At 45.8% G+C, this 63,649-nt stretch overlaps 2 protein-coding genes across 2 annotated transcripts; both read right to left on the bottom strand.

Moving 5' to 3' along the window:
- Positions 1-3,253: 3,253 nt before the first annotated feature.
- On the bottom strand, positions 3,254-16,477 carry LOC144691193 (leucine-rich repeat-containing protein 38-like). Its single transcript, XM_078559255.1, has 2 exons — positions 15,862-16,477; positions 3,254-3,830 (listed from the first exon to the last, which is right to left on the bottom strand). The coding sequence occupies exons 1-2, from the start codon at positions 16,475-16,477 to the stop codon at positions 3,580-3,582; spliced, it is 867 nt and encodes a 288-aa protein (XP_078415381.1). The 3' UTR covers positions 3,254-3,579.
- Positions 16,478-30,331: 13,854 nt separating this feature from the next.
- LOC144691145 (C-X-C chemokine receptor type 3-like) lies at positions 30,332-34,580 on the bottom strand. Its single transcript, XM_078559212.1, has 2 exons — positions 34,575-34,580; positions 30,332-31,459 (listed from the first exon to the last, which is right to left on the bottom strand). The coding sequence occupies exons 1-2, from the start codon at positions 34,578-34,580 to the stop codon at positions 30,332-30,334; spliced, it is 1,134 nt and encodes a 377-aa protein (XP_078415338.1).
- Positions 34,581-63,649: the final 29,069 nt, after the last annotated feature.

Genomic DNA, 63,649 nt, shown 5'->3' with positions numbered 1-63,649 from the left:
AGATGGCAGAATCCATTCCTGTTGCCTGACCTCACCATGCTACCAAGTGGCTGCTCACCAATCAGTGGGATAGCAGGCTGTAGGACTTCTGAGGTACAACTGAAGCCCCCACCCAGTTGGTCTCATGCCTGTCCAAGGTGCAGGAGATGATGGAGCTCGGAGCCCACCTGAGGCCAGTTTGCAAGATGATTTAGAGTGGGTTAGTACATGTCCCATTGAATGGTTTTGAAGATGTTTGAGGCAGCTCATTTCAGTGTACGTGCTGACCGATAGACACACCAACTGTGGGCAAAAGCAAAAAGCTGTTGTGAGGGCAATAGCAGTGAGTGAGTGGAAGCAGAGGACGTATATGAACATGTCCCATTGTAATTATAGGAGGGCCTTGGGAAGTGAGGAAGATAGGGTTTGACACCCTTCTATTCAAGAAGGGAGGGAGGCAGAAAACAGGAAACTATAGGCCAGTTAGCTTGACATCTGTCGTGGGGAAGGTGTTAGAGTCAATCATTAAAGAGGTTATAACTGGGCATTGTTCTTGTGCATGAGTCACAAAAAGTTAGTATGAAGGTCCAGCATGTAATCAGGAAGGCTAATGGAATGCTATCCTTTATTATGAGGAATTGAACATAAAAGTAAGGATGTTATGCTTCAGTTATTGAGGGCATTGGTGAGACCACATCTCGAACACTGTGTGCGGTTTTGGTCTCCTTATTTAAGGAAGGATGTAAATGCATTGGAGGCGGTTCAGAGAAGCTTTACTAGATTGAAACCTGGAATGAGTGGGTTGTCTTATGAGGAAAGGTTGGACAAACTGGGCTCGTTTCCACTGGAGTTTAGAAGAGTGAGGGGTGACTTGATTGAAGTATATAAGATCCAGAAGTCTTGACAAGGTGAACGTGGAAAGGGTGTTTTCTCTTGTGGGTGAGTCTAGAACCAGGGGGCACGGCTTTAAAATTGGAGGTCGCCCTTTTAGGACAGAGATTGAGAGAATTATTTTCCTCAGAGGGTTGCGGGACTTTGGAATTCTCTGCCTCAGAAGGCGGTGGAGGCGGGTTCATTGAATATTTTTAAGGCAGAGGTAGATAGGTTCTTGTTAGACAAGGGAATCAAAGGTTGTTGGGGGTAGATGGGAATGTAGAACTCGAAAGTTGAACAGATCAGCCCTGGTGGCGGGGCAGACTGGAGGGGCCAAATGGCCTACTTCTGCTCCTATCTCATATGTTCGTATGTTCGTAAGTGCTGGGGGGTAAGGTATGGCGTTACAGAGCTGTACAGAGAATGAGAGGTGTAACAAGGAGTCTAAATTTGGGCTCTCCTACATTACATTTCCTCTTGTGTTGCGGCCAATTTCTAGGAATTAAGCTACTGGCATTGACCTGTCGCTCTGTCCATTCCTGTTAACTGATTTACCGAATTGCCCATCTGAAGGAATGAGGTCAACCATCAGTTGTTCTACGTGAATCTTCATAGATCTATCTGAAAATCAGGATGCCCTTAAAAATGTCACCCTACCCATAGTGCAACGCCCACCTTTGAAAAGTACACCTCCCATATAAGAGCTGCTGGCCATTTTTAAGTGGCAACAGGCAACTGGCCCGTCATATTTTTCACCCACCCAAATGGCAAGCTGACTCTAAGCAGCACATTTGTGGAATCATAGAGTGATTAAGCACAGAAGGAGGCCGATCATCCCATTGTGTCTGTTCTGGATATTTGAAAGAGCTATCCAATTAGTCCAGTTCCCCTGCTCTTTCCCCATTACCTTCTCCAAACATTTTTTAAAGCTTATATTGAATCTGCTTCCACCAGCCTTTTCAAGCAGTGCATTCCACATCACAACAACTCGCTGCTCCTTTCCTCATGTCCACTCACTTTCTCATGGCAACTCTGGCTCTTTTGCCAATTGCCTTAAATCTGAGCCCTCTAGTTATGGAACCTTCTGCCTCTGGAAACTGGCTCTCCTCACTTATTCTATCAAAACCCTTCACGATTTTCAACACCTCCATCAAACCTCCCCTTAACCTTCCCTCCTCTGTTAAGTGGAGAACAACTCCACTTTCGTTAGCCTCTCCACGTAACGTAACTAGTGCTGGCAGCTCGTCGCTTTTATTTAAGTGAAGCCCGACCACAAAAATCAATCAAGCCTCTCCGCGGTACCATTGGGTGGGCGGAACAGTCGCCCGTCCATCACCCTCCTGACCTGCAGCGGAGGTGAAAATCAACGAGAATGCAAAATTGAGAGTGATGCCCTTTTTAGGTGAAAAGCAGGTTGGAGTCCCTCATCAGAGAAGCGCCAGGGAATTTTGCCCATCTCAAACAGATTGAAGATCTCATCTGCACTTTGCTGATATCTGCTTCACTGTGAGAAATATCCTAGCAGGCAGCTGAATGTGTATAGAATCCTGTATTCGAATGAACCAGCTTTAGCCACCCATTCCCCAGATTACCTAGAATGAAGGCAGGGAAATGGAGTTCAGATACAGATCAGCCATGATCCAATTACATGGGAAAATGGGAGCATAGGAGCAGGAGGAGGCCATTTAACCTCTCGAGCCTGCTCCACCATTCAATGAGATCATGGCCGATCTCTCCACTAACCCCATACCACTTACCTTTGCCCCATGTCCCTTCATTCATTTAGTTAACAAAAATCTATTATTCTCAGGTTTAAAATTAACAATTGATCTAACATCAATTGCAATTTATGGAAGAGAGTTGCAAATGTCCATCACCTTTTGTGTGTAGCAGTGTTTCCTAATTTCACTCCTCAAAGGTCTAGCTCCAATTTATAGACTAAGCCCCCTTATCCAAAACCCCCTGACCAGTGAAAATAGTTTTTCTCTCTATCTACCCTATCTATTCTGAATACCTTGAAAGCTTTGATCAAACAACCTCTTAACCTTCTAAATTCCAGGGAATACAACCTGAGTTTTAACCCTTGCAGTCCAGGTATCATCTGGGGTAAATCTCTACTACACTTACTCCATGGCCAATATATCCTTCCCAATGTGTAGTGTGTAAAATGGGTCGCAATACTCCAGGTGTGGCCTGACTAGGGCTTTGAGTAGCTGAAATATGACTTATGTTTTGTATTCTAGTATTCTAGTCTTCTAGATATCGATTTTGAGATTGGTAGATTTCCATATAGTGAAGACATCAAGGGATACAGGGATAGTGCAGGAAAACAGCATTGAGGTAGAAGATCAGCTATGATCTAATTGAATGGCAGTGCAGGCTTGAGGGGCCGAATGGCCTACTCCTGCTCCTATTTCCTATTCCTATGTTCCTAGATAAAGGCCAACATTCCATTAGTCTTTTGGAGAAAGTGTTGAGTGGCTGAATAGCCTACTCCTGTTCCTACACCCAAGCAAATTTAAGACAAGCTCAATGAGCGTCACCGACCTCAACTAGAAAAACAAAATATTTTTTAATATTTTCATTTTTACCAACAGATGCATATATCTTATTAATTAATATAGTACATCATAATGTGCAACTTCATATTTAAGTAAAAACACTTCTTCCTTGCAAATGAAAAATTTAGGAAAAAATGAATGTTCATTTGGTGTCTGCTCCTTGCTATTAGTTATCCTCTTCATCATCATCATCGCCTTCCTTGAATAATCCCAGTCTCTGGAAGCACTGAACAATATTGGCCAAGAAGAAGCTTGTTGTAATGGCAGTGATGGAGACACAAACCCCAGAGAAAAAGATAATCAGGTAGTCTGTCAGAGTCAGTGAGAATTCGCACTCAATGAAGCTGTTGTCAGATAACTCGCTGAGTGTAATCTTCCTCATATCCCTGGGCAAGGAACACTGGATGGCAGCAAAGCCTTGAAGAAGTGAACATAGATATTTTTAGATAGCAAGCAAAATGTCAGCAACTCAGTCCCATTAAACTGGCCCCCAATCCCTTGTCCCTCCAGAAGTGCCCTGGTGGATGTATCTGGGTCCCATCCAGGTTTCCTGGCACTCCCCCCACCGAGATTTTACTGGGCTTGCATCAAAACAATCACAGAATTTCCACCCTTGTAGAAGAAGAAATTAGAACCAACCCCCCACCCCCTCCCCATCACCTCCCCCGAGAAGTGGGAAATTGGCACTTGTCACTTTAATTGGCCAAGAAAGTGTGAAACCATCCGAGGAAGGGATATAATAGGGATCAAAAACAGAAAATGCTGGAAAAACTCAGCAGGTCTGGCAGCATCTGTGGAGAGAGAAATAGAGTTAAGGTTTTGAGTCCACATGACCCTTCTTCATAGGATAATAAGGATGGTTGGTTCATATAATAGGGATGGTTGGTTTGTATAATAGGGATGGTTGGTAACATTCAGCATCTAACCAACTGTCATCTTGGTAAATTGATGATCAGGTTTCCACATGAAGGTTGATAGAAATAGTAAGCTTGACTAGTGTTTAGCATCCAGGCCACTCTGCATTGTTTGGGGTATATACACACAGCCCTATGCAGTTCTCCAGAGATTCTTACTGCCCATTGCTGGTAAAGGGGCACTGAGGGTATAACTCAAATCAGTAAACTCTGTTAAAAGCAAAATATTGCGGATGCTGGAAATCTGAAATAAGAACAGAAAATGCTGGAAAAACTCAGCGGGTCTGACAGCATCTGTGGAGAGAGAAACAGAGTTAACATTTTGAATCTGTATGATGCTTCTTCAGAGCTAAAGAGAAGTAGAAATGTGATGAAATTTATACTGTTTAATGGGAGTGGAGCAGGTGAAGCTGGATAGAAGGCCAGTGACAGGTGGGGGCTAAGGAGAGATTGACAAAGATGTCATGGACAAAAAGACAAAGGGAGTGTTAATGGTAGTGGTAAGGGCTAAAGGAGGTGCTGATAGTGGCATAAAGGTAAGAAAGCAGAATGTGATAATAGTAGAACAAGGGTCAGCGCTCTGTGAAAGAACAACATGGAACAAGTAACAGATGTCCCTATTGGGGGTGGGGTGGGGGGAAGGGAGCAGTGTTTGGGGAAAAAGGATGGAAAAAGGGGATTAAACAATGAATAAATGAATAAAAATGAAAATAAGTGGATAAAAAATAAAAATATTTTTTTAAAAAGGGGATGAAGCCCAACCCAAACTGAAGGAACTGCACCTCATCTTCTGATTAGACACTTTACAGTCTTCCGGACTTTACACTGACTTGAACAACTTGAGACCGTGAACTTTCTCCTCTACCTTCACCCTTTTTTTAATCCCCTTTTTAAAAAAAAGGTATTTTTATTTTTGTAACTACTTATTTTCATTTTTGTTCAGTAATTAATTGTTTTATCCCCTTTTTTATCCCTTTTTCATCCTTTTCCCCCAAACACTGTCCCCTCCCCCTACCCTACCCCCAGTAGGGATATCTGTTACTTGTTCTATGTTGTCCTTTCTCAGGGTGCTTACCCTTGTTCTGCTATTATCACATTCTGCTTTCTTACCTTTATGCCACTATCAACACCTCCTTTAGCCCTTACCATTACCATTAACACTCCCTTTGTCTTTTTGTCCATGGCATTTTTATCAATCTTTCCTTAGCTCCCACCTATCGCTGACCTTCCTTCCAGCTTCACCTGCTCCACCCCCCTTAAACAGCATAAATTTTATAACATTTCTACTTCTCTTTAGCTCTGAAGGATCACACAGACTCGAAACATTAACTCTATTTCTCTCTCCACAAATGCTGTCAGACCCACTGAGCTTTTCCGGCATTTCCTGTCAGTAAACTCTGCATTGTCCTGCAGAGGTACCTCTCTCACATCTGTGCCAGGAGCACAACATCATCATTAAAGTGATCACAAAATTCATTGTCTCTGGGTAAATATATTTGAGGCTTCAATTGCTTCTGGAGAATATGAACAGTGAGAAAAGTAAGTGGGAATAATGAATGGCACAGGTACTGGGAAAACTTCTGTCCATTGACAGCTGTACATGAAGGGGTTAAAGACATCTCATTCAGTGAAAGCAGAGCTGCCAACAAGTGTTGACTGATCGTTAATTGAGTCTACTTCTGATATTTTCCAATGTGAATACAAAGCATGGGGTTAGGAGAATCACATTCAATGGAAAAATAAACCAGTGCTTTGTTTCCAACATAAGATGCTCCAAACACCTGCAACATCGAGACAGGAAAGAAGTATTTTCATTGACTAACTCTGTCACCTAGTCTTAGACCATTGTTGGTGATCTGTCAACGGTAGCTACAGTTTTAATGATTAGTTAAATGAATACACCTAACAGTGAGGCTCCCTGGCTACAGACCCAGGTTAAGAATTCTTGGAGCTCTGAGGTACCTTCAGGGCCCCTCCGCACCCCTGCACACCTTAACCCCGTCCCACTGCCACCCACCCCCCACAATATATGTAACCAAATATAGAAAAGAGAGATTTTGAGACACTACCTTTTGTGGTTTGCTGCTCTATCTTACCTCCTGCTACAGAGTTTAATCTGAACATCACCATTCTCAGTTTAACCTGTTAACAGTCAGCACACTTACATTAACATGCTTCATTTAAAGTGAGATGGCAGAAAATTGTGTCCTACTAAGCAATACATAAGCTATATCCACTTTTTCACAGGCATGACACATTGAGTCCCAGGTTGTTGCTTGCTGCAGTGCCTGGGAGATGACTGGGTCTCATATTTGGCCCCTTAGGCCCCTAGGCATACATCTCATAGGACACTGGGCATTCTTCCTGTAGGCCCATGCATTAATCCACTTGTGCTTGAATTGTTTAGCGAATGACTGCGATGCTTGGTTTAGTATAGACTGATATGGTTCACCATGGCCCATGCTGAGTTAGTAGGAGCGTGAGAGAATGGAAAAATGAGCCAGTATTGCCAATCCTGACGGCTATTCTGTGACAACCAGAATATGCTAGTGGGCGGGCATTACATGTGGAAAAGAGTAGGCATGGATTCGATGTCCATACATGGCAAAGCAACCAACCCTCATGGGCCGGGTGTCACACAAAAGAAACGTTCACTTGGGCCAGTGGGCAACCTGACCCCAGCATGAGTCAGTGCCCTGAGGAGAGGCAAGGAAAAGACTGCAGGGAAGAAAGTGCTTTACAAAAGAGTTTTCATTTATGTAGGAACAGTAGGAGGCCACTCAGCCCCTCAAACTTGCTCTGCCATTCAGTTGGATTATGGCTGAACTGTATCTTAACTCCCATCTGTGTGCCTCGGTTCTGTATCCCTTAACACCCTAACCTAACAAAAATCTCTCAGTCTCAATTGTGACACTTTCAACCTCAAAAGCTTTTTGGGGAAAGAGAGTTCCAGATTTCCACTACCCTTTGGTGTGGATTTTATATTCCCCTCACTGGCAGATTTGAAGGTGGAGGAGCAGGCAAAATCCAGCAGGTGGCCTTCCTGCTGCCGACCAGCTCAGCAACCCCTCCCCCCTTCCCCCACCCTTCACCTCACCCCCTAGAACCAGCGTAGCCTGCCTGCCCATGAGCCTATTGAGGTCTTAACCGGCCAATTAATGGCCACTTACGGGTCACATCCCACCCACCGGTATTTACCCACGGTGGTGGATATAGTTCTATAGTGCCTTTCGTAAGAACATTAAAAAATAAGCACAGCTGTAGTTATGCAGGCTGGACCAGGCCAGGGGGGGTGTCCTCCTTTGCAAGTTCTCTTGGCCCATCGGAGGCACGCCCCCTTCAAGGTCATTCCCCCCACCTCCGCCCCACCTTGCCCCCTGGCTTCTTGAACCCAACCCCCACCTACTCAACCCCTTGTTGAGGCCCCTGGCCCAGACTTACCTGAGCTTCTCGGCGTGGAGGGGCTGCCTATAGTTCCAGCAGAGACACCAGTGGGACTACACAGCTGTTGGCCATCCGATTGGTCAGCAGCTCTCTAAGGCAGGGCTTCCTCCCGTGATGGGACTTAAGTCTTGCTTTCAATCAATTAACACTGCTCCCAACGTTAATTTGCTGTGGGGCAGCGACCAGGGTCATGAGGGGTTTCCTTCTAACCCCACCCCCGACTTTTTAACTGGGGCTGGTGGAGGGGGGGTTGGGGGGGGGGGGGGGGGGGGGCGGGGGGGCGGCTGAGGGAGAGGGTGGGCAGGACCGTGGGGCCTATAGCATCCAGCTCTTTGTATGAGGAAATGCTTCCAGACATCATGCCTGAACAGCCTAGCTCTAAACTTAAGGCTATGTCCTCTTGTTCTGGTCTCCAGCCCCCTGCCCCCAAACAAGCAGAAATGGTTAAATCCTTAATTAATTCCTTTAATCATCTTGGAACCACAATTATACCTACTTATATCATATCCACAGGACATGGCAGAGCACCAAAGCCATTGACATTTTAAATACAATCACTGTTGTTATGTAGGCAAACATGGCTGCCAATTGCACATAGCAAGATGTCACAAACAGCAAATATAATGAAAAATGAGTGCACCTATATTTTGTTGGTGGTTGCATATTGACTAGGAGAGCTCCCCGATTATCCTCAAACAGTGACAAGATTTTGTTTTTATGTCTACCTGAATTGGTCCAAATTTCACGTCTCATCCAAAGGACAGCACTTCTGACAACGCAGCACTCCCTCAGTACTGCACTGAGGTATCAATCTAAACTAGGTGATTGGCCCCACAACCCTCTAGCACAGAGAAAAAGAGTGCTACCAAATGCAGCAAGTAGAACATTTTTTGACAACGGTATTTTCCCCAGCCCTTTACATTGTTTCTGTGGAGTTTTCAATGGTTCGCAGTCTTATTTAGGAGGTCACAAGATGGCGGGTTAGGGATACGGAATACTGGAGTATGAGGAACACTGTTCTAAAGGTAAGGCCACAGCCCATTGCTGGAGCAATGTAGAGGGAGCTTGACACTACATGTGGCTGTCTGGCGGTGCATCCCTCCCCATTCACATCTCACTTCCCCCCTCCCAACCCCACATCCTTCTATGTCCATCCTTGGATAAAACCCTCCCCCACACCACTTCCAAAGGCATCTAGCCTTAGACCCTTCATTCACCTCAACATTCCTGCTCAATCACATCCTCACTGCCACAATGAATACCCTGGTCTCACTAAAACAGTTTCTCTCTCTCACAATGGTCATTCCCCCTTGGTACAGCCCTCATCTCTGCTCCATTAACTCTCAGGGACGCAGACCTGAATGGTTGTGGCAGACAACTGGTTTAGCCATTCATCGCCAGATCTAGCTGGACCACATAAAGCACTACTGGGTGCTGCTGTCCTCTGCCAAAACTATTCATTATTCCAGGACCATCCTTAACGCCTCTCCCTTGCCTCTTCCAACCTCATCACCGGTAAGATTGAGACCATCCATTCAGCTGCCTCTGTGACTTCCCTCCCTTCCCCTAGCCCACAAAGCCAAATTTCCCTGAAAAACTTGCATCTCTCCCTCTCATTTCTCTCTTATCTCTCCTCGTGGCCTCCACGAATGCAACTTGTCCATGAGATTAACCTCCTGCTCCTTTGACCCTATTCTCATCAAACTGCTGACCATCCAACTTTTGCTTCCTGGCCCCCACGTTAGCCGACATTGTTTACGATTTCTTCCCAACTATTGCCCATCTCCCCATCAAATCTGCCATCATCATGCATCTTCTCAAGAAGACCCACTCTGTCCTTGCAAGTTACTGCCCTATCTTCAACCTCCCTTTTCTCTCCGAAGTCCCTGAATGTGGAGCTACCTCCCAAATCTGTGCCCATCTTTTCTGGGACTGCCCAATCACAGCTGTGCTACACCTCCTAAAATCACAATGACACCCGTACATAACTATAACTGTGGTAAACTACCTCTCCTATCTTTCTCAACCTTTCTGCTCACTTTACCATAGTTGATTAACTGGATGGGACTGCACCCGCCTCATCCCATTCCTATTCATCCAGACATACCCAGAGAATCACCTGCAGTGGCTTCTCCTCCTGCTCCTGTACCATTACCTCTGGAGTCCCCCATTGATCTATTCTAGCCTCGCTCCTACTTCTCATGTACATGCTGCAGCATCACTCAAAAGCACAGATTCAGGTTCCACATGTACACTGATGGCACCCAACTCACTCTCACTGCCACCTCACTCCTTCACTGCCTCTGATTTGTCAGGTTGCTTGTCTGACATCCAGTCCTGGATGATTTTTTTTTATTATTCATTTATGGGATGTGGGCTTCGCTGGCTGGGCCAGCATTTATTGCCCATCCCTAGTTGCCATTGAGAAGATGGTGCTGAGCTGCCTTCTTGAACCACTGCAGTCCATGTGATGTAGATACACCCACAGAGCTGTTAGGCAGGGAATTCCAGGATTTTGACCCAGCGACAATGAAGGAGCGGCACAATTTCTTCCAACTAAATATTGAGAAGACTGAAGACATTGTCTTTGTACCTGCCGTAAACTCCACTTCCCAGCCATCAACTCCATCCCTCTCCTTGGCAATTATCTGAGGCTGAGCGAGGCTGTTCACACCTTTGTGTCCTACTTGACCCGAGAGGAGCTCCTGACGCCAGACCAGCTCCACAATACTGTATCATCTTCCTTTGCCCTGTCTCAGCTCATCTGCTGCTGAAATCCACCTCCATGCTTTTGTTAGCTCTAAACTTGACTATTTTAATGCTGTCCTGATCGGCCTCTCATCTTCCATTCTCCACAGAAACATGAGCTCATCCAGGACTGTACTGCTTGTATTCTAACTTATACCAAGTCCTGTTCATCCCTGTGCTCGCTGACCTTCAATAGCTTCCTGTCGCGCCATGCCTCGATGTAAAAATTTTCATTCTTGTTTGCAAGACCTTCCATGGTCGCGTCTGTCTATCATTGTAACTTCCTCCAGCTCTACAACATCCCTGAGATGCATGCATCCAATTACAGCCTCTTGGGCATCCCTAATTTTAATCACTCTACAATTGATGGCCAAACCTTCAGTATCCAAAGCCTTGACCTCTGGAGTTCCCTCTCTGTCTCTCTCTATCTCTCTCTGCTCCTTTCAGACGCACCTTAAAACTTATCCCTTTAACCAATCTCTTGGTCACTCGTCCTAATATCTCCTTATATGACAAGGTGTCAAGTTTTGTTTGATAATGCTCCTGTGAAGCGCATCAAAGCTATATAAATGCAAGTTGTTTTGACGTATACGTTGTCAACAGTGGATGTCTGAAATTGGAAATCCTCACATCTCTCGACCCAACACCTCTCACCTTCAACAACACAAAAAAGTAATAATAAAGTCATTTATCTCCTTATTGAGTGTCCTGTCAGAATATATACACCCTTGTGGACACTCTCATGGAGTTAATTGACCCTATTTTCACTCATCCAAGCATCAATCCATTAACTGTTCCACTAAACGTGTCAGTCTAATGTCTCATTATTTATTAACTTCTGTTGTCTAGGCAAGATAAATGTTCTCTTGCTGCCTTACTGCACTTTGTTATTGGAAATATTAAACCACTCATTCTGTACTTTATTTTAGGCTGCTGTTTTTCTGCTTTCCAGGAGCACTTACAAACTGGTGAGCAAAAGGCCACTCACACTGCCTGACACCTCAGCTAGTTAGAACAGCGAGTCACTGAGCCACACAGACTGAGAGAGTCCAGGGTTTGCTCCCTGTCCTGGTTTGGGTTAACTAGTCCCACCACAGGGCAGCAGCCGGACTGCAAATGGCCTCAGCATTCCAGGGTTCCTGCTCCTGATCGCTAAGCAGTAAATTCCTGCTAGAAAAATGTGGATGCCAGGTGACTGCAGGATTGTGACACAATGGTTCCCTTGGGGGCTGCAATTGGTCTTTGGTGAAAGTGTGAGCGAATAGGCAGCCCTTTTAATATCTACCTGACACTCCTTTCTACTGAATTCAGGGGCAGTGTAAATCTGGTGGGCAGTTCACCAACAGCCTGGATTGCACCGTTAATATGGCAATCACCTTGTTAAAACCAATTGCTAGTTAAACAGGTGATGGGCATTGATTATCCCATCTAAATAGAATAAAAAAGATACAGCTGGAACACTGTGTGGAAGCTACTTGGAAGTCAGTAGAACTGAGGAGTTGTCTTGAAAATAAACCAGCTTGAACCAAAAGACCAGCCTGGATTAATTCTTCCACCACAACCTCTTATTGTAAGTAACACACACTACTGCCATGGATCAATTTTACCCCCTTTAACTCTCTAACTCCCTCACTTAATTCTAAAGTTCCCGCATCAGTAGCCATTACCAATAAGAAGACTGCAATCCACACGCCATTTTAGGGATTGCCCCCTGTTCCAATGTTAGCCCATCTCAGAACATCCAGAGGTAACCATGGGGCAGAATTTGATACCCTGCCCCATGGTGGGGGCAACATTTAATTGGGCTGGAGGGTGGCAGGTGGGAAAGCCGCTGCCTTCCTGCCTTTGCCCCTATTAAGTCCGGGGTCGGAAGGCTCATGAGATGGCCCTCCTGCCCCACTGACAATTTAGGCCCCTAAACGGCCAATCAATGCCCACTTAAGGGCCTCATCCCACAGCCGCTGGCAGCGGTGGGCAGGGGTCTCACCTGTCGGGGTTGCTTGCAGGCTTCCGGGGGGGGTGGGAGTTCCTCATTCAAAGGCACTCAGCACCTGATCGAGGGACCTGGCATCGGGAGGGGGCAGCTTGCTTCGAGCCAATCCCCTCCCCCGCTCTCCGACAACCCCTACCCGAGGACCATCTCGCCACCACACACCTGTGGCTGGGTCCCTCAGCGATCCTGGGCCTTGGGTGGGTGCATTACTGGATGCAGCAGCCACTGTCCCGTTGGCGCTGCTGAGCGACCACAGCCACCCACTGACTGGCTGGTAGCTCTCAGGGGGTGGGATTTCCTGCCCAGTTAAGTGCTGGCACATAATTCAGTTGGCATTTCCAAAAGGAAGTGACACGGAGCTTTCGCTGGCACTCCAGCGAGCCGGGATACCCCCGTGCCTCCATTAAATACCTTCCCCGTGTTACCTAAACATCCTCAATTATTGCTGCCCTTCAAACCTCTCCTGATGTTCCTAGTTAAATGTACCCACATTTTTTCATGAGAACATCATTGCTTTTATGGGAAGGACGTGAGTAGGCTGAAAGATTGGACAGTGAGGGAAAGCACTGAACTGGGATGAGCGGAATTGCTCATTACAAACAGAAATGGTTTAACAATCAGGAACCACAAGTGCCCCCTATACTCTTATCCAGATTGACATCTATTTAAAATAAAAATACTTCCCATTCAATTTTCTCTGCTGCTCCCCTGTAAGCACTGGGCTGTTGTTCCACGGGCCCTAGCCATTCTCTGCTATCTCACCCAAATGCCCATTCTTCATGTTTGTGTCTAGACAGTGAGCATCAGCAGGCTGGTCAACTGGGGACTGCATCACAATTAGCCAGATCCTGCTCTTACCCCACACCCACACATCCACACACTTTCCAGACGGATACTGGTTAACAATCAGGAGCAAGAGCTCTGGCTGATGGCCCCCTCCTTAATCATGTACAGTTGAGGGCAATTCCACTGACCTTCTTGTATGTGTAACTGCTGACTGGTACTGTACCCCAACAGGAGCCGGTGCCCCTGGATTGTTGAGGGGGGATGGGGAGAAGGCCAATGTTCACATACATGTATATTAATAAAAGCAAAATCCTGTGGATACTGAAAATCTGAAATAAAAACAGAAAAACTCAGCAAGACTGGCAGTATCTCTCTCCACATACATGCACACTGCTGGCTAGGGTCACCAAAGAGCAAGAAAGAAAGGGCAAAAAACTTTAAGACCAGGACATCAGGGACCTGGCATCCTACTATTTTTTTAATTCTTTCATGGGCCGTGGGCATCACTGGCAAAGCCAGCATTTATTGCCTATCCCTAACTGCCCTTGAACTTCAACTTCAGTGACTTGCTAGGCCATTCAGGGGGCGGGTAAGAGGCAGTAGGGCCGTAACCAAGCCCCATTGCTGTGGGTCCAGAATCACACATCAATCAGACCAGATAAGGACGGCAGATTTCCTTCCCTAAAGAGCACAGTGAACCAGATGGGTTTTTACAACAGTCGATGATAGCTGTCATCCTCACTATTACTGAAGCTAGCTTTATATTCCAGATTTATTAAAGTTGAATTCCACCAGCTGCTGTGGCCGGATTGAACCCATGTCCCCAGAGCATTAGCCTGGGCCTCTGGATTACTTGTTCAGTGACATTAACCATTATGCCACCATCTCCCCAAATATTATCCAAATTCAGAAAAAAAGTGTTAAATTTTAACCCTTTCTCTCACCTCATCATAAAGATCTAGAGAAGGCAATGGAGCTGCTACCCTCAGCAATGTTGTCAAACTGGGTATTTACTTTTTGAAATGAGTCGAAGGCCTCCAAGGCTGCATTCAGAAGTTAAGGGTACACCATTGGCTTAGTTGCTAAGGGCACAGTGTGAGCTTTGCGGATAAATTGGAACCTCCTTCAAAGCCTGGAGATGCTGTGATACATTTCCATGGATATTGGTCGACGTCCTGAAGCCATTTTCACCAGTGAGATGAAGCCGGCTGAGTAACTGTGGGAGGCATCACAACTGAGCCTGACTCTGCCCTCACCCAACGTTCACATGGACACACACACACACACACCCAGCAGGAGTCCTCACCCAAAGTTCACACACACACATACACACACACAGCCACACCGCCCCCCCAACACACACACACACACACACACCCAGCAGGAGTCCTCACCCAATGTTCACACACACACACACACACATACACACAGCCACACACACACAACAGAAGTCCTCATCCAATGTTCAGACACACACACACAGACGCACAGCCACACACACACACAGCCACACACACACACACAACAGAAGTCCTCATCCAATGTTCACACACACACACACACGCCCACACCCACACCCACACACACACACAACCCCACACACACACACACACCCAACAGGAGTAAGTGAATAATCATCAGGAACCCTGGCTAACACCCCACACCCCCTCCCCCTCCCTCCCACCACCACCAGTCCAGAGGTGCTGAGGCCAAAGGGAGCAGCCCTACTGCCAAGCTAGCTCCAAACCAGTTAACTCAGCAGAGAATTGGTACCTAACCACAGCCTCTGACTAAGCTACTCAATCCTGAACTGTAACCAGGCTGTCTGGGGGCCCTCAATGTCAGGAACTTGGACTGGTAAAGTTAATGGGAGCTCAGTTTCCATTCTTCTTAACCCCACACCTCGCCCACAAAGACAGACAGAGACAGACACCATTACTGTCAATATTTCTTTCAAAAACCATTTCAAATAATAACCTGATTTCCACCATTCTGATGCTTTAGTATGTATTAATCTCTTCAGATTACTTTTCCTTACTTTACCTGCCCCAATGCTATGGATGAGTTCATATATCAATTAATGTGATCTATTTTTTCTCCCCTCCTTGCCGAGATGCTGCAGGCTCCTGACTGGGTGACTGGAGCATGGGCTTTACAACAACCAGAAGTGCCCCTCACCCTCTGCTTTCGCATGCTCCTTCATCCTGGGGCAGTCTAGATGGTGACATTTCTCCCACCAGCAAGTCATCCTAATCTGACTGGAGTTCTCACCTGGGGAAGTCACAGATTCAGGCAGGAGACGGCGACTAGGAGCAGGGACCAGCTGCCCAGTTTTACCCTGGTCTCGCCTCTGGAAACACTGGGAATGTAGCATGTCCCTACCTGTGGTGAATGACCAAGTTTTTAATCTGGAGCGTGGCTTCTCTACAATGCTTCGCTTTGCTGTAGGCACTTTTGGGGTTGGGGGGTGGTCAAAAAAATATATATATATCCCATCAGATCTTCATTACTGAGAGATGCTTGTTTAAATCTGACCCTGTAGCGGTGAGATGGGAACACTAACCTGCAGGAAGAATATCGGCGTTGTCCCTGAGCCAGAGGAAGAGGTTAGCGAATGTACAGTTGCAGAGCCAGGGATTGCCCTCCAGCCTCACAGTGCGAAGGGACGGTAAGGAGCTGAGGGTCGTGACACTCAGGGCCTCCAGCGCGTTGTCGTTGAGCTCCAGAACCTGGAGGAGGTCCAAGCTCTGGAAAGCTTCCTCGTCTACCTGCCCCAGGTAGGGGTTGTTGCCCAGGCGTAACATAATCAGCCTGTGCGCTGAGCTGAACGCCCCCGAGCTCAACTGGGAGAAGTTGTTGTGCCTCAAGTCTAAGTAGATTAGCTTGGTGGTGCTGAAGGTCCCTTTAGCGATGGAGGAGAGGGAATTATTGCTGAGGTCCAGGTACACCAGGTCTCCGTAGTACATGAAGAAATCAGTCGGGATCGCCTGGATTTGGTTGTTGCTTAACAGAATCTTCCTGATAACCAGAGGGAAAGCCCCAGTGGGCAGGTCGGAGAGTCCCAAGTCCCTGCAGTCTATGGTGTGGGTGTCCTTACAGGCACAGCCTTCGGGGCAAGTTGAACCCAGGGGCAGGAAGAGGACCAGAGGCAGCAGCCAGAGAGGAGGGCATGAGGGCATGGCAGAGGAGACTGGAATCTTGGCTGCTGTGGCGGCAGAGACATGCTGAGGGAATGCAGGGACTGCACAGCTGTGCATGGTGTTTAGAGAGATCGAATAGCAGAGCTTAGATCAGATAGCACCAGGAGGGAGAGCTAGAGGGAGGAGGGGACTGGGAGGCACCGTCAGGAGAATTGGAACGGTAAATCTAATCGATCTTCCCGTTGTATTAACACATTCTAACATCCCAGCTTTATAACAGATGCGTTACAGACTGCAACCACTTTATTAATATGCAGCATGGTTACTGTAGGGTTTTGCATTATGGTATGTCTATCATAACTAATCATGGTTATTAACGAGATTTTTTTTGAAAAAAAAAACTTGCATTTATATAGCGCCTTTCACAACTTCAGGACATCCCCAAGCGCTTTACAAGCATTGTTACTTTTGTAATGTGGGAAGCGCGGCAGCGAACGTGTGCACAGCAAGATCCCACAAACAGGATCATGACAAGGAGCAGGTTAACCTGTTTTAGTGCTGTTGATTGAGGGATACATATTGGCTAAGGGAAAAGATGCAAACAAAATAAAAGCAAAGCCACTGCCTGTTGTAGCATTAGTAAGCAACAATTTGCATTTACATATTAGAAAGGCGCTGTTTAACATGGCTTGGGTAGACTGGGTGTGGAGCGTGAACATTGACCCGAAAGGAGGAGGGATTTGGAAAGATGACTCAAGTTATAGTCAAAGAGAATTGGGCAGATCCCCAATTTTGGCTTTGGTGCTGCGTTAGTCAAGTCAGCCAGTCTCACCAGTTGGTGTGCTACAGTTGGCCTCAGTGCCTCTAGCCCAGTGAGGGCAAAGAAAAATCAACCAGAGTTTCATTTCTGATTGGAAACAAGTGACTCCTGCTGGAGAGTACGTGAGTGGATTTCTGATCAAAACAGCCCACCTTGGTCACTGTACACTATCATATGTAAAGAAATACTGGCACCATATAATTTCCCATTTGAATTCCCTTAACATGGAGTCATTGTCATGGGTTAAGTAGCAGTTATTTCCATACAACAGAGTCCCCCAAATAACCATGAGGTGAATGATCTGTGAATCAATTTAATTTGATGGGATTGTTTGAGGAATGTTGGTCAGGACTTTAGGGGAACTCTCCGATTCCATGGCATCTGCCTGAGCTGTACAGGCAGGGCCTTGGTTTATCATTTCAGGCACTATCTCCCACAATGAACTAGGGCATCCAATCACGGAACATGCTCACCACCTCAAGTGGTGCTTGAACCCACAACCTTCAATGTCAGAGAGGACAGTGTTACTAACTGAACCAAGCAGACAGTTACTGGTGAGGAGGGTGGTAACGAGTTGGCAGTGCCCATGGAATCACCAAGAAACAAAATGATCAAGGCTGTTTAAAATGTGTACTTTCTAGTTGTGCTGTTATTTTCCTTATAAATAAGGAGCTGATTATTAATCAGTTATCTATTATTTATTAGAGTCAAGGATCAGTCTTTTATTTAGAGTCTTAATACTGATAATTACCAGAGCCACTCCTAATATTTCACATGCATATATATTGTTTTTACATTCTAGGAATAATTGTCCAAGAATTCTGCTGCCAGTGTAGTGATGTAAGCATGGGTCAGAGATAAGGCTATAATGTTACATCCTGATTCTCCATCTCTATGAAGTGAGCGTGGTTCAGAGATAAGGCTATAACATTATAACTTGCTTCTCCAACTAGGCACCCTTAAGCTGTTTAAGCTCACATATGAAGAACAGACCCTTCAGCAATATAATAAGAGCAAAATACTGCAGATGCTAGAAATCTGAAATAAAAACAGGCGCCCTTCGATATGTTGCTCAAGTGTCTGGCAGCATCTGTGGAGAGAGAAATAGAGTTAACGTTTCGACTCTTCTTCGGAACTTTGTTGTTTCAGCTCTGAAGAAGAGTCATATTGGACTCAAAGCATTAACTCTGTTTCTCTCTCCACAGATGCTGCCAGACCTGCTGAGTATTTCCTGCACTTTCTGTTTTTATTTCAGATTTCTAGCATCTGCAGTATTTTGCTCTTATTACATTGCTGAAGGGTCTGTTCTTCATTTGTGAGCTTAAACAGTTTAATGTTGGCATAATATTCCACTATAGAGAGCGACACTGTGTAACCCAGTCCTGTTCCCATCAAAGTTTGCATGCACACACACACATACATGCACACACACACACACACACTCATACATGCACACACAAACTCATAAACATAGACACACATGCATACATTTCCATGTGTTGGGAGTAGGAATTCAGATCGATTTTTTTCCCTCTCACTAGCCTACAGGTGAGACATTAAGTCCAAATACTCCTCAATTGTATAGCTCAGTACTGACCAGGCAGAGCCAATTTACCCTAAACTATTGGGAAGATCTTGTGAATTCCTTATTAAACTTAGTGTTTTAACCATTGCACAGTTAGGAGTTGTGTTTACAGGTCCCTTTCCTTGATATATGTAGAAGGAAATACTGGGATGGCAAACAAAAACAAACATAAAAGTGCTCCCTTTTTTGAGGAGAACAATTAATAAAGAACTAAACCAAAAGATAAAGGAACCTCAAATCAATAATATTATTACCAGTGTCCAGTACACTCCAGTCCCTGTGGACCCCACCAGTCACAGAAGGCCTCAGTCAAACATACAAGTGGACAACACATGCTCCTCCATTGCTGCCTGGGCACAGGCAAACTGTGAAAGAGAGGTGGGAAGCCAGAGCCGACAGGCCACTTCAATCCTGGACCTGTAGATGGCCACCTTGGTCAGGCCCAGGAGCTGATACACCACCATGATGTCCTTTATTTATTAAGAAATAGCTGAAAACATTTAACTCAACACATGTGAGTTAGATATGGAATCTTTTGGTTGAGGTAAGTGAATACCACAATGCCAGGTGCATTTACCCTCCAAACCAGTCTCCCTGCCCTCTACATCTGCAGCACTCTAGGGTGCTGCAAGCAATGGTCTTCACCTTTGGCTTCCTAAAGCCCCGGATTCAGTCCTCTGGAACCAAGATATCAACGTGTCAAACACATACCTGAATATAAGAAATTCTTCAATAACAGTACTCCTGATACATAAAAATCTCAACGTTAACACCCTCCCAGGAAGGGCAGGAGGTGGTGGGGTGGGTTAAACCCTAAAAAATGCAAAGTGTGATCTTGACCTTATACATACATGCCCGTTACCATGTTTGCAATGGGGATGTGGGGTGTGTCCCAGCTTGTAGAGACAGGGCACTTAGTTAACAGTGGAACTGGAAGTCTGGTTTAAATTTAGTTGCTGCAAATGGGCTTGCCAGGGCTCAGGAGATACAACTGGAAGCTGCTACCTCCGGAAGGTAAGTGTCTTTTATTGCAATCCTGGTTAGGCCTGGAGGAGCAAGAGTTCACAGATTCAAAATAATTGGCAAAAGGAGTAAATGTGATGCGAGGAAAAGTTTTTTCACCCAAAGGGTGGTTGGAGTCTGGAACAAGCTTCTCGAAAGGGTGGCGGAGGCAGGTTCAGTCGAGGTATTCAAAAGGGAATTGGATTGCTACCAGAAAAGGAAGGATGTGCAAGGTTACGGGGATAAGGCAGGGGAATGGAACTAGGTGGAATGCTCTTTCAGAGAGCCAGTATGGGCTTGATGGGCTGAATGGCCTCCTATTGCACTGTAAAGATACTGTGATACTCCTCCAAGTACACTAGGAAGCCAATGGATTCACTTATGCCAATCATGGCCTCTTTATTGCCCTGCCCTTCTCTCTCCCTCTTTTACCACCACCTTCTGTAATAACAGCCTCCTGCCCCTCACAAAGGCCCTATCTTGATTACCAGTCACCGTCTCCAAGGGTCCCAGCCTCCTGCTGTTGGTTTTCCTGCCCAGCAGCTTGCCAGCCTCTCAATTTGGCCAGCTTCCAGGCTAGAGAAATGGAAGCAAAAAAGATAATGCCGTCTTTCCATTAGATTTGGCAAGATGGGCACGTGCCTGGCCTTGCCAGGCTCATCAGCTGATTCCGAATCTGTCCTCCCCGCTTCCCCATAAATATTGGGGACAGAGAGCTATTTCTACTTTGTCGTTAAACTGACAACATTCTGAAGCTGATGACTATAAAATGAATGAAAATATATTTGTGGAGCTGAAAGGTGAGATAGGAATTCAGAGTCCGGAAAGTTAATTCAGGAATTGTCCTCCTCTTGGCATGACATCCTATAGAATGACCTCTGGGTGACAGCCACTTGGCATTGTGATAGTAACATCATGTGTGAGGCGACACATTGCCCTCTCCTTTCCTCAAATGCTAATTGAGTCACTCATCGGTCTTATTGAATTGATTTTCTTTTCTTACCGGCTGGAGCAGTTATTACATTTGTCTCTCTCACTGAACATTAAATCACAAGGTCACAGAATTAATTTACCCAATGATCCAATGTCAAAATGAGCTGGGAGACAAGAATTTCTTTGCTCCTATTTGAATGTTTCCCATCACCGGGTAAAGCCTGGAGATGAAAGGAACTCTTGTTCCTCCACAGGATAAAGACAGGATGACCTCAAGGACAAAATCACCCAATGTCATTCTTAACGTCGGAGCTGGTTTGAAGCTTTCAACACCGCTGTTCTCTTCACAACTACGTTTTGCTCAAACTGGGAGCCGTGAAATGGGACCAGTTTTCATCTTGCTCCTGTTTACTCCTGGAACTGGAACAACGGCAAGTTAAAAATTGAAAATTGTCAACCCGACTTATGACTGGAGGTCTTCCTGCTCCAAGTTTTGGGCCAAGTGTAAGTGAGGTGGCCAGTTCCCTTGCTGCAAACAGCGGAGGGAGGGAAAATTTACCTTCATTCCTACTTCTTACTGGTATCAGCATCCTTTTTGAGATTTGCTTGTGTGTATAAGCATTGGCCATGGACGTAATACCTACCCATCACTTTGTTAACCTTATTGGCAAAATATTTATCTGACACTCACTGACTATGCTCACACTTGAAGGCAACACATCTGGGCAAGGCACCAGAGGGTGTCTGGCATGAACAGAACAAAGCACCTTCAGGACAAGAGGGCAGAAAGATGGAGGGAGGAGGAAAATATTAATAAATAAATGGAAGCAATACATGTGCATGGGTATATTTAACAAGTGATAAGCGTCTGGGGGGAGTTGAGGAGAGATCAATAGCATCTGGCTAAGGTGGCATCTGTCACTTGGTTTCAGACTGTGGTGTGTCTGACCACAGGGAGCCATATATTTACATGGACTGTGTACTTACTGTGTACATTAGAGTATAAGATAGTTTTTGTAACTTGTGTTATTCTTACAAATCTGTACATATCTGTAAAGGTATAGTGGTGGGTAAAGGAGTATTGTAATATAGTTCATATTTTCTTGATGAATAAATGATTTATTCTTTTGTTAAAAGTTCATCAACTGACTCCTGTGACTCTGTTCAGTAGCTACTCTCCACGTATCTAAACAAACAAATAAAAGTTAGCACCTATCAAGCTGGGTTCCACTCTGGGACCAGGCTTGTCCTGGGGTAACGTCAGCTGAGATGGTAACAGTGGCATTAGAGAGTGAAAGCCTCGTGTGCTTAATTGGAGAGAGCAGCCATTTGAGTGCATGAAGCCATGATGAGAGTTTGACGTTGGACGGAGTTGAAGGATGACTTACCCTGGCAGAGCGGTTGAGACCATTCATCCCCTTCCTGCACTGGGTGGCATTTCGGGCGCAGTTGCCAGCCGGGCTGACCTGCTCCGCGATGGCCACCCAGGTCACGTAGGTGAGGCTGCTGTGCTTCCTGCAGCCATCCCTGGGATACAGAACTTGCCTATGTGCCTGCACCCCTCTGATTAAAGCCTAGAGGGCCTGGTGGGTGAAGCGAGGCTCTGCTTTCTTCTTGAGGCTCCCGGCCTTTTTCTTCTGGCTGCAAGACATCTCTGGTGGGCTGGTGAGAGTGAGATTATGTGTTGGACTGGCCTTTAAATATGGCGCCTGGACCTCCGAGCTCACCAGCTGACAGCGGGCGGACATACCAGCACCCGACCTGCCATTTGATTCGGACCGATACGCGTCTTTGCATAATTAATGACCCCCCAAGCGCGGGATTCCCGCCATTCTGCCCAGCTGCTGAAACTGCCCACTTAGTCTGGGAAATGGAAAATTCTGCCCACAATGTCATATTTCGGTTGAGTTAATTGATTGTACATTAACCAACCTATGTAATATTAATTAAAAATATTTGCAACCAACAACCTGAATAAAGTGCAATGTTGGTTGAAATCATACCTTGACTTACTGGAGAATAAGAAATGAACAGTAACCAGTTAGCTCTTTAGCAAAGCTTTATTTTCCTTCCTCATGGGTAATGTGATTTTCAACATATTTATTACAAACAATATTACAAATAATACAATAATTAGTTTTCAGAATTACAACAGTGCAGCATTAGTTGGGTTCAACGTAATGTGGTATCATTGAGTTAGGTCTTACAGATGGTTATCCTTATTTGGAATGAACTCAATATATCATAGCATATAGCTCACTATTAGAATTACACTCTCAAGGTTCGCGCACTGTGTGATCTCTGGTGGTTGTGCAATCAAACATAACCTGCAGCAATCGCCTACATTTTGAAGTACAGTTGAATCCTTTGTTACCGCAATTTGTTTTTGTCTGTTCCGAGATGGAGTGACTATGTTCTCCTGGTTATACCATCCTCCACGATTTCAGGTCAGCCCTGGTTCAATAATAATTTCCTCTATTTCTCCTCGTTTACCCTCTGAACATACTTAGAAGTTTCCATTATAGGATGGATTTTCTTATTGCTTATCAAGTACATTGAATTTACTGGACATAAAAATCACAGATCTCCCTAATTCTTTAACTTCCTCCAGCCTTACCACCCACCTCCCCTCAACTGGCAGCTGTGGCTCAGTGGCAGAACTCTCCCATCTGTGTCAGCAGGTTCTGGGTTCAAGTCCCACTCCAGATACTTGAGTGCAAACATTTAGTCTGACCCTCCAGTGGATACTGAGGGAGTTGCCTTTTGGATAAAACATTAAACTGAGGTTCCATCTGCTCTTTCAGTTGAATGTAAAAGATCCCAGGGCAACTATTTGAAGAAGAGGGGAGTTACCCCCAGTGTCCAGGTCAACATCAATCAATATCACTTCCAATAAAGACAGATTATCTGATCATTATCAGGTTGCTGATTGTGGGAGTTTGCTGTGTGCAAATTGGCTGCAGCATTTCCACAACAGCAACTTCTACACTTCAAAAATACTTCATTGGCTGCGAAGCACATTGGGATATCCTGAGCTTGTGAAGGCACTATATAAATGTAAGTCTTTCTTTTTCTTTCTCTCTCTATTCCTCTGATGCCAGGATCTTACATCTGGCCCTCCCTTTGCCTCACCATTTGTGGCCAGGCTGTGAAATTTCCTCCCCAAAATCTCCCACTTCTCCACTTTCCTCTCCTCATTTCAGACCCTCCTTAAAACCCACCTCTTTGATAAAGATTTTTGGCACCCTTCCTTATATCTCCTTGCCTGGTTCAGGTTCTGTTTTTTGCCTTATGCCTCTGTTAAGTGCTTTGAAATATTTTAACATTTAAAAATGCTATATTACTACAAGTTGTTATTGGCTTTGTGTTTCTTTATAACTCCAGCATGTATATGAGGGAATTGACAGCACTGTGGGTGCACCTACACCACAGAGACTGCAGTGGTTCAAGAAGATGGCTCACCACCACCTTTTCAAGAGCAATTAACGATGAGCAATAAATGCTGGCCTTGCAAACGACGCCTAAACAAAGGGGTGAAAGGTTAATGGGAGCAGGCTCGAGGGGCTGAGTGGCCTACTCCTGCTCCTAATTCGTATGTTCATATGTTCGTACATCCCATGAACAAATAAATTTAAAAAACTTAACTGGTCCATTTGTACTGCCAGTTCTCTCTCTCTGATCTGAATGCTTGAATAGCACCCCTTCCACAAACATTCACTCAGAATCACAGAATCACAGAACTGTTACGGTGTAGAAGGAGGCTATTTGGCCCATTGTGTCTGCACCGGCTCTCTGAGCATTCTAACTTCGTGTCAATCTCCTGCCTTTTCCCTGTAACCCTGCACATTGTTTCTATTTAAATAATCATCCAATGCCCTCTTGAATGCCTCAATTGAACCTGCCTCCACCACACTTCCACACAGTGCATTCCAAACCCTAACTACTCGATGTGTGAAAAAGTTTTTTCTCACCTCGCAATTGCTTCTTTTGCAAAACACTTTAAAACTGTGCCCTCTGGTTCTCGATCCATTTATGAGTGGGAGAAGTTTTCCCTATCTACTCTGTACAGATCCCTCATGATTTTGAGAACTTCTATCAAATCTACTGTTAACCTTCTCCTCTCCAAGGAAAACAGTCCCAACTTCTTGAATCTTTCCTCATAACTGAAGTGTCTCTTCCCTGGATCAATTCTCAAAAACCCCTTCTGCACTCTCTCCAATGCATTCACATCCTTCCTATAGTATGGCGACCAGGACTGTGCACAATACTCCAGCTGAGGTCTAACCAGTATCTTTTATGAGTCCATCATAACCTCCCTGCTCTTGTACTTTATGCCCCTATTAATGAAGCCTAGAATACTGTATGCTTTAGAAACAACTCTCTCTACCTGTCCTGCCACCTTTAATGACTTATGTACATATACACCCAGGTCTCTCTGCTCCTGCGTATCCTTTAGAATAGTATCCTTTATTTTACACTGTCTCTCCATGTTCTTTGTACCAAAGTGTATCACCTCACACTTCTCCACATTGAACTTCATCTGCCACCTATCTGTCCACTCCACCAATGTGTCCATGTCCTTTTGAAGTTCTACACTGTCCTCTTCACAGCTTACAATTCTCCCAAGTTTTGTGTCATCTGCTGTTATGATACAGCAGTTGGTAAAGGCTGTTACTTAAAATTCCAGAGGGAAACTGTAAACAACTGTCATAAACTATATTTTCAATTGGTATGTATCCACTGAAACTTCTTGTTATTTTTTATTAGTTCAGTCAGTGGAGCAACCACTCGGCTAAAATTTGGTACAAATTTCTGGTAAAATCCACTCATGCCCAGAAATCTCAAAACTTCTCGTTTTGATGTAGATACCGGGAAATCCATGATAGCCATGACTTTTGTATCTCTTGGAGCCACCTTACCATGTCCTGGATACGTAACTTACGGTTTTACAAATTCACTTTTAGCCAAGTTCCTCACCAAATTAGCTTCTTGTAGTCGAGTAAGTAATGATTCCAGACGCTGTAAATGATTCTCCCATGTCTGACTAAAAATGATTAGATCATCAATATAAACAGCACAATTGCTTAGACCTGCAATTACTTTGTTTGTTAGTCTTTGAAATGTCGCAGATGCATTCTGCATACCAAATGGCATGACTTTAAACTGATATAGTCCACTTGGCATTACAAAAGCTGATATCTTCTTTGCTCTCTCGACAACGGTACCTGCCTATATCATTTTAGCAAGTCAACCTTTGTGATAAATTTCGATTGTCCCACTTTCTCAATGCCATCTTCCAACCGTGGTATAGGATATGAATCCGCTTTTGTCACTGCATTCACCTTTCGATAGTCCACACACGGTCTTTGTGTTCCATCTGGTTTCGGTACCAGTACAATAGGTGAACTCCAATTACTGCAACTAGACTCAACGATATCAGTTTGAAGCATGAAATTAATTTCTTTTTGTACTTGTGATAACATTGCCGGATTTAATCTATAAGGATGTTGTTTCATTGAAGATAAAAGTTGCACTGAGACATCATGTATAGCTAAATGTGTCTTTCCCAACTTATTTCCACAATTAGGTTTGTGTGACTGCAATAGCTTTTCCAAATCACTTTGACGCTTGTTTGGAAAATAACTCAATATCTCTTTCAAATTTTGGAAGAGCTTGTACAAATTTAAACATCTCCCCACTGGGTTCTACTCTGGAGATAAGTCCTTCCTCACCTACTGGCGTCTCTTTTTTAACTGTCAACATTTTCAGTTGGCATTCTCTCTCTCTCTCTTTCCTCCTTCACAATTTCTAATTCCCTTTTAAAAGCAATTTCTCTATCCTTTGTTTCTAATTCAATTTTTTCAGTTCCTTTGCCTATTCAAATTCAAGCGTCTTCATTTGTAATTGAAAGTCTCACTACCTCCAGCTGTGATTTGCTAGTGTCAGGTTTCACTTCCAGCTGTAGATGCTGTGCTATACTTTTAACTATATCTGATTTCCTAGCCCCCTGCAGCTAACCCCAATTCTAATTTATCTGCCAACTCTGTTAACTTACTCTTGGCTATTTGTTGCAACCCAATCAGAGTTATATCTCCTACTCCCAGACAAGCCTTAGCAATTGCCAAAGCCATCTTGCAGTCTCACCACTTCTATAATACCTCACCAACTCCTGATTTCAAAGTGCTTCTCGTACTCATAACCTTAAGATTCACCAATTCCAAACCAATCAACGAATTATAATTTTTATCCTGCCAAGATTGTTCTGACACAGCAGTTGGTAAAGGCTGTTATTTAAAATCCCAGAGGGAAACTTTAAACAACTGTCATAACCTATATTTTCAATTGGTACCTTTGAGTTGCAGCTCTAAATTCAGGAATAAGACCACCAGTTCTCGAGAGGTTTTTATATCAAACTAAATGAGACATTTATTAATTTACAACAAATTAAACATATACACATGGCTACAAATTACTACTATCATAACTTTTAACAAATTCCCAATTAATCTCTACTATGGCAACAATAACTAATAGACTTAAGCAGATGCCAGGCAACGCATTCTCACCTTATGAATTCAAAATGAGGTACCTTTCAATTTTGTTCCTTTGCAGACAGTTGTAGGCTGACAGGCTTTCATCTTACATGCCTCTGCTCTGCACACACAAACTCCCTTCCGTTATACCCAGCACTTCTCTTTGAATGTAAATTCTCATTGTATCACCAGGCCCTTTGAACTCCTTTCATCGTATTAATTTTATTAGTTATATAAATGTATTGCTTGGTGTCTCCTAGCTAGGTGCAAGATTTCACTCCCATTCTTGAATGCTCTATTCAACAAAATGCAAATGTACCTCTACCTCTGTTTACGTCTCAAAACTACTATACATCAAACACCCAGACTAGCTGGTTTTAATCCAATTAAGACACACACAGACACACCCACAGACTAAACCTCTATTTAAAAAAATAATTTCCAATAACATTATATACATTAATAGCTTCGTGACATCCGCAAACTTTGAATTTGTCCCCTGCACACCAAGATCTAGATAATTTATGTACAGCAGGGAGAGCAAGGGTCTCAATACCGACCCCTGGGGAATTCCACTATAAACCTTCTTCCATCCTGAAAAATACCCATTAACCATTACTCTCTGTTTCCTATCCCTCAGACAATTATGTATCCACATTGCTACAGTCCCTTTTATTCCATGACTTATAACTTTCCCCACAAGTCTGTTGTGTGGCACTGTATCGAACACCTTTTGGAAGTCCATATACACTACATCCTTGCCCTCATCAACTATCTCTGTTACTGCTTCAAAAAACTCCAGCAAGTTAGCTAGACATGATTTTCCTTTAACAAATCCATTCTGACTTCCGAATCAATCCACATTTTTCCATCTGACTATTAATTCTATCCCAAATAATTGTTTCTAGGGCTAGGATATTGAGGTCGGCGAGCGGGGTGTGGAACTCCCAACATCACCCGCGTCATTTCATTTTTCAGGTCAGCAGGGGCGCAGCCGAATCAGCTGTGCGCCCACTGACCTGTCAACGGCCAATTGAGGCCAATTAAAAAGTAATTGAACTAGTTAACGGACCTGCCCGTCCAACCTTAAGGTTGGCGGGCAGGCCAGGAGCCCTGCTGGGCTTCTGAAAAAGCATGAAACCACGGGTGGGGTGAGGTTTCATGTGGGTTTTTAAAAATTTAATAAAAGTTTGAATGAAAGTGATGGACATGTCCCAACTCATGTGGCAGTGTCACATGAGGGGACATGTCAGGGAAATTTTAATTTTGTGCATTGACCATTTTTGAATTTGGCGCCAATCTCCTTGAGCTCTTTCGCACGCTTGCGTGAAAGAGCACACTCCCGGCTGAGGGAATCCCCCTGCCCGCACAGGGAGTGCATAGTCTTAATTGGCCCGCCCACGTAAAATGGCGGTGCGCCCCTGCGCGCCTGCACGCACCCACTCCTGCACTTCCCCCTCAACAGGGAGAAAATTCTTCCCTAGAAGTTTCCCCACCACTGAAGTTAAACTGACTGGTCTGTAATTGCAGGGCAGATCTTACAACCTTTTTTGAACAAGGGCGTAATGTTTGCAATTCTCCAGTCCTCTGGAACCTCCCCCGAATCTAGGGAACACCACAGACGCACAGTAGCAGCAGTGTGTACCACCTAGAAGATGCACTGCAGGAATTCACCAAGGCTCTTTAGACAGCACCTTCGAGACCCACAACCACTACCATCTAGAAGGACAAGGGCAGCAGACAGATGGGAACACCACCACCTGGAAGTTCCCCTCCAAGCTGCTTGCCATCCTGACTTGGAAATATATCACCGTTCCTTCACTGTCACTGGGTCAAAATCCTGGAACTCCCTCCCTGACAGCACTGTGGGTGTACCTACACCACATGGACTGCTACGGTTCAAGGATGCAGCTCACCACCACCTTCTTCAGGGCAATTAGGGATGGGCAATAAATGCTGGCCTATCCAACAACGCCCCCATCCCGTAAAGGAATAAAAAAAAGTGAGTGCTCTGAACATTTCGAGCTTTCTTTTCCTTTCCCACTCAGTCAATTCTCTGACAAGTCTTCCTTTGTCTGACTTGGTATTTAGTCTGAATTTGTTCATTCATTGGTGTCATCTTCTTCCCAGAAACCATGGACCTCCACCTCTGTCTATCCTGTGCTGTCCTTACCCATTCCACTTAAGTCAACTGCATCATTATATCTGTCATCCATTTCCTCCTCTGCTTCCTTCTCTTTCGTTTTCCATCAATCTTTCCTTCCAATAACTGTCTCTGTCTGCCGTCTGCACTAATGATGTGACCAAAATATTACATCTTTTTGAATAGTCTGAATAGACTGAGGCAAAAGGAGTCTTTTGTCTTCTTTCTTTAACTACAAAAAGGTGATAATGTAGTCTTACTTTAAAGCTGAACGTTAAAGACATTCAAGAGTCACTATTTGACCTTTTATTGAATAAAGTCACATTAGGCCTTTTATTAATGCTTTTTTTCTCCCTGGTATCAAAACTCTGGTCCCTGGGTGGACATTTGCTGTCACAATATTTTTGGGGTCCAAATTTCCAAATCTCTATTTTTGGTCTTAAGCCTCCACTAAAAATATCTATCAGGAAATTGCAGGCATGGTCCCCATTATTTTAAATCTGTTCATTTCAAAATTAATATTTAAAAATTGTGGCATGTGATGATTGTAGTGACCTTGCTTTGTCCAGCTGAACTGTAAGGATTCTTCCAACCCTGGTTTATATTGTGAGCTATTACACTAGATTAAAACAATGGTGCTTACAGGTCTATTCCAGGCTGCATGGGAGCAATTGAAGTGATGAATTAAGCATAAGTAAATAGGGTCAAAACAAAGACTGTTTCTCATCGACTTTTGCCTATTGGTAAAAATACATTAGGGCCATATTGCACCGGAGGGTGAGCCTAGTTTGGAGCTTCCCTTGAATTCTGAGTCAGATGTGATAATGCTACCCACTGAGCCATGACTGATACCTAATTCAAAAGCTTGGATCCAGGTTTAATTAAGACCGTAGATTCCTGAGTTAAGTATATCCCCTGACTCTGACGTTGTTGTCATAGACGGTCTACTGCCAGATTTGGTGTATTTCTTCACAGTCTTCTGCCTGATGCAGCCAATATCACTGAAGATCTGCAGCAAGTTTCTCCTAAACTTCACTCCAGCAAAGGCATACAGGAATGGGTTGAGACAGCAGTGGAAATAACCTAAATTGGATGTGATGGAGATGGCAATGTCCAGCTGAGATTCAATGATACAGTTCCTGGCTATGGCACCCAGCCTCTGCAGAGTGTCTATGAAGAGGACCATGTTGTAAGGGACCCAGCAGATTAAGAAGGCGGCAACTACCATGACAATGACCTTCATGGCCCTACGCTCCTTATTCTTTTGCATGTTGTGGGATCCATGTAGAGTTTTTATGATCATGATGTAACAGTAGAACATTATTGTCATCGGCACAAGGAAGCTGGTGACATGGTAGAAAAATCGAAAGCCCACCATCCAGGTCTTGGCAATATTGGCATCAAAATCATAGTGACATTGCAAAGTGCCATTGGAATATATTTCTCTCAAATATATGAAATCAGGGATGGCTAAAAGGTGACAGGAGAGCCAAACAACAAGGCAGTTGATATGCACTGATAAAGACCTGCGCTTGTTGTACATCTGGACTGCGTGTACAATAGAAAGATAACGCTGAAAGCTTATGCAACCCAGAAGATAGATGCCACTGTTAAAATTGATGTTGAACATTGCCCCAATTATTTTGCAAGCAGTTGACCCAAAGATCCAGCCCTTGGCTGACTCCGTGGCCCAGAATGGCAGACTGGCCACCAGGAGAATATCAGTGAATGCCAAGTAGAGAATATAGATATCAGTCACAGCCAATGTCTGCATGTTCCTCAAGAGAACGGCCACTGTCATTCCATTCCCCAACAGTCCCACAAAGAAGATGACAAGGTAGAAAATGGGAAGGAAGACTTGGTTAAATGATTTAACCTCGAAGGTGTTGCAGTCAGCGTAGGCATTCCTGAGGTGAATGGGGTTGTAGCTGCTGTTTGGGAAATAATCCCAACTCAGGCTTGAGTTAAAGATGTCCTGAAGCTGAAAGCCATCCAAGGAGAATTCCTGAAAGGAATAAACAACACTTATTTATCACGGTTAAAGGAAGAACTATGGACGCTCAATTAAGAATAGAAAATTGTCCTGCAAAAAGTGACACCACTATTCAGGGCCAGAACCTTTGTAACCTTGGCTTGCAAACTTCCCTCTAACTGCATGAGACTGTACCAGTCTGGTTGGAACAAATTGATAAGGTCTCTGGTTGTGTGAGAATTTTTCTTACTTAGGAATGTATTAGATCAGGGGCTAGCATCAGATGTTCAGGGCCAATTAAAATCAGTTAGCAGCCCTGGTAACTGGCCAACTGGTTAACTGTTTAGGATATAAGAAAGGAGATGAAACCATGGCCAGGATTTTTAGGATGGCGGGATTTCCCTTCCCGCCAACTGAGGAGTCAGCGGCAAACGGATCACCGCCAATGCAGGATGCCCCGCAGCCATTTAACACCCCAACAAGGAAGTCCTGCCTCAGAGCGCAGCCAGCCAATCTGATTGGCTGGCAGCTCTCTAGCCCCTGCAGCGCCAGGAGTTGCAGTGGACAGGATTGGGACTGCAAGCAGTCCCTAAAGTCTAAACCCCAGGAGTTCAGGACCAGGTAAGTGTGGGGGTCTCAGGCGGGGGAGGGGAGGTGAGGCCCAGGGGAGGTGGCAGGGGTTGGGGTGGAAGTGTGATGGAGAGGCCAGGGGGGACAGGGAGCAGAGGCAGGGGCCAGACATTTTGAGGGGTGCCTGATGTTGAAAGGAAGCTGTTGATGGAGGTGCCCCATTCTCCCTTCCCGCCTGAGGCCACAGCAGAGTCACTTTTCGAGCTTCCTCCACGTCCCTTAAATTCTGCTTAAAATTAAAAATTTAAATTTAATCTCCTTAAAATTAAAATGTAAATTCTGCCCATTGTTCTTTGTAGCAGAGAAAAACACAGGTCCAACAAGAGGGACTACCTCTACCCAGGATCCAGTAAGGATGAGAAGCCCAAACAGGGTGCAGAAGTCCAAAGGGACTACAAGAGTTAAAGAAGAAACCAGAGTTTGAAAGTCTACAAGACGAATCCAGTCTGGGTTTTTCTACGCTCCATTGTCCATAGCCGGAATGGGAAGTATAACCTGTTACATTATGTTAATTACTGCCTAGTTTACTAAGTCATATTTTATGCTTAATAAGACTTTCCACTTTGCTACAATTCAATGTTCTTGCTGTCGACTTAATAATCATTTTGGAAATCCCTACTCCTGGGACGGAGTTTGCAGGCTTTTTGATGCCATTATCCCTCTGATTCTGACTGCACTTCAGGGTTTAGCACAAGTGCAGATTAATACAGAAATCACAAAGTTGCGGGCTGTCATTCATTCACTATTCTGCAGCACTGCTACAGGCTGCACTTGTGGATCCCCACACCTCCCCGCCCCGTACATCATTCCCCACAGAGCCAGCAATCAGCAAAATCAATTGATTGATGAGAACCTCCCTGTTCTGCTCTGACATCGCTGTTAGAAACTCCATTAAAAGATAAGCCTTGTTCAATGGGTTTTTAACGGAAATCTGAGTAATAGCTACCGCTGAATGACTGATTTAGCCCTGAAAAAGTAATTTGATATTTATGGAATGTTGTGAAATGTCTCCATTATGATTAATTACTAGACTTTTTTCAGCTAGGTTTTAAATTTAAAAAAAAATCTCTGTCCATTATATTCCAGTTTCTACCTTCATCTCATGCATGCGTCCCAATCTTTATTTTGGTCTCTAACATTTTTAAGAAGTAATTTTTTTTTTAGTGCTTTTTATTTCCTGGCTGGCTGACTATGTGAATCCTTTAATGTGATTGGCTGCTTGGATGGCGTGATGAGATCACTGCAGCTCCCTATTAAAGAATGTTACAATCAATGGCATGTCAAGGGGGTAAATCTCTTGCTGCAGGGATCTCCCACAGCAGCTTTATTCAAGGTCAGCAGCAAGCGCACTTGCTTCACCACTGAATACAAGGTCCAGACATTTGTTTTCTCCCCATTGCTTTTCCAACTTGGTGCTGGCCTGCCCCAAGCTCCTTCAACCCAAGCTGCTCAAAAAAGAGGGAAAGGTTGCCAGACAGTTGGTTTGTTGCTATCGTTTCTACAGAAAATATAAATAAAACTTTCTGGGCTTCACACAAATTAATGTTTGGAAACCGAAAAGGGAACAAGGCCTTTGAGTTGATTCAACTTCTTCACTGTGGTAAAAGGGGGTAGTCAGTTTCAGTGGTGATGGGAGTTGTATAACAGTATAAGCACGGAATTAAAAACTGGCTAAGCATCCTGTTATCCTGTTTCTTACACAGATTCATACAACATGCCCTTTCTTTTAATCTCCAGTGGTTAAGGTCAGCACAACTTCTTCCGTCTATTTTTCTATTGTAATTGCTCCATCTGGCACAGACACGATGGGCCAAGTGGCTTTCTCTTGTGCTGTATCATTCTATGGTTAGCTGCCTGACAATTAAGTGTTGCTGAAACAGCTCCGTCCCTGCGAAACAAAACCCCACACATCGCAAGATATCTGTGTACGAAAGCTGAGTGAGTGTATCCCAGAGAACTGTGGATTGCAGGTGGAGGGGAGACTATCCCTGGAATTTCAGCGGAATGTTTATACTGTTGGCCCAAGCATTGGATAGAGGTGTACAAGGTTAAGACAGGTTTAGAAACTGTAGACAAAGAAAAGCTGTTCCCATTAGCTGATGGTACATGGCACAGATTTAAGGTTTTGGGCAAGAAATATGGAGGGGTGTGAGGAAGAATTTTTTATGCAGCAAGTGGTAACGACCTGGAACCTACTGCTTAAGAGGGCGGTGGAAGCAGAGATGATCAATGTATTCAAAAGGAAATTGGATGCGCTCTTGAGGGAAATAAACTTGCAGAGCTACAGGGATAGAGCAAGGGAATGGGATTGATTGATTGCTCTATGGAGAAACCTGGCATGAACTCAAGGGGCCAAATGGCCTTCTGTGCCGTAATGACTCTATGACTCATTCTGCCAATGTTACAGACAGAGGAAGTTAAGGAGGACACCACCCCTCCAACCCACTCCCTTGCCCCCCCCCACCACCCAACCACCACCACCACCACCACCACCAACAGTGATTCCAAGTGTAAATACCGCCATCCTGAGTCTAATCTGAGCTAAATTTTGAACCAGCCTCCATGGTATCAGATTGACCATAACAATGGAAGAATCCACTAAATGCTGATCTCTGAAATTGTTCAGGGATTACTTTTTAAGCCCCAAAGTTTTGTTATCAGCAACTGCAAGATGGTCCTCTCGTAGAGTGTGAACTATCAGCAGAGAGGGAAGACACTTTGGTATTACTTGCAAGGCGATCTCCTCTGACTACTCATTGTGGGTTTTCAACAACTGGAAAACAGTTCTGGGAAGCATCCACCAAAATGGTAGGAAAGGTTGGCGAAGAAGTTAAGGAATTGGCACATGATTGGGTTGAACAACCTGGGGCAGGAATTGGTTCAGTACCAGAACTCAGTGCAAAGTGGGCAGCATCCCAAGGTGTCAGCCCATGGCCCACTCAAGATTGGGCCTCATCACTTGAGACTGGCTTGCTGAAGACGCACATCGGGCAACTTGCGGGTCAGAGAAAAATTTGTCCGACTCCAGCCATCCGGCCCAGTGGTAAGTCCTGGATTGGGATTGAGGCGAATGTGAGGGATCGAGTCCATGATGGCAAGGGTCCCAGTGCTGGTGTTGAGAAGTATGTTTTTACTCACTTTTTCCTCAGCGGCCTCCAGCGGTCCTATTGAGAAATGCTGGTTAGGCCACTGCAGACTGGAAAAACTTAGTGGGGTTGATATGGTGCAGCCAAAAATGTCTATGCTTATGTATGATATTAAAAAATGCACAAATTTGTTCCATTTAGTAATGAAAAAGCAGCAAAATGTTTAGATTTTCTGTAAATTCCCAGTAATTCTGATTTTTTTTTGCAGTGGAAAGCGAAAGTGGGTGGCTAGGTACTTTTTTTATATTCATTCTTGGGATGTGGGCTTCGCTGGCTAGGCCAGCATTTATTGCCCATCCCTAATTGCCCTTGAGAAGGTGATGGTGAGCTGCCTTCTTAAACCACTGCAGTCCACGTGGTGTAGGTACACATTGCTGCCACTGTCCACCAGTGGTGAAGGGAGTGGATGCTTAAGGTGGTGGATGGGGTGCCAATTAAGTGGGCTGCTTTGTCCTGGGTGGTGTTGGGTTTCTTGAGTTTTGTTAGAGTGCCACTCATCCAGGCAAATGAAGAATATTCCACCAGGCTTCTAACTTGTGCCTTATAAATGGTAACCAGACTTTGGGGATTTAGGAGGTGAATCACTCACCACAGAATTTTTTTTTTATTCATTCATGGGATGAGGGCTGGCTGGGCCAGCGTTTATTGCCCATCTGTAGTTGCCCTTGAGAAGGTGGTGGTGAGCTGCCTTCTTGAACCACTGCAGTCCATGTGGTGTAGGTACACCCACAGTGCTGTTAGGGAGGGAGTTCCAGGATTTTGCCCCAGCGACAGTGAAGGAATGGCAATATATTTCCATGTCAGGATGGTGAGTGGCTTGGAGGGGAACTTCCAGGTGATGATGTTCCCATGTGTTTGCTGCCCTTGTCCTTCTAGATGGTAGTGGTCGTGGGTTTGGCAGGTGCTGTCTAAGGAGCCTTGGTGAGTTCCTGCAGTGCATCTTGTAGATGGTACACACTGCTGGCACTGTGAGTTGGTAGTAGAGGGAGTGAATGTTTGTGGATGGGGTGCCAATCAAGCGGGCTGCTTTGTCCTGGATGGTGTCAAGCTTCTTGAGTGTTGTTGGAGCTGCACTCATCCAGGCAAGTGGGGAGTATTCCATTACACTCTTTACTTGTGCCTTTTGGATGGTGGACAGGTTTTGGGGAGTCAGGAAGTGAGTTACTCATTGCAAGACCCCTCGTCTCTGACCTGCTCTTGTAGCCATGGTATTTATATGACTAGTCCAGTTCAGTTTCTGGTCAATCCCCGGGATGTTGATAATAGGAGATTCAGCGATGGTAATGACACTGAATGTCAAGGAGCGATGGTTAGATTCTCTCTTGTTGGAGATGGTCATTGCCTGGCACTTGTGTGGCACAAATGTTATTGCCACTTGTCAGCCCAAGCATGGATATTGTCCAGGTTTTGCTGCGTTTGGACATGGACTGCTTCAGTATCTGAGGAGTCGTGAATGGTGCTGTACATTGTGCAATCATCAGCAAAAATCCCCACTTCTGACCTTAGGATCGAAGGAAGGTCATTGATGAAGCAATTGAAGATGGTTGGGCCTAGGACACTACCCTGAGGAACTCCTGCAGTGATGTCCTGGAACTGAGATGATTGACCTCCACAACTATAACCATCTTCCTTTGTGCTAAGTGTGACTCCAACCAGTGGAGAGTTTTCCCCCTGATTCCCATTGACTCCAGTTTTGCTAGGGCTCCTTGATGCCATACTTGGTCAAATGCAGCCTTGATGTCAAGGGCAGTCATTCTTGCCTCGCCCTATTGTTGCATTATCTGTAAGTATCTGTAAAGAGCTAGGAACTAATTAGCTAAGAAATATTGTTATGTGTATGTGTTCCAGGGGACCACATTTCATGGCTGCAATAGAGACTGATGTGATGTGTAACAGAACCAGTTGAAACTGGTCCTTCATGTGTACAAGGCAGCACGGCAAGTTAAAAATAACAAGTTCTGATCTTTCCAAGGTTAAAGTGTGATTATTACAAACGTTTGGGAATCAAAAGACAAGAACACATGGCAGTAGAATCAGTGGGCAGAATTTTTCCATCGGCGAGCTGGGGGCGGGGCCCGCTCACTGATGTGAAAATGATGCTGGATGACGTTGGGAGGAACCCCCCACATCATTCCGCCCCATTTAAATATTCAGGAAGGCGGGCGGACAGCGCGATCAGCTGTCCACCCGCCGACCTGTCAATGGCCAATTAAGACCATTGACAGGATCATTAAACCAATTAAAGGCCCTGCCCATCCAACCTTAAGGCTGGTGGGCAGGCCAGGAGCCCCAGCGGGCTTCTGAAAAAACATGAAACCTCATCCACTGGCAGGATGAGGTTTCATATCTGTTTTTAAAAAGTTTAATAAAGTTTTTGTAATATTTATGAACATGTCCCATCTCGTGTGACATTGTCACATGAGGGGGACAGGTTAATAATTTTTTTATTATTCTATTTTTGAAGTTTGAAACACGGTCAGCGCTCTCCCTGAGACAGCTCTTAGTCTCAGGGAGATGTGCGCACTCTGACAGTTGGGGAAACCCTCCCTCCCCGCACAGGATGCGCATAGTACTTCCCATTGGGTGGCCCGCTGGGCAGGTCTTAATTGGCCCGCCCACTTAAAATGGCAGCGGGGCCCGTTTCGGTGGCGGCGATCAGCTGCCCGCCCGCCGCCGAGCCGGTGGGGCCCTCCCGCCCATCAAGGGCAAAATTCTGCCCAGGAGGTGGTCCTTGGGGTCTTCAACTCTGTCTCACTATGTCTACACGTGAAAAGGTTTAAGAACCACCGAATTAGATCATGGATGATCTGCACCTCATCTCCATTTAGCCTTTGTTCCATATCCCTCTCATACCCTCACCGAACAAAAATCTATCAGTTTTAGCCTTGACGTCTCTAATTATCCCAGAGGGCTAGGAGAGAGAGTTCAGGATTTTCGCTATCCTATGTGTGACAAAATGCTTCCTGATTTGGACCCTGATTGGCTTGAGTCCTAATTTAAAGATTTCTCTCCAATGTTCCGAGCTCCTGCAACAGAGAAAATAGTTTCCCTGAAGCTAGCTTATCAAATGCTTTTCACCTTTCAAACACCTCAATCTCCTGTAGTTAAGGGAATACAAGCCATTTTTCGTGTTTAAAATGTTTTCATAATTTAATCCTCTAAGCCCTTACAAAGCAGCACTCCACCAGATAAACGATCTGCCATCTACGTAATACCACCAGTACATTTATATTTTGACTGAAATCAGCAACTGAAAGTCTTTTGGCCCCTTATAGTCTCCAATTTCTGATTTCCAGGCACTCAAGTGGACCTAATTGGGGGCACACCATCGTTTTACGTGGGTGGGCCAATTAAGGCCCACCCAGCATGACGTCCGCCAGGAAGCGTTATGCGTCTCCCTGTGCAGGCAAGGGGGAGGGGTGTGGGGGAATCCCTCAGCCGAGAGTACGCACTTTCGCACATGTGCATAAAAGAGCACACTGATCTCCCTGAGGCTAAGTGCTGCCTCAGGGAGATCAGCTGCAAATTTAAAAAAGGCCAAGGAGCAGAAACAAAATTTCCCTGACATGTTCCCTTATGCGACACTGTCACATGAGTTGAGACACATCCATCACTTTAATTCTAACCTTTGTTAAATTTTTAAAAACCCTCATGAAACCTCATCCCGCCTGTGGATGAGGTTTCGTGCTTTTTCTGAAGCCCACCTGGGCTCCCGGCCAGCCCGCCAACCTTAAGGTTGGAAGGGTAGGTCCATTAATTAAGTCAATTAGTTTTTAAATGGCCTCAATTGGCCGTTGACAGGTCAGTGGGCACACAGCTGATTTGGCTGCGCCCCCGCTGACTTGAAAATTGAAATGACACGGGGTGAGGTTGGGAGTTCCGCCTGATGTCATCCCGCGTCATTTTACACGTCAGCGAGTGGGCCCCGCCTCCCGCTCGCCGACCTAAAGACCCTGGCCATTGCGTTATTCTGTAAAGAAGGCTGGGTGTGTGTGTATGTGTGTGCGTTAATTAAGCTGGGAAGAGATGATAGGAGTTAGGTTGTCTGGGCAGGGTGGGAGGGGGGTTCAAAACATGAAAAGGATAGAGTTGTTAAGTTTGAGGTATGAGTAAATAGGTTAGATCTAACATTTGCATTTTTAGATAAGTTGAGAGTTTGTTTGAATTACAAAGGGGAGTCAGAGGTAACAAGAAACATGTTTGCATCTAGCCAGAATTCTATAGGTAAATAGTAACAGGAATATAGCCGTTCAGCTATAGCTGGTGCTCCGGGCTGGGAGAGGATGCCATTTAAATCAGCCATCCAGTCAAGCCAGAGAAGCCTTAGACAGAAACAAGCAGCTTTAATCTGAAGTAGATTCCACTGCAGAGTGGAAGAGGGTAGAGGTCCTGTGATATGCCTTTACTGAAGCTAAAGCAGTTTGGCTTGTAGTAATATTACTGGATTTTTTTATAGTTAACATCTGTAAGGGAGTTATATAGTTAGCATCTATAAAGGAACACCTTCGGTCTGTCCGCAAGCATGACCCAGACCTTCCTGTCGCTTGCCATTTCAACACTCCACCCTGCTCTCATGCCCACATGTCCGCCCTTGGCCTGCTGCAATGTTCCAGTGAAGCTCAACGCAAACTGGAGGAACAGCACCTCATCTTCCGACTTTACAGCCTTCCGGACTTAACATTGAGTTCAACAGTTTCAGATCATGAACTCTCTCCTCCATCCTTACCTCTTTTTGATCCCCTTTTTTCAAATATTTATTTTTTAATTTTTATATATATATATATTTTCCCACCTATTTCTAATATTATTATTTTTAAAATTTATTTCCATTCATTGTTTTATCCCCACCCTTTTAGTCTATTTCGATATCTTCTCCCACACCGCCTCCACTAGGACCATCTGTCATTGGCTCATCCTGCTTTCTACTCTTAATGTCACCATTAGCCAGTATCACCACCATCAACACCCCTTCAACCTTTTGTTTCTGACATCTTTTGCAATCTCTCCTTTGCCTCTACCTATCACTGGCCTTCTATCCAGCTTCACCTGTCCCACCCCCCCTTAAACAGTATATATTTCACCACATTTTTACTCCTCTTTAGTTCTGAAGAAGGGTCATACGGACTCGAAACGTTAACTTGGTCTTTCTCTCCACAGATGCTGTCAGACCTGCTGAGTTTTTCCAGCAATTTTTGTTTTTGTTTCAGATTTCCAGCATCCGCAGTATTTTGCTTTTATCTTAAGGGGAGGTATCTGCTTGTGGGTCTGACCAAGTAGAGTGTCTTTTTGGGGGATGTTTTGTAAGACTAACCTTAATTGTGGAACTTTAATCTTGTGTGCTTAAGTTTTCTCTTATTCTTGTTAATAAAATATTTCCTTTTAATTCTTAAAATCCCAAAAGTGTTACTGGATGCTTGCTGTTGAGATCGGTACATCTTCTTCTCATTTTCAGAATACAAAAAAAAAGGGTATGGCCTGTCAGCAAGTTCCCCTCTGCGATTTGGTTTGCACAGCAACTAACACCGGCGGTGGTCATACCAGTTGGCAAATTTCCAAAACAATGGCGAATCCGGGACACCCAAGTGGGAGCAGCTGTGAGCTCAGTGTTGTTCAATTGTTCCATTGTTCTGTGTTCGATGATGTTAATCTGTTCATGGTTGTGCTCGCTGTGCTTGATCGTTTAAGCCTGGGCGTGGACGCAGAGCAAAAACAGACACCACAGAAGCTACTAGAAGCTCACTGTGGGTGTGCCTACACCACATTGACTGCAGGGGTTCAAGAAGGCAGCTCACCACCACCTTTTCAAGGGCAATTAGGGATGGGGAATAAATGCTGGCCCAGCCAGTGACGCCCACATCCCGTGAATGAATTAAAAAAAGCTGGAGCTGGGATGAGCATGATGCAGGCATTTTGTGACTGCAGAGGTATTTTAAAACTCTTGTAAATAAAACCTGTTGCACACTTAGAAACCAGTGTCACTCTGCATTGCTCTGTATTTTATAAAATATACGACAAGCTCTACACCTGGAGAATAGATTAGGTCACCATAGGGAAGCCCAGAAGTGTAAAGATGCTCGACGGGGCAAGGTGGGAAAGCCGCCATGGTGATAAAACAGAAAGGCTGGGAACAGCGAGACCACGGAAAGTAAGCTGGAGATAGAGAGGCTCGAGGATCTGAAAGATTGAGAGCCATAAGAAAGCAGGCAATCCTTCGGAGCAGGGGATGAGTTGTGGAGAGGTTTAATTCAGGTGCCAAGCCAGCATAAAGAAAGTCAAGGATCCATGGCTGAGAATGCCATTAATTTAATTTTTATTGATTCAAAGAACTCAATTTGGTCACCGGTTTTTAATTCCAGGTAAACTAAATTGGTCTCTGGACTTGCCACAGATTATAACACTTAAAATGATGGATTATCATTAAATTTACACCAACAAAATTAGTCGCCCTTTCAAGTCAATTCGTCAATGGAAATGGGAATCAGGGGAGATGTGCCATGGGTGACTGATCTGATATTCATTTTAAACCATCCCTCAAAGTCAAAATGGTTACCATTGATCAGAGAAGAGTTTCCCCCAACAGATTGTAAAAGCTAAAATGGAGCAATGTTCATCCTATAAATTACAAAAATGAAATAATCAGGAGACTTTATCACTGATATTTGTTTTCAACAATTCTTCTCCACAAAAGTAATAAATCTTGACCATGCTCTTAACCCAATAATGAAAGCCCAATAGCTACCCCAGCCCAGCCCCCGTACCCACCCCCACCCCCTCCTCTTTATCTGAGTCCTGTGGTCCTATCTTGACTGGCATTCCCTGCTGATCCAAGCCTCATGCTCCATTAAGTCAATGAATTAATGGGTGACAAAACAGGCTGATAGTTGTTCTTTTTCACTGTTGCCTGTGAGCGAACGCAGGCAAGATCACCCGGTAACAATTAAGCACTGATTCAATGATCGAGTTGGGTAGGATGAGCAGAACAGACTTACCATGTACAGCCAATCAGCCTGACCCATGGCTGGGGAGATACTGGTCCTTAGGTGACTAGCTGGCGTATACGTTAGACTTTATTTCTAACCTTTTGTCCTTCCTGCCCTCCAACAACAGAGGTTCGACAAATTGCTTGTCCAAGGCAGCAAAAAGGAAACGACTGTCGCTCAATGTTCAATAGCAAAAACCTGATCAATGAACGGTTTCCGTGAGTAGGATGTGGTCGAGATGCATAGTCAGCTGATCAGCTGTTTATTACTGTGGTAACCCAGCTGATCTTCCTGGTATATTTTCTTCCAAAGCCTGTTTTTTCCCCTGCCTCATTAGGGGCCCTCCATTTTCCGGCTGTGTGTCCTTTTGGATTCTTTATGTCTTTTTTCTCCTGAAGGTGCTAATTTATGCGGCAGTGCAATCCCATGGTCAACAGATACCCTCCAGCACGTGCGGCTGAAGGGTTAAATGTATTCTCATTGGAAAGGAAGATTAAGGCTGAGCTGATCGAGGCTTTTAAAACAATCAGGGGAAATCTCTAAGCTCTATGAAGAAAGGGATTTTGTACAGAGGAGATGATTACAAAATAGGATGACGAGGAACCAAACAATATAAAGACTAAGTTCTCCATACTTAAGATTTTATGGAACAGGAGGTCTAGTAGCCAATACTGTTGAGAGACTCTCTTTAATCCCTATGTCACACTCCTAGACAGGATTCAGGAACAAACATTGCCTGATGAGCAATCTCTCTCTTTCTTTCTCACTCTCTCTCCCTCTGTCTGTCTCTCTACCTCTGTCTCTCTCTCTCTCTCTCGCCTGTCTCTCTGCCTCTCTCTCCCTCCAACTCGCTCCGTATCGTGACTTATTTCTTGTTTTTTACGGGAGCTGTTTTAATCCACTCTGCCCGGCAGGACCTGGCTGGCAAAGTACTTAAAATAATCTCTAAAATGGTGCCCGCCATCTCTACTTCATTCTCATCTGCCATCACTAGGCCCCTTATTAGGCAGCCGAGATGCCTATTTAACTCAGGTGTGAGCCTCAGAGTGGGCACCCCATGTGATTGCCCTGCTCAGCGAATCTTGGCCTTTGTAGGTCAGGAGGACTGGGAGGGGCCCCTGGGAGGAATGTCTGTGCTCTGCTGTCCCAGGTTCCTCTCCACTTTCCCACCTGTGAGACCCTGTCAAAATCTCACCAACCTCGGACTATAAGTGCTGACAGGCAGCCATCGGGCCGACTCAACATTTGCCAGACATGCCTGGAAATGCAGATCAGCCATGATCCCATTTAATGGCAGAACAGGCTCAAGGGCAACTTCTGTTCCCATGTTCCGACGTTCTAGTCAGGTAGCTCATCTTTATGTTTGTTTTGGGGGGGGCAGCTTGCCAATGGAGTGTGAACGAGGTTAAGAGAACTCAAGTTCTAAATTGATGATGTTGGTGTGGTTTTACACTCACCCATACTATTAACCCATTCTTAGTTAAAATCTGACCTCCCAGTGCTTACAATGCTACTATGACCATTGTCCCTCAGAACATTGATTCCTTGCTCCTCCTAAATTCCAGATATACCATCCTATACAGTCTTTCTCCAACCTGCATCCTCACTGTGGTGAAATCAAGGATGGATCAGCCATCGCTTTTACACCTTTTCCAATTTTCTTTTCCATCACTTTCTGCTAAAGTCACAGGAAAAGTGGATCAGATGCGATGTAAAATGAGCGGCCCATTCACTATCATCCACTTTGTATCACCCCGGTCCAAGTCCGGTTTCCCCCACCAAGACTCATCACACCATCTCCGACACTAACCTTCTTTCCCACGACCTTACAATGGTAAAACCCCTTCTTTCCCTCAGTTTTCATTTGCTTATCTCCAGCAGTTCCCAATTTTTTCTCGGTGTGACTCCATTTTAACACCTCAGGCTTCATGCGATCCCAGAGTGAAAATTTGGTGGGTACAAGAGCCGAGGAGGGCAGGTAGAGGCTTCAGCTGCTGAGCGGGGGTTGGGAAGGTGGCGAAGCTTCGGTTGCTAAGCCGGTGTTGGTGGGCGGGGGTGGGGCTTTAGTTCTTCACCAGGGGAGGGGGAACAGGAGTTCAACATTGGGGGAATTGATGAAAAGGCAGTGTTTCAACAAAAATAAACAAACACTTACCTTACCACGGGCTTTTTTTTGCAGCAGCGATTGGGTCTCAGAGAACAGTCCATTAGGCCACGCCTACCGTTAGAAAAATCCCAAGGATTTAAAGGGGCCTCACAGTTGTCAGAAGTAAGTCCAAGCTCCAGGGCAGCCATTGCTGCCTTGGAACTCACAACCCCAAAATCTCATGTCGCGACCCCACTGGAGGTCATGACCCACAGCCTGGGAAGCTCTGATTTACAGGCTGTTAAGATGGAAGCTCAATGTCACCTGATCTAGTTTGCCTTCTATCCTTCAAGTCTTGGTGTTTCCTGCACTCTGTGCCTTCACTTAAATTTAAAAAAAGGGAAATAGTGATTGGGTTAAAAATTTTAAGAGTTGGGTTCAATTCTGCATTCAGCCAGGACTGGAAGGATGTGGGTTTTAGCTGTTGGCAAAAATGGGAAATGGTTCAATGAGGCTCATGCAAAATAACACTTGGATGCCAGAGATTTGATCCCATGCTAAAAAAATGAAATATCTAAATTTATGTCATTTGGACCTGAGCCTGTCCAGGCACTTCACAGCATAAATTACTTTCTGGAGCGCAGTAGTTTGTCAAAGTTGACAATCATTCTGTACAGGTAATAAATTCCAATAAGGTCAATAAACAAATGAAAAATATTGGCCAGGCCATCCCCCTGTTCTTCTTACAGGAATTGTTTATGTCTACCTGAGCAGGCAACCAGAATCTCAATGTATGTTAACTCTGTCTTTTTCTCCACAGATGCTGTCAGACCTGCTGAGTTTTTCCAGCTATTTTTGTTTTTGTTTCAGATTTCCAGCATCCACAATATTTTGCTTTTATCTCAATGTAGCATTTCATTCGAAAGAACAGTACAGCACCCTCCCATTACTGCACTGGGGTATCAGACCAGGGTACAAGCAGCAAAGAAAGGAGTTATGTTTGGCTCCGTCTCGCTGTCACTTAAACTTTATCTTAATGGATCTTTCCCTGCCACCTTTTATTATTGTCTCGCAGAGATACTGGAGGTAATCCTCTTGGTGAATACTGGCCCATACTGCTGATATTACAAAGACACCCCACTCTTTGACCTGCCTGGGTTGAACCTGTACCTCACAGGTTGAGGCCAATGGTCACCTTCACAATCGCGGACTTAGCAGCGCAGGCATTCTGCTGCCCTTCCTCCATGGATAAGAAGGGGATCCCCATAGGGAATGCCCGGCCTGCTCTCTGGAAAGCCTCACTGTGGGAGGGGGAGAGGGGAAAATCTGTCAGAGGCGGTGAGAAGCAAGTCCATGTCAGTATAGGCAGAACGGGAAGTGAAAATATTGTCAACCAGTGTATTCCAGCTCCAAAAGTCCGTATCGAAACGCTTCAGGCTCAGAAACACCTCACTTCCATCTTTTCTACATCTAGTCCGAGTGCTTGCAAGTTGTTAGCTGAGAAATCTGTAGATGTCCAACTCTGCTTCGCTCCCTCTTCCTACAGGTCTGTGCCATCTTTTCCTGTCAAGATTAAAGCAACAGAGCTATGTGACAGTAAATGGCGTTCACCAAGTAGATGTAATACATTTGGTGAGGCTGTCTATCAGGGAGAAGTATGACATTGCATATGGACCAGGGTGGGTGGCAGTGGTGGATGGATAAACTGGGGCTTTGAGGAGATGCATAGTAAATTGCAAAGTAAATAGTTTGAAGGGTGATGTGATGGAGCAGGCTTGACAAGGTAGATGTTGCAGACAGGAGGAGAGGTGCCAGTTCAAACAGCACTGCTTTCCTCTTACCACCTGTCTGTAAACAAAAGGTGTTTCGAATTAGTTGTTTTTTTAAGAATCAGCAGTGGCATAGGATCCCAGCCCCTCAGTTTTTGTGTGGTCCAATTTTACTAATAACCCTGTGGCAAACACGAGATAGATTAACTCAGCAGGTTAGTTTATTTACACATTCAACACCTGTGAAAAGGAGTGTTAGCAACGTCCCTCTCCGCATTCACACAGTAAAGGGAGGGATAGAGAAAAGGGGGTTTTATAGAACAAGGGCCACAGAGAAAGTGAATCTTCTCGTGAGTTCCAGAGTCCCAAAGGCAGAATGTAATGACGAAGTCTTTCATGTAGGCATTCAATGGTCAGCTGAGTGGAGGCTGGTGTTGTAAGGTTCGCTTTTCCAGTGACATTGATGTCCCAAGACAAAGTAGGCACATAGAAATGGCATCAGTTCTGTAGGCGATGATACAAAATCTTCCAGTAGAGCCAGGTTAGATGGGCCAGTGGTCCCGCCTGGACAGAGCTTGCTTCTGTATGGCCTGCCAGTTGGATGTTAAACAGTGGACTGCCTGCACAGCTCAGAAAGGCAATATTAAACTGCTGAAAAGTCCTCAGTGACCTTCAACAAAGGATCTTTATCCAGCTCCTGGAATTTGTCTTTGTTTTCAGGACTAATAATGTCTCAGCCATTATGGGTTGAAAGAGGTGCCATTTGTGTTGAAGGTTTGGTATTTGGGAAGCCAATGCCTCAGCAGACACATGGACTCCAGTGGCAAGGTTGTCTTATCAATGGCATTGCTGTAGCTCCTTTTGAAATTGGTCCGTGCAGTCCCAGGCGGTCTGTTAGGAGTTCCTTAAGCATAGCGAGGTGTGACATTCCTGAAACTGAGAAGAGAATTATTTTGTTCTGGAGACTGCTGGGGATAATTTCCAGACAGAGGGTCAACCATCTTAATTGTTTGTGTTGAGTAGGAGAGCCCACTTTAAAAATAAGAAATAGTAATAAGGATAAAGTTTTAAAAAATATACAGGGTTGGGTTTCTGTTCTGAGTTGGAGGAACCCAATGCAGAGTAATGAGGCGGAGTGATGTGCACACTAGGTGAATGTGCAACTATCCTTACCTTTCCTAAACTGCTTAGGTCATTAAATCGTTCCTGCACCCATGAGCGGGGGACAATGGTCCTGCTGTTGATCCCCTTGGTCACGTCTAGCCATGTCTACTTTGTGGTAGCAGCAGGTTTCCTCCTCCCACTGCTGGGGGAGAGTATTTCTCTCCAGCCCCTTGCTGCCTCCGGCAGTATATGAGCATCATTAAAGCAGGCACAACCTTTGAGGGTCTGGAATCCATTGCCATGCCTTATCTTCTCCTGCTTCCAACTCCAAACCTCTGAATTCCAGCTTCAGGTTGGCCCTCTAAATACTGGAGTTAAAATTGCACCATGCATCTGCTTATCATGCCCACTGCCTTGCAATCAATGCCAAACCAGGAGTTGAAATAATAATGAGTTAGCTGTGTTAAAATGTCCCTGACAGACGCATTGACTTTACTTCCGGGTTTCCCGTACGACATCAGGTCCATCCTGGCTCCCGACAAGTCTTCTTCAATATCGGGGCTGCAGTTTCTAAGCAATTAAAGGTATTGAGTGAAATTTTGGGAGAACTTAAAGGGAATGCTGCATTGTTTTGTCTGCTTCCTCGGGATTACATTAGTTACAAGGCATCAGTCACGCCTGGAGGGGAGCACAGGGCAGCCAGACTCTTGTGTGAATCAGCTGGGCAAATGGGAGAAGAAAACTGATGTTTTTTTTTAATGAAAGTGTCCTTAGAGTAAGTAAGTGTTAGGTGATAGCACTCCTGGCATTGAGCAGCAAGTGACAGGAGCTCACTGACCTTGAATCCTGCAGTCTCACTGCACCCTAATTACATCTGAAGAGTTCAGCTCTAAGACTTCCCTTCTCATTATCTGATCAAGCTTACAATTGGCAGAACACTTCTTCAGCAAGCCACGTACAAATATCATTGAAGGGTCGAGCAGGAAGCTCAGCAACAACCATCGGACTTCCTGGTAATGACTGATGCAGTAAGGGAGGATTATTCACATCCCCCACCAGGTAGTAGTTGTCAGAGGGCACTCGGGTTGATTGATAGTGGGGCAGCACACAGGGATTGGCATAACACAGTTTTCTTGGTTTGACCTTGCTTCTTCTGGCAAAACTCATCAGTGATGTCTTACTGTTGGCTGAAGGACAGGTCACACCATTCAGTAGGTGCTACAATGGCCACAATAAATGTTCACAATGTCGTTGGTGCTTTTTGGACTTCTTTCACACCTGTATCCATTACCTCTGTCTCTCACCTGTGCCGCCTCTCATCCCAGCCTTCCTGCTTGTGTCTCAGGAGTGAATCGGCTACAGTCTTTGGTGGCCTTTCAATGAGACTGGGACCTGCATGATAGCCATTATTTCTCTGAACGTATTGGAATCTTATGTTAATGATATGTTAACTGTTTCCTTTTTGTCTTTGTTTGCTTTACCCATTCAGCTCCTATCATTATCTTTCACTCATGCGAGTGCTGGATGAAGTCTGACCCCCCAAGAGTATGGAGTCAAACATAGCGTGAGGTCCCGGGTTTGACTCCTATCGTCTGTGTTCACTTACCTGATCTGTCAGGGCACTGAGATGCTGTAACTAGCCTCAAGGAGGAGGGAAAAACCGGTCAAGAGTCACGTCCCTGTCATTATGTGGTGACTCCTACTGTCAGCTGAGTGTCCGGTGAGGAGACAGGTTTGGCTGTCATATCCCAATTACACTCATTGGACTGAATCTTGCATCCTGAGGTCCGGCATGTGCCTGACCAGAATGCATGTAAAATTACGCAAAATGGTGTCGGGCCCGCCGACAATTAAAGTGCCAATTAAGGTCATTAAAATGCCTATTAACCGCGATTTTACATTGCCCGTGAGAGTTTTAGCTCTTCGCACGGGGAAAATGGGTGGCGGAAATCATGTTTCAATCATTTTCTCATCTGGGGCGGGATAAAAGGCCCTGGAGCAGCAGCACTTTCTCTGTCATTGCCGGTACATTGCTGTGTGAGGACAGAGTTGTCCCAGAGTTCCTTGGCAACTCGTTTGATTGTCAAACCTGCCTTTCAACATCTCAGGTCCTCATCTTCCCTGGAAAGTTTCGCTGAGTATTACAGCACAGCGCTTCTTCATTTTCAAGGCACTGCCCCTCTGCATCCCATCTAATGGGGATAGTGTATTCCACAGGTGGAACCTCCTCTGAAGAGGAAGAGAGGGGCAGGAGGGAGAGGAGGCCAGGTGCGTGCGGGCAGTGTCCCAGGGACAGACCTTTAAGAGGTGAGGCACGGTACTCAGTTGGTGCAGAGCCAAGGTGGGAGGGCACGCCGAAGATCCCACTACCCAGCATCTAGGGTGTTCAGGCAGCGCTCCAACTACGCCCAGATGTTCAAGGTCCAGTGCCGCAGAAGGCTCCGCCTCTCCAGGGACACAGCGACAGCAACATGTCACATGATAGGTCCAGAAGTTGCCTCCAACTGCGTGAATGGTCACCCCATGCCAGTAGTTTTGAAGGTCGCAGTGGCCCTCAACTTCTATGCCTTGGGTTCTTTTCAGGGCTCAGTGGGGAATCTGTGCGGCGTTTCTCAATCAGCTGCACACATTTGCGTCAAGCTCGTGACTGATGCTTTCTTTAGACACGTCTGCACGTTCATCCACTTCCAGACAGACAAGGTGAACCAGGTGGCGAGAGCGCAAGGCTTCGCTGTGATGCTTGTGTTTCCCCATGTCCAAGGTGTAATAGGTTGCACTCACGTGGCCATTAAGGCACCAGCAGGTGAGCCTGGAGCTTTCATAAACAGGACGGGGTTCCACTCAATGAATGTTCAGATTGTCTGACCACAGGACATAGATTCTCCAAGTTTGTGCCCGTTACCCTGGGAGCTCCCACAATGCTTACATCTTGCGGCACTCACAGGTACCAAGGCTGTTTGTGGCTCCTGCGCGAGTGGATGGATGGCTCCTTTGAAGAGGTGGCTGATGACCCCGCTTCGTCACCCAAGAACTGAGGCTGAGGAGAGATACAACAGGAGTCATTCTTCCACAAGGGCAGTGATGGAGAGGACCATTAGGTTGCTGAAGATACGCTTCAGATGCCTGGACCGGTCAGGGGGGCATTGCAGTGTCCTCCAGAGCGTGTCTCCCTCATAGTCGTCACATGCTGCGCCCTGCACAACCTGGCCCTGGCAAGGGGGGACCTACTGGAGGCTGAGGAAAGTGAAGCAGCTCCACAGGCCATGGAGGATGACTCAACTGATGGCTCAGAGGAAGAGCCTGGAGAGGCACAGAGTGAGGACCTCAAGGCAGAGGACAGGAACCCTCATGGAGGCAGGGACACCAGGGATGCTTTGATGCAGCAAGGCTTCCATTAGGCATCCAAGGCATTGATGCCCCAACAAGCCAATGGCACTATCTCCTTTGCTAATAATCAATAAATGAGAATCCAACCCAGTAAGCCAGCACCACACAACACCATATTTTTACAAGCCTGTGCTGCATCTGGCACCTATTCATACTGTCCAGCCAACTCAGCCAATTTAAGTTAAATAAATGTTTATGGTACCTAATATGAACAAAGAACAAAGTGTCCATCCCTAACACAAGAGTCGAAAAAATTAACGCAAAAATTGTCACCCGTGACACACCCCTGATGTGCTCAAGGTGCCTTCAACTTATGTCTGCAGGTGCTGCGTCTTGGTGCCCACCCTCTTCACTCGCGGACAGTGGCGTTGGGGGCAGCCTGCTGACTCTGCTGTCCTGGTGGCCCTGATGAACTTGGTGGTCACCCTCTGGCCGCCAGAGCCTGCGTAGGCTCTGCCTGGGAGGGTGCATCCAGCCCCATAGCTGGGCACTCCTCCATTGTCATGGCATCATCAGATGCAGCGGTCACTGGCAGAGGGGTGGAAGAGCTGGTGCCCTTGTCCAGAGCATCCTGAGAAAAGCCCACAGAGGTGACAGGCAGCTTGTCTGTCAGCGTGAGGTACATTTGCACCTCCCTGCTCACCATGGATGGGCGGGGACCTAGCAGGGAGGCTAGGAGCCTCATCTATCTCTCACACTGGCAGCAACCTCCTGAGGTCACTGCCTGTGTGAGGGCTTGCAGGTCCAAGTGCAACCCTAGGGAACCCTGAGTCTGCTCCTGAAGCTGCCTCCTCATGAGAGTCGCCACTCTCTCAGAGGAGGAGGCAGTGCACTCGGAGTTAAGGATCAACACAGTGCTCATGCTCCGCATGGACTGCTCCATGACGGAGACCAGGGCACGCAGACCCTCATCTCTGCCAACTCTCCCCGCGCATCCTGCTGGACATCTAACATCTGCTGCTTGATGGACGACTCCAGAGGCTCGTCATCTGCCTCGGACACAGCATGGTCCTGTTCTCCAGCTGTGCTCCCGCTGTCGGCTCCCTGGGTCCTCTCTGCCTCTGCCAGTCCCTCATGTGAGTGTGATGTGCCCTCACCGCTGTGCATTACCCGCAGAGCTGAAGAACTAATGCCCACTGACTTGTGAGTACCTCCACTAAGTGTGGTAGCAGGCGTAAAAAAGACGTTTTAACCGCCGGCTGCAATGGCGGATTTCCGTGCCGTATTATCCCCTTCCCACCTCGTAAATGATGCTGTCACGGGAAACACACTGGATCGCTGGAGACCGGCCTCCAATTTGCCTGCCATGCCATTCCCTCTCTTCCCACTTCCTCCGGACGCCATATTTAAACTGCAGCTGCACACACACTTCTCAACGCTTGCGGCCCAGCACTGCTCCAGTGAAGACAAGGCCCCAAAAGCCAAGAAGAGTGCAGCCCCCTGATTCAGTGATGCTTCCCTGGGACACCTTTAGGACACTGTGGAGGGCCCCCACCACTATGTCCTTTACCCCCGCTCTGGCCGCAGGAGGCCCATCAGTCTCACCACTCCAGCTTGGGAGATGGTGGCAGAGGTCGTCAGTGTCAATGCTGCACACACCGGGTCGGCCACCCAGTGTAGAAAGTGGCTGAATGATCTCATTTGTGCTGCCAGGGTAAGGCGACCATCTCATCAATCTCAACTCACCCACCCACAAGGCCATCACACATTCACTGGCATCTCACTCACTACCAGCTCGAGGGACGTCGCCACTTACTCTCTCACACACACTCTCACATCTCCCTCTGGCCTCATCTCCTCTGGATGAGTCAAATGATCAGCCTTAGGACTCGGTCCTCAATCATTGTTGGAGCTGTAAAGACAATCATGGGAACATCAGGAAGGAATGTCTGGTGCACTCCTCAGGTTGCAAGGGATGATGGAGGAGTCCATCCGCCTTCAGTCTGAGGTGATAGCGCCAGCATACCAACACACTGAGGTCAACTCTGGTAGGATGGTGGCCACCATGGAGATCTTGGTCCAGGACATCGGTCCTGTACTGCTGTGCAGGCTGAACTCCATCGCTGATGCCACAGTAGGCCTCAAACAGTGTCAACACAAGAGGGGTGCGGGGCAGCTCGATCTCACTCCAGCTTCCCCGTTTCCTCAGAGTCAACCAGGGGCCCTCGGGCACCCATAGGGACGAGGATCAGCAGCTCAACACCCCAGGGCCATCCACCTAGGTGACTCCAGGATTGTCCAGCTGATCCAAATCCCCTCTCCCTGTGACCCCATCATCTCCAGCCTCGCAGGCCGAGGAGGGTGTCACTGCCTCACAGCAGGATACCCAAAGCAGGCCGGGGCCCTCCAGGCCTCGGCCCTCCAGGACGCCCACCAAGATCATCACAGACAGGGTGTAGCTGTCAGCAGGCTGCCTCCACCTCCACTGTGGATGTCAGGGGAGCACCAAGACATAGCGGCAGCGTTAGGAAGGTTAAGAAGATGTAACTCTTTCGCGTTATCAACAGTCACAGATTGTAACTCTTTTTCGAGTACAATCACAGTTCTTGGTTTCCGGGAGTGGGACATGAACCCACAACCCTCTGATTCAAAGGCGAGGGTGCTATGAACTGAGCCACAGCTGATACCTCCGTTAAGAAGATGTAGTTGCACCACATGGGAACAGGTGTTAATCACTTGTACATAATGATCATTATTGTAAATAAACTCCTAGTGTCATTCAGATGTGAAACCTTGGTTCCTGCACAAGATAAAGGCAGGTGACTCAGTCCTGGGACACATCCATGATGCCTGCAGCTCAATGGTGCTTATCATTGCTGCCAGAATGTGGGTAGGCGTCACAGAGTTCCGTCATTCTCTCTGTGTGCTCTCAGCATCTTTGAGGGGGAGTTGGCCCCCATTTCGTCAGCATCTGTGACCAGTGACGCTGTGCTCCTGAAGGGGACAGGTGCTGAAGGCTGACAAAGGATCAGTTTTCAAGGCTGCATCCCCATGATATGACCCTGATCACAGAGCGCAAGTGAGCTGCTCTCAGCCAGACAGGGGTCAGACATTCACAGATGCAAGGTGAAGATATATGGAGTGTCCTCGCTGGATCTTGTCATCATCCTCCACAAATCTTAAGGCTACTAGGGCCTCACAATTGCACCTGCCTTGTCTGAGCAGTGCTATTGCCTCATCGCCAGCATTCATGGCTTTGAGGATCTCAACACTGTCATCCCCTTCGACATTCTCCTCATTGGAGAATACGTGCAGCTCTTTCATCTCTTCCTCAGTCAGGTCCTCCCACCGTTGCAGCGCCAGGTTGTGGAGCATGCAGCAAGCTACAATGATGCAAGACACCCTCAGGGACTGTATTGCAGTGCTCCACCAGACCTGTCGAGGCACCAGAACCTTATCTTCAATATTCCCATCGTTTGCTCCATCAAAGTCCGGGTCGCGGCTTGAGTCTCATTATACCGCCTCAGTCTGAGGCTACTGCACGGGCATCATCAGCCACGTCCTCTGTGGTTAGACATTGTCCCTGAGGAGCCAATCCTGCAGCCTTTGTGGATCCTGTAAGATGTCAGGGATCTGAGACTTGCTAAGGATGTTGGAGTCATGGACACTCCCTGGGAATTGTGCGCAGACCTGCAGGATGTGTTTGTGGTGGCCGTAGACCAGCTGAACATTCAGCGAGTGGAAGCCCTTGTGGTTGATGTAGTCGACTGCTTGTTGCCACGGTGATCTAAGCGCCATGTGAGTGCAGTCAGTGGCACCCTGCACCTGTGGAAAACCTGAGATTGCTGCAATTCCCAACGCTCTTGCATCCTGGTTTTCCTGATCCCAGTCAAAATGCACAAAGTTCTGTGCCTTCTTGAAGAGGGTGTCTGTGACCTCCTGGATACACTTGTGGGTGGAGGCTTGTGGGATCCTGCACAGGTCACCTGTGGAGCCCTGGAAGGAGCCACTGGCATAAAATTGAGCGCCGCTGTCACTTTCACAGCCACTGGCAGTGGATGCCCTCCATGTCCCCGTGGCGCCAAATCCTGCAGCAGTTGGCATTTGTGGCTGACCAGTTCCCTAAACATGCACAGCCTTTGGCGTCTCTGGTTCTCAGTCATCTGCAGGAATGACAGGTGCCATCTATAGACTCTGGGTTTAGCAAGATGCCTGTGAGCGGCATCTCTCTGTGGATCTTCAGCTGCGTGCGCAGCAGGCCCTGCCGCCCCTTCATCTCGAGGGAGGTGCTCCTCCCTTCGCTGAGCCAGCCGCCTTGACCACTTCTTCTCTGGCCTCTGTAAGCCATGAGGCAGACCGTTAAAGCACCAGGCTCCATGATCCTGATGTTCTCCTCCTGCAGGATCAAAGAGAGAGACGTGTGGGTTAGCATTGGTGTACTAAGAGCCTCTCTTGGTTAAGTCTGAAGGCCGCTTCACGCGTACAGGAGAGTGCTGGCCACCACTTGGATGGCCAGTGTGTAGTGAGATCATTGGCTGTCCGAAACCCCACCCACCTCCGCCACACTCCACCTAACCGATTGGCAGCAGCTATGGCCACTGGACTGCATGCTGTGCTCTCAGCTCAGGCACAGGCATTCTCCTAACCCACACTGCGGGGGCTGTGCTGTTAGCTTGAACCATGGGGGATACTGGTCCAAACCTTAATGAAGACCTTGCAAGAGGCTCCGAGCGCCTCCACCAGTGACTGCGCCATGGCCAGCTTTAGCAAGGAGATTGTACAACTTGCCCAGTCGGCCAATTGCTCTGCTGCCCCCCTAAACGCACATTAATTTGCAGTCTGAGCCCGAGGGGTGAAAAGTTCTGGAGTATTTGGTGGCACGTTCATGCTTTTGTGCTGATTGAGTGGGCAGAAATGTTTCCAAGCCCCGTCTCCAAGCGTGTCAATGGAGCCTGCTGCTGAACGGTCTCAGCTGCGGAAGAGTTCTCACCTTTGACAAGCTTTTCCAAATGCATGGCCGCTTCTCTCAGCACCCCTTACCCCCCTCCCCACCCCACCCCCAGCACGTGCTTCTGTACTCCCTTCAGTCTGTGCTGCCTTGCTGCCCCGCCACCCACCCCGGCCCTGCCCGCACAGGAACACTTACCCCCGCACTGCACTGAAAGCCAGCTGGGAAAAAGCGACTTGCCCGTGGCCCCCGTGAATGCGTCTCCTTGATGTCCTCCGGGCGATCCTCGTGTGCGCTGTGTAATGTTGTGTGCGCTCACCTCCCCGAGATCCCCCTCAAAGTTCGGCTCGCCAGGCACACGCCTTGTACAGGCAGTCGCGAATCACGCCGTTCTGAAGTCACACTGACGTGGGCGGGGTGGGGGGGGGTCGAGGGAAGCTGCCGCCCACTCGGAAAAGCTTGTCAAAAGTGAGCATTCTTCCGCAGCTGAGATGTGGAGGGGTGGCTCTGGCCTGCAGGCGCAACGATGAGATGCAAATGCATTAAAATGAAGTTCCCGACGTTGGACAGCAGGAAACGCGGCCCGCCATTAACAAGCAGAGAGAATGACCACAAACTGCTTTCACAACGGCGGTAACTGATTTTTGGCCTTCTCGCCATAATGTCCGCCATGACGCCCATCACCAGCAGGAGCAGAAAATCCCGGCCATAGAGATAAATAAGATAGCGATCTGAAATGGCTACTAACCAACAGGTTTAAAGGGCAGGTTTCTTTCAATCCTTACCCTCGGGGTTTTTTAAAGATGTAGCTACAGAGAGCAACGGACACAAAGGGCTGAGTTTTGAAAGAACCAGGCGATACTAACTAGCAGTTGGTTATGTTCCATCTTTAAAAGCCTCAAGAACTGGTCACAGTAACCGATGTCTGTCTGCCTTGGGTAGCGAGGAAGGGGTGAACTATTTCTGACCTGTCCATAAAGCAGGCCGGGGTACTTCCCGTCTGGTGCCAACAGTTTGATGGGTGGGCTCCTTTCACTTGCTGCATGGAAGCCTCCTTCCTAAACATTCGCTTGTCTTTTCTGGAGGGCAATCAAGATAGAAAAGAGACCAGCACTAAATCAAAGTGCAGTTAATATCCCCCAGCCGTGCAGGATTTAATCGGAGGCTCAGAAATAAGTTTTGACGCAGTTTTTGAATTTATTCTCAGGATGTGGGTAACGCTGACAAGCCACATTCATTGCCCACCCTTAGTTGCCCTGATTGTTTACAGTCTCTGCGATGAATTTTGCAAATTGTAAATTAACAAAGGGATTTTTTTTGGCTTGTGACTCAGTGGCTATTGTAAAATTACTCCTGCTCCAATACAGAGCCCCACCGACCAAGTGTGCCAGTGAACATCTCGAAGCACTGAAGCTCCATACCTTCATTATCTTTCCTTTTCACTTACAATCTATTTTTAATATCTAAGCTCTGCGTCACATAACTAACGGCCCAGGTTTTGCAGCAGGAATGATGGCAAAACTGTTTCATTCTCCATCATTACTCCTCTGAAACTGACAGCAACTTTGGGAGTTTGCACATGCGCAAGTAAACACAGAAACACCGACATCCAGAAGCTGTTGCCCCTGATTCTACGCTCCTCCATAGGGATGCATTGTTGAAGCCCCAACAGACTGCAGTCAGATAGAAATCACTGAACTGACTAGAACTTTCCCTCTTACACTGTTAGGACCACTGTAAAAACCCTTGGAAAGTTACGTCTTGCTGAATGAGATGTAACTGGGTTTTTAATAGGGTATTGATACTAACAGCCTCATCGGCCCTGAAAGATTAATTTTACATTAGTTTAATGTCAGATAAGACATTCCACGTATTTGAAAATAATATTATTAACGTTTATTTTAGCTTGTACATTAATCCCATCTGTCTGTCCCGATCATTCATTTCACTATCTGTAAAATTTAAACATCAAAAGTGAAGGGATTCAGTTGTTTTTACTTCTTTCTTTGCTGACTGTGAGAATACATCAGTGTGGTTGGCTGCTTACCCTGCTTGCTGACATCACTGCTGCTGGACGTTAGGAGACTGGCACCAGATTCAAAGTGACGTCAGGAATGGAGAGATCGCTGGAAAGGTTTCCTCGAGGTCAGCAACAAGCACTGACCACCATCTTCAGCCCAATTACTTTTTAGTGTGTCAGCCGTGGCTCAGTTGGTAGCACATTTGCCTCAGAATCTCTGGGTTCAAGTCCCATTGCTGGGCTTGAGCACAAGAATCAAGGCTGACACTCCAGTGCAGTACTGAGGGAGCACTGCACTGTCAGAGGTGCTGGCTTTTTGATGAGACATTAAACTGAGGCCCTATCTGTCTGCTCAGGTGGATGTAACAGATTCTGTGGCAGTATTTCACCCCCCCACCTCCCCCCCCACCCTTTTACATTAATTAACATCACAAAAAGAAGATTATCAGGTCATTATCACATTGCTATTTTGTGGAAGTTTGCTGAGCACAAATTGGCGTCACGTTCCCCACATCACACAGCGATTCCACTTCAAAAAGTACTTAGTCAGCTGTAAAGCAATTTGAGATGACACCGTATAAATGCAAACCTTTATTTCTTTCTTAGGGTTCTTTTTTCACAAAAAGTCGTGAAGACAATCCGATACTGGGCAACTTCAAAGTCCTCAGATATTGCGTCCTGTTCTGGTCACCACATTTTAGGAAGGTTGTGAGGGTCCTTGAGAGGGAGCAGAGGAGATTTACCAGAGTGGTTCCAGAGATAAGCAATTTTAGCTCCCAGGTTAGGTTGAAGAGGCTGGGGTTGTTTTCCTCGGAGCAAAGGAGATGAGGAGAGTTTTGATAGAGGTGTAACAAATCATGAGAGGCTTAAGGTAGACAAAGAAAAGTTGTTCCCGTTAATTGATGGTAAAATGACTAGGGGACACAGACTTTGATATTTTGGGCAAGAGATATGGGAGAAATGAGGAAGACCTTTTTTATGTGGTAGTGACCTGGAACTTACTGCGTACAAGGTTGCTGGAAATGGAGACAATTAATGATTTCAAAAGGAAATTGGCTGGGGATATGAGGGAAAAGAAAACTTGCAGGGCTACATGGATAGAACAGGGGAATGGGACTATGGACTGCCCTACGAAGAGCTGGCATGGGCTCAAAGGGCTGAATGGCCTCCTGTGACATTATGACTCTATGACTATAAATGGAAGTAAAACGTAGCGAATTATATGAACAGATCATTGGCCTGACAGTCTGACCATAAACTCCATCACCTTAAGTATTGGCCATGGCTCAGTGGGTAGCACTCTTACCTCTAGGTCAGAAGTTGTGGGTTTATAGTAACATTCCAGAGACTTGAGCACAGAAAGTCAAGCTCACATTCCAGTGTAATACTGAGGGAATGCTGCACTGTGGGAGGTGCTGTCTTTTGGATGAGATATTATGAGTCTGCCCTCTCAGGTGAACATAAAAGATTCCACAGCACAATTCGAAGAAGGGCAGGGGAGTTCTCACCAGCGTCTTGGTCAATATTGATCCCTCAACCAACATCACGAAAACAGATTAACTGGCCATTACCTCATTGCTGTTTGTGGAACCTTACTGTGCATAAAATTGGCTGCCACATTTCCTACTTTGCACAGTGATTACACTTCAACAGGTAGTTCATTAGCTGTAAAGTACTTTCGGACATCCTAAGATTATGAAAGGTGTCAATGCAAGTTCTACCTTTCTTTCTTTAGCAATAGGTGCAACGCGTTTAATCCTTCCTCTCCTGCTCCAAACTCCAGCCAGGAGGCAGGGTTGTTAAAATTGGGACTGGCTGCAGCTCTATCTGTACGTTTTCTGTTTCACAAGACACGTTTCAGCTGTTCCAGTTACCATTAATGAAAAGATAAGCTCACAAATTCAAACTTGAGTTTACAAATACCAGCCCCAATCCCTTTGGATATTTTAAGCTTCATTACCTGCGTGAGTGACGTTTGAAAGTGTAATTCTATCCAGTTTATTCAGTTCTAAACTTGTTGCTTAAACATACATTAAACTTTGATGTCAAGACCAATTGCTAGAAAAAAGAACCCAGTGTCATTTGGAAATACTGTACAGAAGATATGGATTGTGTTGGCCCAGCTTTCTGTCCCGGCTCAGCTCAGCCAAACCAGCAGAGCAGAGGCTGGATCTCTGCCCACGCTTATTTATGCAGCGCAGTATCAAATTGCCGGATGAATCCACCCGTTGAGAAATCAGGGAGGCAATTTTTTTTTTAACCAATTTTCTTTCAGCTTCTTCACAATCTCGTCTCCTAAAGGTGCTGGTTCCATGGGCAGTGGGCGTCCTCTGGTATCTCTACCCGCCCCCCCCCCCCAACATGGTAACCATTCATCCCAAAAGATGATGGGTTGTAAGCACCAAGGTGACTTTGTTGTAATAAGCCTTTAAGGGATAGCAGCTTGCCATTGTAGTATAAGGGTTTTTGGCAGAGGAAGGGTTAATGTGGGACTGGCGAACAGTACCGCCAAACATTGTGATGTGGAGAGTCACGTGATGGTAGACTGTGTGTAGAAGAGTCTGGAAGGAGCCAGCATGGAGACAGCACCCATTCATGGCAGTACCTTGGATATGTATATAGTTCTGGGTTGCCAATAAACGGTTCAACCATATAAGCCTGCAGACGTCTTAGTGAGACACCAAGCAACGTTACAACAGCTTGGTTACTTTGCAACATTGTGAGAAGTCCAATTCTTGAGTGATAGTCCTTGTTACAGAGGTGCACAGGTCACAGGGTCAGATGATGGAGCACTTGTAAGTGGCCAATATGCGTGTGTAAACCCAGTCAGTAAGTGTTTCCAGGTTCTCCACCATGTTGATAACATAGCCAGGCCTAATCCTATTCTCACCTGAGATTCATATACTCACACCTACTGGGGTAAATAGTGAATGGTGATCGGAAGTGGGAACATGGGCTGATTGTTTTTATCTCAGTACCCCAGGGATGCAGGGCAACATCAGTGCTCTCATCCCCAGTGTGTGCCTAACATCAACCAAATCTGCAAGGACCAGGGTACACAGGGTGAGGCCTAGTGCCAGTAAATGACTTGGTTTTAGTTCACCAGTCTTTCTAAGCTGTAGGTAAAAGCAGCTTGGAACTTGCAATTTGGAATATGATAATTTAAAACCTTCTCCTCTTCACTCCCCCTCTCTCGCTTGTAATATTGTAGAAGCTGTGCTCCAAGGTTGAATCTGCTGCTTGGATTGTATGTTGTTCATTAGTCCTTTGTGGTTTCTGAAAACCTGTGATCAGAAGTCACAGTCCTTCAGTAATGATTAGGCACCTCCTAGTCCAGCAATGTGGAAACTGCCCTTTTATGCTAGTCTCTGACTAGCTCCAGGAGGCCCCTTAGAAACCCAGCCAGGCAGGGTAGTCTGGTTTTCCTTGCTAATGTTGTTACCCCAGTAGCTCCTTGGATGTGCAGAATACAAGTGTTTGCAGGCAATTTGCTCTGTAGGCATTATACACAGTATCAGATAAACAGCAACATGGTTGACACTTAACTGCCCTCTAAGATGGCCTGGCAAGTCACTCAGTTCACTAAATTGCTATGACAAAGCTTAATCTCCACATGGACTGCAACAGTTCAAGGTGGCGGCTCACCGCAATCTTCTCAAGGACAAGTCGGATAATAAATGCTTACCTTACAAACGGCACTCACATCCCATTGGTGAATTAAAAAAAACAGCAGCCTGTGCCCCCAGCCAGAAGCCAGTTATTAAACTTACGGTCTATGCTCCGTTAACTCTCTAATGACCATCATTCCTTATCTTTATATGAGACCTGTCACATTCCTCAATTTACTCAGGTCAGTAAGCTCATTGTTTGCATTACATTTACTCACAGAATTAGGTTGGAGATAAGGTTTCAGCTCCGCAGCCAGAGACGTCATTGAGCAGCGCTCCTACCTCAGTCAGACATGGGTCAGATCCATTTATGCAGTTGGATACTGAGTTTTTTTAAATTCATTCATGGCATGTGGGCATCTTTGACAAGACCACTGCTGGTGGTGGTGAACCACCTTTTTGAACCACTGCAGTTCATGTGGTGTCAGCACGCCCACAGTACAGTCAGGGAGGGCGTTCCAGGGTTTTGACCCAGCAACAATGAAGGGAAGTCAATATATGTTCAAGTCAGGATGGTGTGTGGTTTGGAGGGGAACTTGCAGGTGGGGGTGTTCCCATGCGTCTGCCGCCCTTGTCCTTTGAGGTGGTTGACGTCATGGCTTATGGAGGTTAACCTCCAGGGTAAATTGTAATATGGTTAACTGGTTAATCGATATAACCATATCTGGAGCATCTACAGCCATGTGTCTGTCTATGCCTGCACTCACACCCTCACTGTGTTTACACTCTCATATTCCTATCCATGTTCACACTATCATATTTCTGTCAGTATTCACAAACTCACTGTCCCCAATCTGCCTCCAAATGTTTAGACAATAGAATCCCTCGCCTCAGCAGCATTTCTACTCCACCTATATCTGAAAAAATTTTTACCTGTTGGTTTTCTTCCTCCATCAACTACCACCATTGGTTCATTGTCAGGGTACAGTCTCACGGGCATCAGTCATTGGCTCGTTGTTGGGCACAGTCTCACTTGCATCAGTCATTGGTCAATTGTTGGGGCACAGTCTCACAGACACCTGTCACCCTCCAGTTCTTGCCCAGTGGCTCTTTATCAGAATATGATTCCAGACTGTATTGACAGGTTATTTGATCCGAGGGGAGTATTGCTGTGGAGCCTAATCCACCGCTTGCACCTGACACCACTAGTTAATGATGAGGAGCTCTGGCAAATTAGCCCTTCTGAACTGGCAGAGACAGAGGCCAGTTTTAGGACTCCTTACACCCCAGAACTCAGGAAGAGAGTGCAACACTGATTCACCAGAATGATACTGCAGCTGAAAGGGTTAAATTATGAGGAGCAGTTGTATAGATTAGGCATATTTTCCCTTTCATACAGAAGATTAAAGAGGGGTCAATTGGAGGTGATTAACATGATTAAAGTAATCGAGGGGGGGGTGGTGGGGAGCTGATAGATTTCCTTCAGTGGAGGGGGAGTCCAGAACAAGGGGGCATCACGTTAAAATGAGAGCTAGGCCTTTCATGGCTGATGTCAGGAAGCATTTTTTCTAACTCAGTGGAAATCTGGAATCCCCAAAAGACTGCTGAGGCTGAGGCTCAATTAAAAAATTCAAAACTAAGATTGATAGTATTGTTAGGCAAGAGTATTAAGGGTTATGGAACCCAAGTGGTTAAATAGAGTTAGGAGACAGACCAGGCACAATGAAACCTTGTCCAGGCTCAAGGGGCTGTGTCGTAATTATGGTTTTATTTAGTGTGTAATGTACCTTTAAGAATAATACCTTGTTAGGCAAGATCACATGATCTGTAGTAACCAATAGGAGTCAGTGTAGGGATGGAGTTAGAATTGAAAGCACATGTGTAGTTGCTGCTGAGTATATTGCAAATATACTTAATGTTTCCATCCAAGAAGTGTCTGCAGATCAACTCTATCATTAATAGCACAACTCGGTCACCTTACAACAGGCTGAATGGCCTATTGCTGTTCCTGTCATGATGGAACCTATTATTAAAGATCTTATAGCAAGGCATTTAGAAAAATTTAAGGTAATCAGGCAGAATCAACATGGTTTTGTGAAAGGGAAATCATGTTTAACCAATTTATTGGACTTCTTTGAAGGAGTCGCATATACTGTGGATAAAGTGGATGTACAGTACTTAGATTTCCAGAAGGCATTTGATAAGGTGCTACATCAAAGGTTAGTGCAGAAAATAAAAGCTCATGGCGTAGGGGGTAACATATTGGCATGGATAGAAGATTGGCTAGCTAACAGGGAACAGATTTGGCATAAATGGGTCTTTTTCTGGTTGGCAGGATGTAACAAGTGGTGTGCCACAGATACTGGGACCTCAACAGTTTACAATTTATATAAATGACTTGGATGAAGGGACCAAAGGTATGGTTGCTAAACTTACTGATGATACAAAGATAGTTAAGAAAGTAAATTGTGAAAAGGATATAAAGAGGCTACAAAGAGTCATAGATGGGTTAAGCGAGTGGGCAAAAATCTGCCAAATTGAGTATAATGTGGGCAAATGTAAAATTGTCCATTTTGGCAGGAAGAATAAAAGAGAAGCATATTAT

Source organism: Cetorhinus maximus, chromosome 15, assembly GCF_964194155.1.
Source record: "Cetorhinus maximus chromosome 15, sCetMax3.hap1.1, whole genome shotgun sequence".
NCBI lineage: Eukaryota > Metazoa > Chordata > Chondrichthyes > Lamniformes > Cetorhinidae > Cetorhinus > Cetorhinus maximus.
The sequence above is the reverse complement of the archived record's forward strand: the minus strand, read 5'-3'. Positions and strand labels throughout refer to the sequence as shown.

Bases quoted from the DNA above. Each gene is read 5' to 3' on its own strand.
- LOC144691193 (XM_078559255.1), bottom strand. From the start codon at position 16,477: ATGCCCTCATGCCCTCCTCTCTGGCTGCTGCCTCTGGTCCTCTTCCTG. The intron at 3,831-15,861 runs GTTAGTGTTCCC...CACTTCTTCAAG, and splicing joins CGCCGATATTCTTCCTGCAG to GCTTTGCTGCCATCCAGTGT.